Here is a 72,089-nt window from a genome sequence, read left to right as displayed (position 1 = left end):
AGCATCTCCAGAACAAATTCTAATACAGTAACAGTATCAAAAATGCAGAAAATACAAATAAGAATTAGAGCCAACCATACATAGAGAGTGCCACGTAGGACAGCTTTTAAAGTACTTAGGAATACCAAGCATAACCTATATCAACTCTCAAGCTGGTGAAAATTCAAATATCTTTCTGTCTCTCATCTCTGCATTGTTAGCTGCAACAGAAAGTAGACATGCTTTTTTGGTTCCACACATTTTAGTGATTTTAATCGAGATAAACTAATGGTGCAGTGTTCTTCTTCGGCACGCCAGTGTAGAGGTGTCCAAAGAATCAGCTGAAAAATCTGTGCAGTACGCACGTTTATTTACATATAAACGCTGACTTAGGAATTTGCCCTTGTGTGAGATCGCTTGTACAAGATCGTGTGTCGATTTAAAGTTCTAGATTCGCATATTTTACGTTCACATCGCTTCTGCTGCGTAGTCTTTCGTTCATTGTATCAATACCCGTTTATATTGTGATACATTGTGAAATTTCGAAAATTCATGAGTGTGCCACGATAAACTAGCACTGGTATCACCAATTGTAGGCTTAAACTAAATTTTGCGCTTTTAATATTTTTGAGGACAGTAGGCCTACCCTCGTTCAGAACAATCTTTTTCTAATTTCATTATAAAATTACGTGAGAACTAGGTTAGTTCCATAATTTTCAGATACTTACAAAATTATGTTTTCGTAAGTTAGCTGTACAATTGTTTTGGATAGGTAATTTAATTCGTAGCAAATCAATGTTTGTGGTTCACAGTTCAGCCAAAGTACACATCACCGATGAATTTCAGTGTATATCACTGCAAATAAACATGCGTTTTTGAGAATTTTCGCAAGCTGCCATTGTCCTTTGCTTAATCTATGAGCAATTTGTAGCAAATCGGGGTTTGTCATTTAGTTACTGTAGCTGATTTTTTAAACTAACATACTCTGTTACATCTAATTTTCCCTTAAAGAGGAGTAGCCCTATATATTATCTGCATTTATCGTAAATTAACTCTGTTTTCTAATTTGCTAACAACTATAATTAACATCAAAATATTTTAGGAAACTAGTAAATTTATCACAGGTTTTTGTGTTACCTTAATAGAATCTCATTTTGTGTATTTGCTTCAATTCAACTTTTTAACTCAACAGATTAAAAGATAATCAACAGGCTAAATTTAAAGTTATTTCTTCACTGCCTTGTAATACACTCCACTAGCCAAACTGCAGCTCCCCTGTGAAAGCTGTTCTCAAACAAAAGACGAGTTGGTTGACTTTTTAAGCAGCTGGAAATCGATCTGACTACTGTCAAACGAATGGCAGCTGCTGCAAATTGGTGTGTTGGAAGATGTCCCGAGAGTTGTATACCTGTGATACCTGTACCAAACATGCGCCAAGTACTATCCTCTCCTCTGAATCCTGTCTCCTCTGCTGAAAGTACTGTGAGTGGTGTGTCAGTAGTAGATCTAGGCGTTCTTTACAGGGAGGACTCAGGATATTATATCGATTCCCCTAACCAACAAGTATGAGGTGCTGTCTTTTTCTGAAACTGGAACTGATCCAGTGGGACTTACTTCACCTATTTTGGAGAAATCTATTTTGTCCAGTGTCAGGAGGTGGCAAACGCAAAAGGGTAGGGGGCTCTATTAATTGTCGACAGTTCAAACGTACGACGAATGATGATACCTCTTAGGGAAATGGCGGCAGGGGACAGGAGAGGACACGGAGCGCACTCTGTGTGTATTCCTGGGGGCCTCAATGAACATTTTGAAGAGGCTGTTCTAGCAGCCATTGAGGAAGCAGGGTGCAACCAACTGCAGATTGTGATGCACTTTGGAACAAATGCCTGTCTTCTGTGCTCTGAGGTCACTGTTGGGTCCTTTTAGCGACTAACAGAGAAAGTTGAGAAGACCAGCCTTGTATGTGGAATTTCAACGAAGCTCACCATTTGCAGCAATATCCCCAGAACTGATCGTGGCCCTTTGGTTCTGAGTCGAGTGGAAGGACTGAACCTGAAACTTCAAAGGTTCTCTGACAAGCTAGGCTGCGTCTTCCTGGACTTGCACCATACAGCTGAGAACTGTAGAGACCCCCTAAATAGGTCAGGTGTGCACTACACATCAGAAGCTGATACTCATGTAGCTGACAGTGTGTCAAATGCACACAAGGTTTTTTTTTTATTTTAGGAGACTCTCCATCCAGTCCAGATAACGATAGCTGGAGGAAACCCAGAAGTGTCAGTATAAGATCGAAATAAATGCCTACCAAAGATTAGAATATTAAAATCCTAATGGTAAACTGCCGAAGCATTCACAACAAAGTGCCACAGTTTGAAGCTCTCATGAAAAGAAGTGAAGCTCACATAATACTATGTACAGAAGACTGGTTGAAACCTGAAACTGATTGCAATGAGATTTTGGGAAAATTTAAGCTTATGTCGAAACGATGGGTAACTGGGAAATGGAGGTGGTGTATTTGTTGCAGTGGATAAGAAACTCAAATCCACTGAGGTAGAAAGATTCATGTGTGAGATTGTTTGGGCAAGACGCAGTACCAGGTACGGGCAAAAAATGATTATTGGATCCTTCTATCGCACACCATCTCATCTCCTAATGTAACTGAAAACTTTAGAGAAAGCCTCAGTTCACTCGTATGTACGTTCTCCAATCATACTGTAATCATCGATGAAGGCTTTAATCATCCAACAATTAATTGAGAAAATTGCAGTTTTGTTAGTGGAAGCTGTGATAAGACATCTTGTGAAACTTTACTAAGTGCCTTCTCTGAAAACTAACTAGATCATATGGTTAGGAACACCACTTATGATGGCAATATATTGGACCTAATGGCAACAAACAAATCCAACGTCGTTGAAGACTTCCACATCGAAACTGGTATCAGTGATTACGACATGACTGTGTCATCAATGATTTCCAAAGTACAAAGGACAATTAAAACAAGCAGAAATATACATATGTTCAGCAAACTAGATAAAAAATCAGTAACGTCATATCTCAGTGAGGAACTTGAAACTTTCTTCACAGGTCAAGAGCATGTAGAGGAACTCTTTCTCAAGTTTAAAAGCGTAGTTGACCCTGCACTGGATAGAAATGCACCTGTAGAATAGTTCATAGTGGTCTGGAACCTCCATGGTATACAGTCATTATAAAGAAAAAAATGGTTCAAATGGCTCTGACACTATGGGACTTAACATCTGTGATTATCAGTCCCCTAGAACTTAGAACTACTTAAACCTAACCAACCTAAGGACATCACACACATTCATTCCCGAGGCAGGATTCGAACCTGCGACCGTCGCGGTCGCGCGGTTCCAGACTGTAGCGCCTAGAACCGCTCGCCAGCTCGGCTGGCATTATAAAGAAACTTCTAAAGACACACAGATTACTGCATAATAGTTGTGAAACAAAGCTTAGGGCTTTAGATAGAGAGATTCTGGATGAATAGTATTTGGCTGTCGACAGAGCAATACGTGATGCCTTCAACGACTACTGTAGCAGAATATTCTCAAATTATATTTCACATAACCCAAAGAAATTCTGGTCGTATGTAAAGGCTGTTAGTGCACCAAAGTTAAGTGTCCCATCCCTCACGAACGAGACAGGAACTGAAATTGGGGGCAGCAAAGCAAAACCTGGACCCCAATTTAATCCTTGTACCACTGAAAAGATGAATCAAATACGTACTAGTGTCGGTGGTGTTGAGAAACAGCTGAAATCGTTGAAACTGAACAAAGCTTCAGGGTCTGATGGAATCCCTGTCACATTCTATGCTGAATTTATGGCTGAGTTAGCCCCTCTTCTAACTCTAATCCATCGTAGATCCCTCAAACAAAAAACTGTACCCAGTTCTTCGAAAAAGACACAGGTCAAACCCATGTAAAAGAGGGGTAGTACAAGTGATCCACAAAACTGCCGTCCAGTATCCTTTACATCGATTTATTATGGAATCTTAGCACATATTCTGAGCTCAACCATAATGATGTATCTTGAACAGTATGACCTCCTCAGTGCCAACCAGCATGGTTCCGAAAACATCGATCATGTGAAACCCAAGTCGCATTTTTCTCAGATGACTTACTGAAAGCTTTGGATCAAGGCAATCAGGCAGATTCAGTGTTTCTTGATTTCCAAAAAGCATTTGACTCAGTGACGTGGTAGCAGATGTCTAGGTGTTCCATTTCGACTGATTCCTCATACTGCAGTCATGTACATGATCACTGTTTTGGTTCAGGCCATTCCTGGAAGGTGCTGCTCCCACCAAGACTCTCTCTACATATCAAACATTGATGTCATTCAATCATTATGTGATAATCAACAGCATACCAGTGAAATGGAGTGGCGTTTTTCGTTGAAATGGGATCTTTTCATGAAATTTCAATCGCCAGTTCTCCTCCAATTCTGAAAACATTCTGTTGGCACCTCATACTGCAGTCATGTACATGATAACTGTTTTGGTTCAGGCCATTCCTGGAAGGTGCTGCTCCCACCAAGACTCTCTCTCCATCTCAAACACTTGATGTCATTCAATCATTATGTGCTAATCAACAGCATACCAGTAATTGGAGTGGCGTTTTTCGTTGCGATGGGATCTTCTAATGAAATTTCAATCGCCAGTTCTCCTCCAATTGAGAAAACATTCTGTTTGCACCCACCTACATAGGGAGGAATCATCATCACGATAAAATAAGAGAAATAAGGGCTCGCATAAAAAAAAATTAAGTGCTCGTTTTTCCCACACGCCGTTCGAGAGTGGAACAGTAGAGAGACAGTTTGAAGGTGGTTCATAGAACCCTCTGCCAGACACTTTATTGTGAATAGCAGTGTAATCACGTGGATGTAGATGTAGTGAACAGATAGGATAGAAAATACACCATTTATATGGGGCAATGTACTGTAACAAGCAGCAAGTTGATAGTGCAATCAATTTTACCAATTTTACCTGTTTTTCCATAATTTCAATGTCTACCAATGACACGACAGCATTCTTCCCAATTGCTGTATCATCACTAAACCACCGCTTCACGACTTTGTGAGTACCATATACTAAATTGAGAATGTAGATAGACGACTGTGCAGTATGTTCACTCATTGTTAATTCTCGAACATATACACCAAAGTATACTAGACAGAATCCTATACCACTCTACATATTTCTAGCTCTTCAATCATAGTGCGTCATTTACGATTATGATTGCCCATCTTGCGCTATGCGATTGGGAGTCACACAGCGTTCTCACATTCTTAGGATAAAGTTGGAGATTGAAAGTTCTCCCCACATTGTCCTTGACCAACATGTCCTTGATTTAATTTGCAGCTGATTGGAAGAAGGAGGGTAGTATATCTGCACCAGTCTTACAGACAGTGCCATTCCAAGTGCACAAGATCTCTTCAGACGCGCATATGTTGACGAGCTTAGCACCCCTTATTGGTCTGTAGTAGATATGTGAGTGTTGTGATATAACAGACGCTTATGAAGGAGAAATCTGTGGTTTACGCACGATGGAGCTCCAGATGAACGAATTTTGAAACATTTTAAGTAAATCAACTGTGGTATCAATTCTGAGATATTGTTCTATTGTCTGGGGACAGTACCAAGAAGATATAGGTAAGAGAGAAATGATCGTGGAACATAAAGACAAGCACTCCTAAGGCTATATAGTTCTGTACTTAAACACGATGATAGAGGTGTGTGGTTTCCGACATATTAGTCTTGTGGAATGCAACGTTGTTAATGTTCCAATGTAAGAAATATACACTCCTGGAAATGGAAAAAAGAACACATTGACACCGGTGTGTCAGACCCACCATACTTGCTCCGGACACTGCGAGAGGGCTGTACAAGCAATGATCACACGCACGGCACAGCGGACACACCAGGAACCGCGGTGTTGGCCGTCGAATGGCGCTAGCTGCGCAGCATTTGTGCACCGCCGCCGTCAGTGTCAGCCAGTTTGCCGTGGCATACGGAGCTCCATCGCAGTCTTTAACACTGGTAGCATGCCGCGACAGCGTGGACGTGAACCGTATGTGCAGTTGACGGACTTTGAGCGAGGGCGTATAGTGGGCATGCGGGAGGCCGGGTGGACGTACCGCCGAATTTCTCAACACGTGGGGCGTGAGGTCTCCACAGTACATCGATGTTGTCGCCAGTGGTCGGCGGAAGGTGCACGTGCCCGTCGACCTAGGACCGGACCGCAGCGACGCACGGATGCACGCCAAGACCGTAGGATCCTACGCAGTGCCGTAGGGGACCGCACCGCCACTTCCCAGCAAATTAGGGACACTGTTGCTCCTGGGGTATCGGCGAGGACCATTCGCAACCGTCTCCATGAAGCTGGGCTACGGTCCCGCACACCGTTAGGCCGTCTTCCGCTCACGCCCCAACATCGTGCAGCCCGCCTCCAGTGGTGTCGCGACAGGCGTGAATGGAGGGACGAATGGAGACGTGTCGTCTTCAGCGATGAGAGTCGCTTCTGCCTTGGTGCCAATGATGGTCGTATGCGTGTTTGGCGCCGTGCAGGTGAGCGCCACAATCAGGACTGCATACGACCGAGGCACACAGGGCCAACACCCGGCATCATGGTGCGGGGAGCGATCTCCTACACTGGCCGTACACCACTGGTGATCGTCGAGGGGACACTGAATAGTGCACGGTACATCCAAACCGTCATCGAACCCATCGTTCTACCATTCCTAGACCGGCAAGGGAACTTGCTGTTCCAACAGGACAATGCACGTCCGCATGTATTCCGTGCCACCCAACGTGCTCTAGAAGGTGTAAGTCAACTACCCTGGCCAGCAAGATCTCCGGATCTGTCCCCCATTGAGCATGTTTGGGACTGGATGAAGCGTCGTCTCACGCGGTCTGCACGTCCAGCACGAACGCTGGTCCAACTGAGGCGCCAGGTGGAAATGGCATGGCAAGCCGTTCCACAGGACTACATCCAGCATCTCTACGATCGTCTCCATGGGAGAATAGCAGCCTGCATTGCTGCGAAAGGTGGATATACACTGTACTAGTGCCGACATTGTGCATGCTCTGTTGCCTGTGTCTATGTGCCTGTGGTTCTGTCAGTGTGATCATGTGATGTATCTGACCCCAGGAATGTGTCAATAAAGTTTCCCCTTCCTGGGACAATGAATTCACGGTGTTCTTATTTCAATTTCCAGGAGTGTATTTCTAGCGCATTTCATACATTCTCCCTGCAAGTTTCTGTATGATAAGCTATGGTGACAACCCGTACAGTGATAAAACTACTGACTTGCACATCACAGAAAACATAGATTCTGTGTAACACAAACACTAAATAGGTTTCCAGATGTGTGTGTGAAGTCTGCTGTTTACGAAGTTCAAGCCCAATTACGGTTCAGAAATTATGATGTGTTAACAACAGCCATATAAAGAAACAGTGACATCTTACGAGGAAATAACACCACGATCAGTAGCGAGAGGAGATGTAAAAGTCTTCTCGTAGTTTACCACTACCCCTGGTAAGCTTCCTCTTGCACACAGAAGTCATTGTCCATGGTTAGGTTTTATTGCTCATGTGTGGGATAATATTGCCATTTCACCATGATGCCACATCTCTAGAATTACTCCTCTCTCCACTATTAAGGACTGTAATTATAGGATCAGTTTACTCTCCTCCTCCAGAACACACAGTTTTATTGATTTTGCTCTGTATTCATTTCTTGGTACTTTTCTCTAATTTTATGTATTATCAGTCAAGTTCTGTAATTTACTAGGTTTTCACGATTTTACATATTTCATTGATGTTCCTCACTTTTATGTACCTCACATCAGTTTTGCGTAATTACACCAGTTTTTCCTCGAATTTTACAGATTTTATGTCATTTTTCACATTTTTTCCACAGTTTTCCCTATGTATATGGTCATATTGCTGATATACCCATGTGCTGTTTGCCGATCAGTTCAAGTCATTCCACCGGGAAGGAGGTACACGGGCCGTGTTGTCTGCAGTTTAACCGTGCATAGACGATCAATGCTGCGGTTCGATCGCGTCCGCATTCTTACTTTGTGCCAGGAAGGGCTCTCAACAAGGTAAGTGTCCAGGAGCCTCGGAGTCAACCAAAGTGATGTTGTTCGGACATGGAGGAGATACAGAGAGACAGGAACTGTCATGACATGCCTCGCCCAGGCCGTCCAAGGGCTGCTACTGCAGTGGATGACTACTACCTAAGAATTATGGCTCAGAGGAACCCTGAACGCAACACCACCATGTTGAATAATGCTTTTCTTGCAGCCACAGAACGTCGTGTTACGACTCAAACTGTGCGCAGTAGGCTGCATTATGCGAAATTTCATTCCCATTGTCCATGGCGAGGTCCATCTTTGCAACCATGACAACATGCAGCGCGGTACACAGGGGCCCAACAGCATGCCGAATGGACCGCTCAGAATTGGCACACAGGCTCTTCACCGATGATTGTCGCATATGCCTTCAACCAGACAATCGTCGGAGACGTGTCTGGAGGGAATACGGTCAGGCTGAACGCCTGACACACTGTCCAGCGAGTGCAGGAAGGTGGACGTTCCCTGCTGTTTTGGAGGGGCATTATGTGGGGCCGACGTATGCTGCTGGTGGTCATGGATGGTGCCGAAATGGCTGTATGACATGTGAATGCCATCCTCCGATCGACAGTGCAACCATATCGGCAGCATATTGGCGAGGCATTCGTCTTCATGGACGACAGTTCGCTCCTCCATCGTGCACATCTTGTGAATGACTTCCTTCAGATGACGACATCGCTCGACTAGAGTGGTCAGCGTGTTCTACAGACATGAACCGTATCGAACTTACCTGGGATAGATTGAAAAGGTCTGTTTATGGATGACGTGGCCCACCAACTACTCTGAGGGATCTACGCAGAATCGCTATTGAGAAGTGGGATAATCTGGACTAACAGTGCCTTGATGAACTTGTGAACAGTATGCCACGATGAATACAGGTATGAATCAATGCAAGAGAACGTGCTACTAGGTATTAGAGGCACTGGTGTGTACAGCAGTCTGGGCCACCACCTCTGAAGGTCTCGCTGTATGGTGGTACAACTTGCAATGTGTGGTTTTCATGAGCAATAAAAAGGTCGGAAATGACGTTTATGTTGATCTCTCTTCCAATTTTCTGTACAGGTTCCGGAAATCTCGGGACCGAGGTGATACAAAGGTTTTTTTGGCGTGTTTATATGAAACTGAAGACTCAATTTATGTCTAAGATGTGGCGGAGAAATGAAGTACCTTGCATACATCTTCGTTCATCTAGAGGATAGTGTTGAAATAGGTTTTCCATTGATGAATATGATTCATTGCGCATGCGTTGCAAGTCCTCTGATGACTGTGGTATTAAGAGGTTTGCCATTAACGATCGCAGGTTGATAGTGCAATGAGTCACATACAGAACATGCAATTGAATACGAGTCGATAGCAAGCTGTACCAGACAACTGATACACCCCAAGAGAACAATGGAAAAAGGATGATTAAATGCGCGATAAATTACCTACAGCAACTTCTTCGTCTCTCTAGAACGCATCAGTCTACCACTAAATCATACCTCATTACAACCTCTCTCAACCAACCAGTCCCTCAACTTTCTGTCATCTTTTAACACAGATCTATGTCAATTTAGAGGCAGATGGCTCTCTTTTTCAAAGCGTCAAAAACAGCAGTGAACTTGCATGTATCATTATTACCTCAATGGACATACAGTAGAAAGTTGTTAAATAACTATACAGCAACTATTTGTAAGGGTACATTGTATTCCAGCCGTCTTATCGCTCTCAACGAAAACTGACTGTTTCCGTGCTTCCCAGTGTTTCATGTCAACTTTTTCGCGCATTCCTTTTGTTGTCACATACACGTTCCCATGTACAAGAATTTTCCTGCACCAAGCAGAAGACATGCAAGTACACCCTCATTCTCCCTCAATTTCCCCCGCATTTTGGTGTATTGTCCCTCAACATATTTTCCGTCATTTTTCGTAACTTTATCGATTTTATGTCACTTCTGCCCTTGCGATCATGAGATTTTTAGCTACATATTCTAAAATTGGTCGTACAGTTGTCAACACCTAGCGCAAACGCACAATTTTTCAGGTCGGATGGCATAAAGTAGCAGTGTACTTGAATGGATCCAGCCACCTCCAACCTCATATTCTACAGCTGCAGTGCATTTGCTCTGTTTCCTAACTGTCTGTGTCTGTGCATGGCTCCCATGAGCTAGAATAGACCCAAGTTAATGCTCGAGTGTGGATCCACCACAGCTTATATCGGAGCGACGTTCGGATGTGGATCCACAATATGCCACGTTCAGGAAAAGGTTTGAAGGTGGGTCTGCCACATGTTACATCCACAGCAATGTTTAGAGATGGATCCACAATGTGCAACATCTGGGATAAGGTTCGAAGGTGGATCCACCACGTGTTACATCGGGAAATGTGTTCTATGTCAGAAGTTGTATTCACCAGTGGGAGGACTGGGTGTTTATTTCCTCGTAGTATGTCACTGTTTCTTCATATGCATTTTTGGCTGTCAAAGATCATTTTATAGGACTGTTGTGAACATATAATAATTTTCGAACCGTAATCAGGCTTGAACTTCAAAAAAAGGAGGCATCATACATCTCTGGAAACCCATATCGCGTTTTTGTTACAAAGAGTCGATGTTTTCTTTGGTGTGCAAGGTAGTAATTTTGTCACTTTGCGATTTGTCATTATAATTTATTGTAGATAAACTTCCAAGGAGAATGTATGTAACGTGCTGTAAATATATTTCTTACATTCGAATATTAACACCGTTGCATTCCATAAGACTAAAAGGCCAGAAACCGCACACCTCTAGCATTATAGTGTGTTTAAGTGCAGAACCTTGTAGCCGAAGTACTTTATGTTCCGTGATCATTTCTCTCTTATCAATACCTTGTTGGTACTGACCACAGACGCTAAAACAATACTTCAGAACTGATACCACTGTTGATTTACGCAAAATGTTTCAAATTTCGTTCATCTGGAGCTCCATCGCGCATAAGCCTCAGGTTTCCTCTTCTTAACTGTCTGTTATATCACCACAACACTATCATATCTACTATACACCGATAAGTGGTGCTAACCTGCTCAACATCACTGCGTCCAGTCGTGGCATCAAATAATAACATGTTTGGATTGTTTAATGAAATTTCCCATCAAAAACATAACACTATTGTTTATGTATACAAACTGCTGTGAATGTCGATCTTTTTATTTCGAGTAGATTTAAACTGTGTGTTTGTATTTGGAGCAAATTTTATTGAACTCCTATATTAAAGATTTCATTAATATTTCCGTGGCACAGCTATGGAAGCAACATTTGTCACATCTTCGGGACTTGATATTCCACACCATATTTAATAACACACCACGATGCACTTGATCGACTGGAGTCATGGACGACAGCAATCTGTTATTAATGGCGCGCGCCCGAAAAATACAAGTAAGCCGTCTCGCGTTCAGATTATTCGGAACGCAGGTACTTCCTTATGAGCCTCTGAAACCCCAGTGGATTCCGGTGTGCAGGTGGGCCCGTTCGCTGGTCAGCCAAAACAGTTTGACTCCGTGCCACGACTATGTGTGACGGAATATGTCACATGTTTAGAAGGCCGAATCAAAACAAATAAGTACACCCACACATGACTAGTGTGTGTGATGCTAGAAGCAATACATCTGATGGTTCGGATGGTGACTGGCACACTAGCAAAGGACACAAGTCTCACCATTTAGGTAAAGACCTGTAGTTCTTTACTAACGAAGCGCCAGTACTCTTGTGTTCTCTTCTCTTTTTCTTAGCTTTCCTCGCCAGCTTAGTAGCATAGCACATTTACATCTTCGACCACTCCCACTTTAGCACAAGCCTGTCACGAGCTGGAGAGCAGTATTCGAAGCTGGGAGACCGCTCCTTGCTCTGCATACACAGATTTGACCAGCCAGCGATTTTAAAGTTAATTGGGAGAAAAGGAAAAAAAGAGTCAGCTTTGCGGCCTCTTTCCCACGCGTTTACGCCTTGTTATTCGCTAAAAACCTGACCTGGATGGAACCACAGCCCACCACAAAAAGATCGTTATCTTCCCTCTTGCATCCATTTCAAACTTTCCAAAGGATGGCCATAAACCCTCTAAAACTCTCAAAACAAATATGTTTTGTAACACAGTCTGGACGTCTGGGCGCCAGTGACCTGTCCCATGGAAATTCGCAGAAACACACAGTCATCTTATCGGCTTCCTGCATAACAAGGGCCCATGCACTGCTTTATTGCCGGTCTTCAATTCTCTGCCCATTGCAACAGCGACTCCTCGGCTAGTCAGCCTACCTGGACGTGGCCGCCGATTGACTGGCGCCGTCCAACGTGTCTGCACAATGATCCCACAGGACTCGACAGTTCGCAAATTTTTTCACCCAGGTTCCGCAGAAGAAATGCTCCCCTCGGCCCTCAGCTGCCATAGGCTTTTACTGCAGTCCTTTAAGTCAGCACCCTCTTCCTTTGAATGCAGGTAAAGCTTACCACTATTCCTTAACTAGAGCATACAAGCAAGTGAGTTAACTACTGCCAACAATTTCATCACATGAAAAAGTCAGATCGTGTCCAGGTTTAGCAACCAAGTAATAAAGATCAATTTCCCCAAGAACATTACGCAGCATAACACCATATTGGAAACTCTGTCTTTACCACATTCAACCAGGGGTCATACATACACTCTCTGCTGCATGCCTACAGTATTAAAGTGAGAAATAAAAATGTGATGGGCATGGCATCAGGTCATATTCTTGTAGACCCCTACTTAAATGACAATTAATAAACAGTTACAGGGTCATGCAGACATTTACCTACTCATTCATCCTGAAATTGGAGCCAGAGAAGGTTATTTCACTAAGCAGAATACAATAACGTTGTCTTGAGGATTCTCTGCCCCATGGAAAATTATTACCTCTGATCATTTACACAAATGGCTGCATTTATTCCTTGACAAAACATTGGCCACAAGCATTCTCACATTCACCCACTATAAAATATTCCCAGTTTTCATTTTGCATCTGTTCGGCTTATTACTATAGCACGTGTCAGTCTGTTCCTTTAGTACAAAAATGTAAGTGTCAACACAACAAAACAACATATAAGTGACATCAAACATTGAATCTTTTCACAAACGAAAAATAATACATGAGTTCATTAAGAGAAAATAAAACTTGATAAGAAAACATAGAAAATACATGTAATCTTGTAAAAAAATGAAATCAGTAAGGCACATATAAAACATATATAAAACAAACATACATATGATAAATTAAGGAAAACAACAAATACCTCCTACAGCTCCCTTCTCAAAGGTCTTTAGGGAGTCCGATTTTTAAATTTACAACTGTCACACGAATAAACACAGCACTACACATGTCATGTAAAGGGTTAGACGTGCCAGCTATGTGCAATGAGTTTGCCCAGACGTGTTACCCATTTTTCTGGGCATGTACAGTACAGGCAGCACCCTCAGTGTGGCAGGACCTTGACTGTTGGCAGCAAACATTGACCTCTCGATTGGTGACTGTCTTGGATGATGTGGTAGTCGGCAATGCATTGCCACTGTTGAAGATGTTCATGGGATGACCCAGGTAGCATATGGACACAGGTTTGAGGTGAATCACCTCCCACCGTCGTTGTGTCCATCGACCGTGTCTCCAGTCACATAGGTACCTCCATTCAGTACTCCACAGGCAGTCACATCCCGGCTGCCCTGCTCGCCCTTCCATTCAGTGGTAGGTCCTTCGGGACCTTGGGAGTCAGAAGCGGCAGCGAAAGTGCTCGCGTGCCGCCAGGGCAGCAGCCCTTTGTTGACAGCTCATGGCACGAAGGAGCTCGTCTGCACCTGCCTCCACTCACGTAGCCTGATGATGTCATGTCGACCAGCTACCCTGATGTTACTATGTGGGCCACCGCCGCCTGGAGAGAGCCGCTTCCCCTCCATCTCACAGGGCTGTCGGACGATCTTGACTGTCCTGTCTGCTTGGCGCCCCGTCTGCCCAGCTGCTACGGCCACTCCGGTGTCAGTGACCTGATATGTCACCATCAACTCAGCTTCCATAGACTGCACAATGCTTACATGGGGACTTAGTGCCATGTTTTTACAAATATGTTTACAGATAGAATTATAATGACATATTGAAGGATTCCTTTACATGATTACTCCATCATCATCATCATCATTTAAGACTGATTATGCCTTTCAGCGTTCAGTCTGGAGCATAGCCCCCCTTATACAGTTCCTCCACGATCCCCTATTCAGTGCTAACATTGGTGCCTCTTCTGATGTTAAACCTATTACTTCAAAATCATTCTTAACCGAATCCAGGTACCTTCTCCTCGATCTGCCCCGACTCCTCCTACGCTCTACTGCTGAACCCATGAGTCTGTTGGGTAACCTTGCTTCTCCCATGCGTGTAACATGACCCCACCATCTAAGCCTGTTCGCCCTGACTGCTACATCTATAGAGTTCATTCCCAGTTTTTCTTTGATTTCCTCATTGTGGACACCCTCCTGCCATTGTTCCCATCTACTAGTACCTGCAATCATCCTAGCTACTTTCATATCCGTAACCTCAACCTTGTTGATAAGGTAACCTGAATCCACCCAGCTTTCGCTCCCATACAACAAAGTTGGTCGAAAGATTGAACGGTGCACAGATAACTTAGTCTTGGTACTGACTTCCTTCTTGCAGAAGAGAGTAGATCGTAGTTGAGCGCTCACTGCATTAGCTTTGCTACACCTCGCTTCCAGTTCTTTCACTATGTTGCCATCCTGTGAGAATATGCATCCTAAGTACTTGAAACCGTCCACCTGTTCTAACTTTGTTTCTCCTATTTGGCACTCAATCCGTTTATATTTCTTTCCCACTGACATTACTTTCGTTTTGGAGATGCTAATCTTCATACCATAGTCCTTACATTTCTGATCTAGCTCTGAAATATTACTTTGCAAACTTTCAATCGAATCTGCCATCACAACTAAGTCATCCGCATATGCAAGACTGCTTATTTTGTGTTCACATATCTTAATCTCACCCAGCCAGTCTATTGTTTTCAACATATGGTCCATAAATAATATGAACAACAGTGGAGACAGGTTGCAGCCTTGTCTTACCCCTGAAACTACTCTGAACCATGAACTCAATTTACCGTCAACTCTAACTGCTGCCTGACTATCTATGTAAAGACCTTTAATTGCTTGCAAAAGTTTGCCTCCTATTCCATAATCTTGTAGAACAGACAATAACTTCCTCCTAGGAACCCGGTCATATGCCTTTTCTAGATCTATAAAGCATAGATACAATTCCCTGTTCCACTCATAACACTTCTCCATTATTTGCCGTAAGCTAAAGATCTGGTCCTGACAACCTCTAAGAGGCCTAAACCCACACTGATTTTCATCCAATTGGTCCTCAACTAATACTCGCACTTTCCTTTCAACAATACCTGAGAAGATTTTACCCACAATCATGATTACTCCAAGAATAAAAAAATGAAATGGTTTACAGAGCTTTTTGACAAAAATAAAATCTTATTTTATTCTAAAATTCTTATCTGATTTTATTACAGCAATAATTTTAAATGATCAATTTTCTGTGCCTAAATCTTTACAATCTTAAGTAGTGGTGAGGTGTTGTAATGTATGATAGTGTAGTGTTAATTTTCCACAACCTTTCATACAACTCAGAATACTAAGCCGGCTTAGACTACACATTCATTTCAGTCATTCTCACACAGTCCAAGTCTACTACTTATTCATGCAACGCAACTACTAAAAATAATATCTACGAACTACTGAATGTATTAAACTTCCCATTATATTGTCGTTGTGGTGGCACTAAGGCTGGTATATGGCGTGAATCTCGATGAGTGCCGACGTCACCAGTCTGCTCTCTCTCCTATGCGGCGAAACAACCTCTGCGTAATTCTCTTTTCGCTGAAACTGACACAAAATTTTCTCATGTTGGTGTACAATTTTTCCACTCCAGCTCCTGAAACAAACATAAAAAGCACAAGGTATTATTGACATTTGACTGCAAAGCTACATTTCTTCCGTTCTTCTCCTTTTCACAAATTGATGGTGCATCTCACTCACTCTGCAAAAACATACCAAAGTGACCCGCACATTCCATGCTCACACCGCATAGTACCAACTATCGCTCAGGATCTACAACTCAGGCGCTCGCGAACTACTCGCGAAAGAACACACGAATATCATCACACAATAGTGGAGAAAACCACATGCATTCGGGAGGACGGCGGTTCAATCCCGCGTCCGGCCGTCCTGATTTAGGTTTTCCGTGGTTTCCCTAAATCGCTCCAGGCAAATGCCGGGATGGTTCCTTTGAAAGGGCACGGCCGACTTCCTTCCCCATCCTTCCCTAATCCGATGAGACCGATGACCTCGCTGTCTGGTCTCCTCCCCCAAACAACCAACCAACCAACCAACCCAACCCTGCACACTGAAAGCCACATGGAAAACTACAAGCGAATAACCACAACTAACAACAATCGCATAAGACACGATACCTGATCTGTGTAACCACACTCGAATAAAATATCCCATTCGCGAGAAACATCGCACCAAAGGCGACATCCAGAGACAAAAAAACAAAAACACACCACAAATACATCGTGCCACTGGCGATGACAATAATCAGCCCACAGCGAAGACACACTGCACTGGGCAATGGTCACAAACCATGGCAAAACACACAAGAAAGTAAACACACCTCTCGCGTGGATAATACACGACCATCCTGCAAAATACCTCGATCGGTCTCGCAAATTAATCTCAACGACGCCTCTCTCACACGCTATACTACGACTTATATACTGGATTGTACAAGGGGGTTTACTGCAATGCACACAAAGTAAACAGAAGAAATATGATAGTAGCTCAGCTCCAAGATGTTATAGAAGAATCCCGTCCCCAATCCTCATGCACTTCTTTCAGACTCAAAGACATAAAATTCTATCGTTGTTGTGACACATGATTCTGTCATCCCGTGCAGACTGCAAAACTGCTATGACAACATATTAATTCGCGTGAAATAGGACTCAAATAAACAACGAAGTTTCCGTCGTGAAAGCGGCACATTTCTACTCTCAACAACCGTAATTAGTCAGCTCTGGGATGACCAACTGTACATCTATAAACTTGATATATGTTACGAAGAAATACTTGTACAGTGAAATTATAACAATGCCTAACTCTTACGACTACCAGTAATGGGAGAAGTTCCTGCGCTAATTACCATAGTGAAATTACAAAAAAAATCTAAAGGAATGATTGTTGTCTACTATTATAATTAAACAAAACTTATGCTACTATGCTTATGTTCTGCTGTCACCGACCATTAAACTATCTGTGGCTTCAGAATGATATTTTCACGCTGCGGCGGAGTGTGCGCTGATATGAAACTCCCTGGCAGATTAAAACTATGTGCCCGACCGAAACTCGAACTCGGGACCTTTGCCTTTCGCGGGCAAGTGCTCTACCATCTGAGCTACCGAAGCACGACTCACGCCCGGTCCTCACAGCTTTACTTCTGCCAGTATCTCGTCTCCTACCTTCCAAACTTTACAGAAGCTCTACTGCGAACCTTGCAGAACTAGCGCTCCTGAAAGAAAGGATATTGCGGAGACATGGCTTAGCCACAGCCTGGGGATGTTTCCAGTATGATATTTTCTCTCTGCAGCGGAGTGTGCACTGATATGAAACTTCCTGGCAGATTAAAACTGTGTGCCCGACCGAGACTCGAACTCGGGACCTTTGCCTTTCCCGGGCAAGTGCTCTACCATCTGAGCTACTGAAGCACGAATCACGCCCGGTCCTCACAGCTTTACTTCTGCCAGTATCTCGTCTCCTACCTTCCAAACTTTACAGAAGCTATACTGCGAACCTTGCAGAACTAGAACTCCTGAAAGAAAGGATATTGCGGAGACATGGCTTAGCCACAGGCTGGGGATGTTTCTAGAATGATATTTTCACTCTGCAGCGATGTGTGCACTGATATGAAACTTCCTGGCAGATTAAAACTGTGTGCCCGACCGAGACTCGAACTCGGGACCTTTGCCTTTCGCAGGCAAGTGCTCTACCATCTGACCTACTGAAGCACGACTCACGCCCGGTCCTCACAGCTTTACTTCTGCCAGTATCTCGTCTCCTACCTTCCAAACTTTACAGAAGCTCTACTGCGAACCTTGCAGAACTAGCACTCCTGAAAGAAAGGATATTGCGGAGACATGGCTTAGCCACAGCCTGGGGATGTTTCCAGAACGATATTTCGGGCGTGACCGGGCGTGAGTCGTGCTTCGGTAGCTCAGATGGTAGCGCGAAAGGCAAAGGTCCCGAGTTCGAGTCTCGGTCGGGCACACAGTTTTAATCTGCCAGGAAGTTTCATATCTGTGGCTTGTTCAGGATAAGAAATTACCACCGTATGTCCCCCTTCTGTTTTCTTCTCATGCTTCCTGCTGTAACTGCTGCTATCGTGACCTCCAACGTTATTCAGTGAAGGGTTTAATGTGCGATGTGTGATGCACTCCTACCGATGGTCCAGATCTCACGAACTCCAGCTCATTAGCATTCTTGTGTGCGACACGGCGTATCCGAAGCGGTCCATTATACACGTTGAAGAACTTCTGGCACTGTTTCTTCTGTTTGTTGGAGAGCCTAAGCCTAAACGATTTGACGAGGACCTCCTACCCAACGCGAAATTCACAGTCCCGAGGCTTCTTATCTTCTCGCTCCTTCCTTCTCCTTCCAGCTTTCCGAATCCTTTCCAGTGCCATCCCGATTATCTCTCGGTGTGGAATCTGTTTCCGCCGGGGAAATTCCACTAACGCCGTATTTTCTCTGTTGGGTCTCTGTTTTTCAACACAGTTATCGGTGCCAAGAGAGTTGAATCACGTGTAAGTTCATTCGCGACATTTTGGAAATCCCACAACATCACGTCCCATGTTCTGTGTTGTCGATGACAGTAGATACGACACAGATTCCCCAGGTCCTCCATCCATCGTTCGGCGGTGTTCGAACTGGCGATGTTCCGATACGTAAATGGGTGCTATCCCATATCTCTCCAGAGTGTCCTTCCATAGTTTTGACCTGAACTGAGCCCCGTTATCTGTGATAATTTTGTCCAACCTGCCTAGTTGCGCTAGGAAGGCTTTCGTTAACTCATTGCAAACAGTGACTGCCGTGGCTCGTCGTAACGGAGTAAATGTAGCAAACTTCGATGTTATTCAACGACGACTAAAATGTATCGGAAACCACGCCGAGTGACCAGGAGCGGTCCCATTAAGTCCGCGGCCGCCATGTGTCGCAGTTTGTTTGGAACGATTGGATGGAGGGGTGGTGATGATGATGTTTGGTTTGTGGGGCGCTCAACTGCGTGGTTATCAGCGCCCGTACAAATTCCCAATCTTTGCTCAGGCCAAATTCGCCACTTTCCTGGATGATGATGAAATGATGAGGACAACACAAACACCCAGTCATCTCGAGGCAGGTGAAAATCTCTGACCCCGCCGGGAATCGAACCCGGGACCCCGTGCTCGGGAAGCGAGAACGCTACCGCGAGACCAAGAGCGGCGGACTAGGATGGAGGGGTGCCTTCATTGTCTGGCCTTCTGACAGGCCTTGCATACGGATAGAACCTTCCTTATACGTCTTTCCATTTGTGTAAAATGACACAGGTCTTTCAATTTAAGTAGCATTTCAGTGGTCCGAAGTGACAATAACTGAAGTGTGTATACCAGATTAACTTATTAACTAACTCGTCTGGTATACAAATGCGCCATATCGTGCTGGTTGTGTTTCGTCGGTGGAATAAGGTCCCCTTCCTTACAAAGTAGAACATTCGTAATTCGACTTCCCAGCGGTTCTTCCAACGTCCTTTCAGCTGCTTCAATTCCGGATCTTTATCCTGCTCTCTTCTTACATCCCGTAATGATGCATTCATGAAGTTCTCGAAAGCGACTCCCCGCAGATAGAATAAAGTGACTATCCATCGTACCTTCTCCCTTTGCATCTGGTCTCCCAATCGGCGAACGTGAAAGTGCATCCGCGATTACTTTTGTGTTTCCCGGGATATGTGTGATGCTGCAGTCAAATTGCTGGAGGAGTAAAACCCACCGTGTCAGCCCATTATGTCCCAATTTTGCCGACAGCAAAAATTCCAACGCTCTGTGGTCTGTAAAGGCATTGGTCTTGTGTCCAAGCAGGAAATATTTGAATTTTTTGAAAACCCACACGATAGCCAATGCCTCCAACTTAGTCACTGAGTAATTCCTTTCGCACTTTGTAAGGACCCAGCCCCCATGTGCTATGGTCTTGTTTACTAATGTCCACTCTTCCATAATTGGTTGGAATATTACTACGCCAAGACCTGTTTTCGCTGCATCAGTCCACATGCAAAAATGCGCTGTTAAGTCAGGGTGAGCTAGGATACATGCCTCCACAAGGGCCTGTTTAAGCGAATTGAATTCATGATCCGCTGCCTCGTCCCATATCCAAGGTGTCTTCTTTCCTGTTAAGGCACAAAGTCTTGGTGCGCCATTCTCCTTTGTTGTAATGAACTTCTCATAAAAATTTACGATGCCCAGGTCCTTCCTGATCTGTGGTCTCGGGAATAGGTCTATAGCTTTGAGTTTTTCCGGGTTAGGTGCAATCCCTTCTGCCGAAATCAGGTACCCAAGAAAATCCACCTTCCTTGTTCCGAAATAAGATTTTTCCAAATTAATTGTGACACCATGTTGCCTTGGTGTTCCTAGTAGTTCGCCAAGGACCTTGTTGTGTTCGTTCCAAGAGGGCTTTTCGATGAGGATATCATAAACATAGGACGTGATGTCGCTCTTCAGACTTTCCGACAAAATTCCATTCAGCCCCCTGATGAATGCTGCGGACAATATATTGAGGCCAAAGGGCAATCGGCGGAACTGATAGCAGTGTCCTTCAGCTAGAAAAGCCGTGTATTGACGACACGAATGTAGTAATTTAATTTGCCGGAAACTTGAACGGAGGTTACGGACGAAAACGCCTTGACACCATGACATCTTTGCAAGACATCTTCTAGCTTCTCCGGACGGTCTGTTTCTGGCAAGATTATTGTGTCGACTTGCCTCGAATCAAGCACCAGACGTATCGACTCATCCTTCTTCTCAACTACCAGCAATGGATTATTGTATGTGGACACACCAGTTTCAATGATCCCTTCTTGCAGCATCCTCCGTACTTCTTTCCAGACTTTCTCTCTGTATGCGATGGGAATGGGAAAAGGTGGGACGAAGAACTTCTGCTGTTCTTTGTCACGGAATGCATACTGGAAACCATTGATGGCTCCTAGGAACACTTCAATGTTGTTCAGTAGCACGGTCTGAGTTCTGCCCTCTCCTCTTCGGTAATATTGGCAATACCACAAACCCTCTCTTGTATCGTCTGACAGATCTCGTTCTCGGTGTCCTCTGGGTCATAGTGGCAATCCCTTTCATCTCTCGACACTGATTTCGACTTTCGTAAATACCACTCTTCTGAATCTATGGAGATCTTAAGGGATCTCACCGGGACTTGCGCCCGTATCGCCCGATCAATGAATCGAACTATGATGCTTTTATACTTATTTAACGTTGCTGTACCACGTCCTAGATCCAGTGGTGCATTGTACTCTCCTAGAAAATCGGTTCCGATAATCAGCTCAGTTGTCAGTTTTGGCACGATCAGGAAGTTTCCCACCAGCAGGTGACCTTGGCAAAGTAGCTCTAGCCTAGTCTGCATGTTCACTTCAGTTTCCTTCCCTACTGTTGCTCCTTTTATTCTTAATCTCTTCACTGATAATGCCGCCCAGTCTTACAGTCCATTACACTGTCCGTAAGTCTCTTCCGCGATGGCTGAAATCTCACTACCACTATCCAGGATTGCTCTAACTTCCTTTCCTCCTATGGTTACCATGACAATTGGCTGCACGTCATTATGAGTGAAAAAAATGGTTCAAATGGCTCTGAGCACTATGGGACTTAACATCTGAGGTCATCAGTCCCCTAGAACTTAGAACTACTTAAACCTAACTAACCTAAGGACATCACACACATCCATGCCCAAGGCAGGATTCGAACCAGCGACGATAGCAGTCGCGCGGTTCCGGACTGAAGCGCCTAGAACCGCTCGGCCACCAGTGGCCGGCATTATGAGTGAATCCTGCTCAATCTTCCAGCAACGTTTCTTCAACATCGTCGTGTCTAATAACGTTGATGAGGTTACGTCCGAGTTCAGTTGCAGATGCATTTTGTGCCTCTTTTGCATATTCAACTAGTCGTTGACATTGCTTGTCATTTCCTCGCGCCCCTCGACCTCGGTTCGGTCCCCGAATCTCAATTTCCTCCACTAGAGCTCCATTTCTGTTTCCTCCATTGTTCATTCGGGCGCCTCTTTCATTATCGTTGAAACCGGAGCCATGGTTTCGCCATCCGTTGTTTTGTGGTCCGTAGCCTTCATTCCTCCATCCATTCCAGCCTCTATTGTGTAGTACATAACTATTGCGATTCCAATTCCAGTCTCTTCGTTGTTCAACTTCATTGCTCCCGAAATTTCCCGACCGTGAATGGTTTCCGTAAGGCGTTCCATTCCGTACATTTCCGTTGCTGTTATTGTAATGGTTATATTGAGGACGCGACTTAGGGCCTGCGACTTATCTGTCAGACGTTCCTCTGTGTTCTCGGATATTTTCTTCTCGGAATGCGTACTCTAAGTCGTGAAGAGTGTTACGGAAAGTGCTGAGCTCCACATTACACCTGCCAGCTAATACTGTTGATATGCTGACGGAAGTTTGGTGTAACAGTGACGTATGATTTCACCGGTAGAGCATGGTACGTCAAGATACTGCTTCTTGTCAGTCATTGTATCAAGGAACTTGACTGGGCTTTTGTAGCTTCCGAAATCTTTGCCAACAATCATCTAGTACTGTATGCGCTCTTGTGCCTCCTTGGACCACTAGACATTTAGGAAGCTGTCCTCGAACATCCTGGTAACTTCTACACGTCGCTGATATTCCGCGCATTTTCTCCGCAGCTGACGATTGCAAGCATCTGCAAATAAAGTCTAATTTGTATTTTAAAGGCCAATTTGGAGGTAAAGAGAGGTCAAATTGTGATATCCAAGTACGTGGGTGAGTAAAATTACCTTCATCTCTGAAAATTTCGAATTTTCGGACTTGTAAGAAGTGTTGAAAATCAAATGGCGTTTCGTCGACAACTTTCGTCCTACGGAAAATATCAGTCTTTTGGCTGTCCTCGTTCGACGTCCCCTCATTTGTGCTCCCTCCATGGCTTCGAGAAATTGCGACATTCATCGCACATGTCCTATACTCGCTGCTAACGGTATACAGTTGTCCATCCCGTCTGAATTTGTTTCTGGTTCTGTTGCGTTCGCGCTTGGCCGCATGTGAAATTGTTTCCTTAGCGTCTCCTCCAATTTCTTTTCCACTCGCGTGTTGATAGCTTCCTGTTGAGATCTGAAGGAAAGAAGAGTCCGGACCTCTTCAGTCTAGCTCACTGGAGTTGCAGTTGTCAAGTCCGAACCAGTCCCTAATTTGCGCAGCACAGACTCTTAGTTTGTCCATGGCCGCTATCGCATAAAGATCTGTGGCTTCACAAATTTTCGTGTCGATGCGCTGCTCCGCGTCATTTTGCCGCTTTTCCACGCTTTCGTCCTTCTTGTTCAAATTGATCACCGCCCCTCGTCCTTGCTGTTCTGTGCGTTTACTCGTTTTCAGTGCTCCAGCTGCTACTCGCCTTGCAGAAGTTGCTACTGTCTTGGCGCTCTCTGCCGTCTTCTTATCATCATGTGCAATCTTTAAACCTTTCATTGCTTTGGTGTTTACTTTACGTACATTTTCCTGGAGTTTATTTGCCCTTGCCTCTCGCATCTGATTTACCTCAGCACCGATATACACTCCTGGAAATGGAAAAAAGAACACATTGACACCGGTGTGTCAGACCCACCATACTTGCTCCGGACACTGCGAGAGGGCTGTACAAGCAATGATCACACGCACGGCACAGCGGACACACCAGGAACCGCGGTGTTGGCCGTCGAATGGCGCTAGCTGCGCAGCATTTGTGCACCGCCGCCGTCAGTGTCAGCCAGTTTGCCGTGGCGTACGGAGCTCCATCGCAGTCTTTAACACTGGTAGCATGCCGCGACAGCGTGGACGTGAACCGTATGTGCAGTTGACGGACTTTGAGCGAGGGCGTATAGTGGGCATGCGGGAGGCCGGGTGGACGTACCGCCGAATTGCTCAACACGTGGGGCGTGAGGTCTCCACAGTACATCGATGTTGTCGCCAGTGGTCGGCGGAAGGTGCACGTGCCCGTCGACCTGGGACCGGACCGCAGCGACGCACGGATGCACGCCAAGACCGTAGGATCCTACGCAGTGCCGTAGGGGACCGCACCGCCACTTCCCAGCAAATTAGGGACACTGTTGCTCCTGGGGTATCGGCGAGGACCATTCGCAACCGTCTCCATGAAGCTGGGCTACGGTCCCGCACACCGTTAGGCCGTATTCCGCTCACGCCCCAACATCGTGCAGCCCGCCTCCAGTGGTGTCGCGACAGGCGTGAATGGAGGGACGAATGGAGACGTGTCGTCTTCACGATGAGAGTCGCTTCTGCCTTGGTGCCAATGATGGTCGTATGCGTGTTTGGCGCCGTGCAGGTGAGCGCCACAATCAGGACTGCATACGACCGAGGCACACAGGGCCAACACCCGGCATCATGGTGTGGGGAGCGATCTCCTACACTGGCCGTACACCACTGGTGATCGTCGAGGGGACACTGAATAGTGCACGGTACATCCAAACCGTCATCGAACCCATCGTTCTACCATTCCTAGACCGGCAAGGGAACTTGCTGTTCCAACAGGACAATGCACGTCCGCATGTATCCCGTGCCACCCAACGTGCTCTAGAAGGTGTAAGTCAACTACCCTGGCCAGCAAGATCTCCGGATCTGTCCCCCATTGAGCATGTTTGGGACTGGATGAAGCGTCGTCTCACGCGGTCTGCACGTCCAGCACGAACGCTGGTCCAACTGAGGCGCCAGGTGGAAATGGCATGGCAAGCCGTTCCACAGGACTACATCCAGCATCTCTACGATCGTCTCCATGGGAGAATAGCAGCCTGCATTGCTGCGAAAGGTGGATATACACTGTACTAGTGCCGACATTGTGCATGCTCTGTTGCCTGTGTCTATGTGCCTGTGGTTCTGTCAGTGTGATCATGTGATGTATCTGACCCCAGGAATGTGTCAATAAAGTTTCCCCTTCCTGGGACAATGAATTCACGGTGTTCTTATTTCAATTTCCAGGAGTGTATTTGATGTCCGTCTTCATCTCGCACTAACTCATTAATTTTCTCCTTCATTCCTTTTAGTCCACTAATCTTTTCCTCCACTCTTTTTAGTCCAGCCTCCATTCCCTTTAGGCTATGAAGTTTCTTTTCCATTCCCATTAAAAATGCCACCAGATTGAAGTCCTCTTCCTTTTCCTCAGTATCGTGATCGACCGAAATCATACATGATTTCTGCAGTGTTGTTTCCGCATCATTGCGTACTGATACCTCCCTGTCTTCTCCGTCCGGATTTCTAATAATCACCTCTGCTTCGATATGTTGTGGTACACTCACATCTTCTATCACACACGAGCTGACACTGTCAGTCCCCTCAAGAAAAGCCATATCGCTTTCGTCTCCCTGATTTCCATGCTGCACGACATCGTTGTTGCTAATGCCGTTCAACAGCAACGTCTTCCTATGTTCAAATTGTGCCTCTGCCATTTCATTGCGCTCTTCCTCCACGACATACACTTTATTTTCCCGCTCCCAATCTACTTGTCTCCGTGCCCTACTTCTCGTTATCATTCAAATACTCTATCCACAACAAACTTTAATTATACGTGCAACACGTGGACAACGGTATTATCTAACTCACAAGATATACGCAGTACAATACAATGACATCAAAACAAATTTAGCAAAGCAGTACGCAGTCCCAGACTACGACAATAGTACACTAGATTCAGGATCAAAAACAACCAAATACAAAAAATTCAATAGTAAACACCACAAAAATAATACGACAACGACGGGAAAACGGTCGACATGTGACACAGAAGTACTGACACAAATACACTGTAAATATAACCAATAAACACATAAACAACACAGTCAGAGAGCTAAGTATCTACGAGGGCAGTTCAATAAGTAATGCAACACATTTTTTTTCTGAAACAGGGGTTGTTTTATTCAGCATTGAAATACACCAGGTTATTCCCCAATCTTTTAGCTACACAACACTATTTTTCAACGTAATCTCCATTCAATGCTACGGCCTTACGCCACCTTGAAATGAGGGCCTGTATGCCTGCACGGTACCATTCCAACGGAGCCAACGTCGTACTGCATCAATAACTTCTTCATCATCCGCGTAGTGCCTCCCACGGATTGCGTCCTTCATTGAGCCAAACATATGGAAATCCGACGGTGCGAGATCGGGGCTGTAGGGTGCATGAGGAAGAACAGTCCACTGAAGTTTTGTGAGCTCCTCTCGGGTGGAAGACCTGTGTGAAGTCTTGCGTTGTCATGAAGAAGGAGAAGTTCGTTCAGATTTTTGTGCCTACGAACATGCTGAAGTCGTTTCTTCAATTTCTGAAGAGTAGCACAATACACTTCAGAGTTGATCGTTTGACCATGGGGAAGGACATCGAACAGAATAACCCCTTCAGCGTCCCAGAAGACTGTAACCATGACTTTACCAGCTGAGGGTATGGCTTTAAACTTTTTCTTGGTAGGGGAGTGGGTGTGGCGCCACTCCATTGATTGCCGTTTTGCTTCAGGTTCGAAGTGATGAACCCATGTTTCATCGCCTGTAACAATCTTTGACAAGAAATTGTCACCCTCAGCCACATGACGAGCAAGCAATTCCGCATAGATGGTTCTCCTTTGCTCTTTATGGTGTTCGGTTAGACAACGAGGGACCCAGCGGGAACAAACCTTTGAATATCCCAACTGGTGAACAATTGTGACAGCACTACCAACAGAGATGTCAAGTTGAGCACTGAGTTGTTTGATGGTGATCCGTTGATCATCTCGAACGAGTGTGTTTGCACGCTCCGCCATTGCAGGAGTCACAGCTGTGCACGGCCGGCCCGCACGCGGGAGATCAGACAGTCTTGCTTGACCTTGCAGCGATGATGACACACGCTTTGCCCAACGACTCACCGTGCTTTTGTCCACTGCCAGATCACTGTAGACATTCTGCAAGCGCCTATGAATATCTGAAATGCCCTGGTTTTCCGCCAAAATAAACTCGATCACTGCCCGTTGTTTGCAACGCACATCCATTACAGACGCCATTTTAACAGCTCCGTACAGCGCTGCCACCTGTCGGAAGTCAATGAAACTATACGAGACGAAGCGGGAACGTTTGAAAATATTCCACAAGAAATTTCCGGTTTTTTCAACCAAAATTGGCCGAGAAAAAAAATGTGTTGCATTACTTATTGAACTGCCCTCGTACAACGTACTAATGAACCATACTTTTCTTTTTTTGTTTTTTGTTTCATCATAATGTGGACCTGTTTGGCAAGGAAGCTAAATGACAGCATCACAGAAGTGCCAAGGACCTAGATCTTGGCAGCAATTCGCCAATTGCAAGCTTCCTCCTTTCAGTTGTAAGCAAGACTTTAATGAAAATGGCAAGGAAATGTTAATTAGAAAACTAGGAGTTGTGGTCTAAATAACAATAGATTTATTCATTCTTAACATCACAAGACAAAAAAATGGCTAAAGAAACGTCACACAAACATTTTTATGTGACAAACGCTTTCGCTAATATGCTGTCTATGGTGAACAAAGTGATCAGCTGGGGATCATTACACGACACTATGCGTGAAGGGATATGTCAAATATTTAGATGCCCAACTCAAAACAAATAAGTACACCCACGCATCACTCGTTGTGTGCGTGATGCTAGAAGCAGTACCTATTATGATTCAGATGGTGACTGGCACAGACTCTAAATGGCCCACTAGCAAAGGACACAATTCTCACCGTTTAAGTAAAGACCTGCATTTCTTTACTACCAAAGCGCTAGTACAAGAGTGTCCTCTTTTTCTCAGGTTTCCTCGCCTGCTCGGTAGCGTAGCACATTTACATCATAGACCACTCCCACTTTAGCACAAGCTAATCACGAGCAGGAGCGCGGCATTCGAAGCTGGGAGACCACTCCTTACTCTGCATACACAGATTTGGTCAAACAGCGACTTTAGAGTTAATTGGGGAAAAGGAAAAAAGATGGATGGAACCACAGCCCTCACTAAAAAGGTCGTTATCTCCCCTGCTGCATCTATTTAGAACTTTCCAAAGAATGGCCATAAACTCGCTGAAAGCCTTCTGCCTCCACAGATATTTTTTCTGGGCGCCATTGACCTATCCCATGAAAATTCGCAGAAACGCGCAGTCATCTTACCGGCTTACTGCCTAACAAGGGCCCATCCTCTGCTTTATTGCCAATCTTCAATGCTCTACCCATTGCGGCGGCAACTCCTCAGCGCTTAGTCAGCCTACCTGGTCGCGACCGCCAACCGACCGGCGCCATCCAACGTGTCTTCACAATGAGGCCACGGCACTCGGCAGTCCGCAAATGTTTTCACACAGGTTCTTCAGAAAAACCCTACCCTCGGCCCTCAGCCGCCATTGGCTTTTGCTGCAGTCGTTTAAATCGGCACCCTCTTCCTTTCAACGTAGGTAAAGCTTACTGCTATTTCTTCACTTGAGCACACAAGCAAGAGTGTTAACTACTGCCAACCATTTCCTCACATGAATGAAGTCAGATTGTATCTAGGTATAGTAACCAAGTAATAAAGATCAACTTCTCTAACAGTACGCAGCATAGCACCGTATTGGAAGTGAGAGTGCCTTGCAATCTCTTAGTGTACCACAAGCAAATGTGCCAGGAAGGCTGGGGGTAGTTTAGAGTCCATGGCGTAATAAAAAGCACTGCAAACATTTAAATATACTTTGCTAATTCCTATGTCAGCTGCAAAGCAAACTACAGTTCTCTATATACCTTCGCATGCAACGCTCTATTTAAAGTGTATTTCGAGTCAGCCAGCTACTAGTTTTGTGACATCGTGCAACTGTTTTTGTGACATTTGCGTGTGCGTGTGTGTGTGTGTGTGTGTGTCTGTGTGTGTGTGTGTGTGTGTTTGTGTGTGTGAAGTAGCTACTGCATTCGCCTTATATCCTCCACATCATGATCATGTGACCAGATATTAATTATTTATTAACTTCAGCAATATTTCTGTTTCGATTTCCTGTCAGGCATTTGCTTTGGAAAGAAGGCATCTCTTGTGTGCACTTATATCTGACAGGTTGGTTCATGGATACAGATGAGTTGAGATGGCGGGGGACACCGACAGGATGTATGCTTTTGTTCCGGGGCTTATCGTGGTACTTCACAGGGCCGTGGAGGTAGCTGACATCCGACAGTAGTGCGATAAGCCCACTGTTGTTTCCAAGTCCCTCCGGCGCACCCCTACTCAGGGCAACCTTTGTGGGTGGCGAGACACAAGATAGTTTTTCAGAGGTGTTTCAAGAATCTGCGACAGTGTAATTATGTGTTTCTTTATGCGATTGGAATGAAAAGCAATGCAATTATTTAAATATTCCACACACAGCAATCGATTTCCTGACAAGTTATTTAAATAAACTATATTTCTTACACCACCTTGTATCCTGTAAATTGTTTAAATAAACAGTATTCCATACATATAAATCAGTTTCCCAACAAAGTCTTTAAATAAATGAATAAACTATATTCCAAACACTGTCTTGTCTCCCTCTAAATTGTTTAAACAACATTCTATACACTGCAATCGATTTATCACCAAATTCTTTAAATATCTAAATGAACTATATTCCATACAATACCTTGTATCCCATCACTTGTTCAAAGAAACAATATTCCACACATTGCATTACCTGCCATAAACTGTTCAAACAATGTTGCATATACTGCAATCGATTTCTCGCCAAATGGCCAATCAGTTGAATCTTTTTCCCGCTAATTTGCAAGTGCAGGAGGGGAGAGGGAGGGCTGGGGGTTTTCTCAGTAGGGGAGGGGTTAATCAATTGATGGAGTTAATTAATTAATCAGTCAAATTGATATCAAAAGTATGCGTCTGTCGGCGAGGGGAGTTCCCAGTCGTTAGAGGAGGAGGAGGGGGAGATGTGGTTTTTTTTCTGAAGGACGGATTGTCCTCAGGGCGTCATGCAGCAACTTAGCAGAACTATAGTTTAAGGATCCATCAATCAGAAGGAGGAATTATCCCCATGGAATCATTAGCTGCTTCGCAGAGCAATGGGTTAAGGACCTGTCAGTCAGAATGGATTTGCTCCTGAATGTATACTTGCCTCTGATGTAGGCAACCTGCAATGTGGAGTGATGTTCTCTTTGCCCTATTAGTCACAATTGGGCTTATTAGTTTCACCTACTGGTATAATTAATTTCAGTGCATTTGACTGTAATGAGGTTCAAACCCTGTATGGAAATCCTCTAACGTTTTTGTGGTTTCTCTGCCATTCGTGCAGATGGGATTGCGTCTCCAACAAAGCTCTGAGCGGTTTCTACTGCTATCCTTGTCCATTTACAATTGCTCAATTCACCTAGTGACTATGACGCCGACGAGACTTTATCTGATCTTCCTCCTCTCCTAGAACGGATAAAGTTAGTTAACAAGACTTCAGCTGTAATTACAGTACTCCTACAACTGCAACTTCCATCAACCCATGTGATGCAAACGAGTTTCCCAAATGTTCGAAATTATCGTGACGTTCGGCCCTGCCAACTTTATTCTGTTTGATTTTGCAGCTCTTGAAGAATGAAATTGCAATGAAATCTAGACCATTAGCTGCTGAACACGAGATCTCCTGCTTACATGGCAGATGCTCTACTTGACTGAGCCATTGATAAGTCCCTGCGACTGCAGGGACTTATCACTGACATGCTCCCCGAGAGACCCACATTTCCTACATTTGTAGTGCCCCTGCCCACTACTCATGGCAGTCAGTCTACCGATTTCCGTAAGAGTTTGAGCAATGTGAGTGCATCAGCTTAGAAGAAGATCATTGCCCAGTAAGCCTTATCTGTATGAAGATGGTATCTGTTCTTTTGGACATGTCAGGCTTACTGGCCAATGATGTTCTTCAGTGCAGATGCACTCACATTGCTCAAACTCTTGCAGAAATCAGTAGATTGACGTCCGCTAGTAATGAGTGTAGTGGACAGGGACACTACAAATGTAATGTGTGGACAATAAGTTGGAAATGTGGGTCTCACGGGGAGCGTGACAGAGATAAGTCCCTGCACTTGCACTATCCTCTGTCATCGATGGCTCACTCAGATAGAGCGTCTACCATATAAGCAGGAGATCCTGGGTTCGAGTACTGGCTGGGGCATACATTTTCAATTGTCCTTGTTCATATTTATCAACGCCTGTAAGCAGCTAATGGTCTGTATTTCATTGTAATTTCATTGTTCTGTTTATTCCACTGGGTGTTCCATTGGTTATAGTATAACTCAAACGAATAATTCATCATCACTTAACCATTATTGGGCACACAGGGTCATTTCTGACCACTTGCGTTATCCAACTTGCTGCATTCTGACACACACAACCTCTCATTGGGAACGAAGTTTTTCGCGGCGGCGGTTATGTATAAAACATTCTCGGTATTCTTGCAGCGTCAGTTCTAGATAAAATATCGAGCTTTCGACGATTACCTCCATCGTCATCGTCAGGAGCTGACTGTCTCCACTGCACATTTGAAGGAGGAAGATATCCTCGACTGGGGGCGAAGTACTAGCGCACGAGGCGCTTCACCTTCTGGCATGACGGTTTGGGTAGAAAATTTCATGGCTATAACGTGCTGCTTGACTTTGTGCATTTTTTCCCTTTTTTGTGATTTTTTATTTTTTTATTTTATATTAAAATGAAAGAAAGATTAAAGGATAGTGAGAGGGACAGTGAGAGAGATGGAAAACGAACGGCCTAAAGTGACTGGCCGGTGGTTGGTTGGTTGGGGAAGGAGACCAGACAGCGTGGTCATCGGTCTCATCGGATTAGGGAAGGAGGTCGGCCGTGCCCTTTCAGAGGACTGGCCGGTGGTTTCAACAATTCTCCGCTACTGTGGTGATGGCCTCGCATAGTTTTCGTTACTAAAACTGGGGGCGTTGTTGACGTGCAATGGCTTCCATGGCTTCCTGAGCTTCGGGATCCACCTTCCTCCTGCCAGACCGGAACTCTTCCTTCACCCATAGCTCTATAATGTCTACTAGGTCGTCCCATTGGGAGGTCGTGAAGATGGGGTGTGAATTGATCAAGGCTAGCTCTTTCCTCGTGAGCGCTTCCATCAACGCGTCACGGTATCTGTATGTGCGATGGGGGATCGGTCGATGGGGGAGGGTAGGTATAGGCTGGTCTGGCGGGGTAAAGGGGTCCTCTATGTAGCCCGAAGACGGCTTCTGATTGGTCGGCTTATGACTGGTCGGCGATTACGTGCTGCTGTCTCAGACGGCGTCGCTGTGTGCGCCGGTGGCGCCACCGTTTCCGTTTCAACGTAAACCTTGGAAGGAACGTCTCTGCTGCTTCTCTGCATCAAGCGCTCGTTTCCACGCACAGCTCAGATGGTATCCGCTATCGCGGTTTAAAGTTCTTTTGGCTCATTCTTATTTCAACAGCCTCCTTAATAACAGAATCCCAGTACGTGGAGGCATGGGACAGAATTTTAGTTTCATCGAACAATATTTTATGTTTGTTCGTGAGGCTGTGCTCCGCAATTGCCGATTTCTCCAGTTCTCTATTTTTAATATGGCGTTGGTGTTCTGCACAGAGGTCGGAAACGGTACGAATCGTCTGACCTATATAATTGCTTCCACACTCACAGGGTATATTATAAACTCCAGGGACCCTGAGGCCGAGATTGTCCTTAACAGGGCGCATCATCTCCTTAATTTTCTTAGGAGGACGAAAAATCGGTCTTATACCACGTCTACGCAGGACTCTTCCTATTTTGCTGGAAATCGCGCCACAAAAAGGAAGAACCGCAATCGATGTTTCATCCTGTGAGGTTGCAGCATTTTCACGTTTCCTTCTTTTGAAGAACGCTGCCTTTATATCGCGTGCACCATAGCCATTCTTTCGGAACACGTTTTTCAGGTGGTTAATCTCGGACCTTAAGTGGTCCTCGTCAGCAACAGTTTTGGCTCTATATACCAATGTGTTCAAAACGGCTCTCTTCTGAGCAGTTTGATGGAAAAACTGTGCATTCAGGTATAAATCGGTATGCGTCGGCTTACGGTATACAGAGTGGCCAAGACGCCCGTCCGCCTGTCGTTGTACTAGAACGTCTAAGAAAGGCAGTCTCCCTTCTCTATCTCTTCTTGGCCATTCTATTTTTACTTAGGGTCATCAGATTTGACGACATTTACAACTGTGAAACTGGAAGAAAACATAACTTAGCACCTGTGAGGGACTTTCTCACTGCTGCAAATAATATTTGTTTACATTCAATTATCTCAAGTGAATTTTGTACAATTGACGAACAGCTTATACCTTTCTCGAGGAAATGTCCATTTGGGCATATTTGCCGCAAACCCCAGAAAGTATGGAATAAAGGTTTTCGACAAGTAGACGCTAGGAGGCATTATTTAGTCAGCTTCGAAATACATGCAGGCACACAACCGGAGATAACCTTTCGTCAAGACAATGCTGAATTTTGAGTTGTGAACAGATTGACTGAACCTGTTGCAGTTACCAACAGGAATATAACTTGTGACAATTGGTATACGAGTTACCAACTAGCTCAGCTCTCCTTACGAAAAAGTTAACAGTTGTGGGTGCCCTACGAAAAAATGAGTCAGATTCCACCAGAATGTCAGGCTAGTGAGCATGAAACAATATACAGCAGTGTTTTTGGATTCACTAAAGATACGATTTTATCAATATATGCTAGCGCTAAAAATAAGACGGTAATATCATTATCAACAATGCATGATGATGTTGCCACATTATCTGGTGTGAAGGTGAAGCACGAAATAATCACATTTCATAATAACAGTAACAATGTTAAGGTGGATACATGCGACATGTGCAAATTTTAATGTTGGTAGATGCTAAGGAACTTGGGAGAATCATTGGTTGAAAAGCACGTCAGAATGCGGCAAAGTATAGATAACATTCCTAAGCTCTTCAGAAAAATATAAAATTATATCTAGGAGAGGATATGAAACCGTCATGAGGGATCCCTGATGCTCCTGGACCTTCTCGTGAGGGGTTCAAAATGTGCCCCAGAAAAGACGAGAAGAAACAAACCTTCTCAGAAATGCTCAAGATGCGAATCCTTTATTTGTAAAGCTCATGCAATCATAGATGTGAAGATTGTATCGATGATTCAGAATGACCTATATTAGCAATTTTAATATAAATTATTCATATTACGTTTGTGTTACAGACATTTTCAACTGTATTCAAGAAAATCGTTCATGTTAATTGTTTGGTAAATGAGTTCCTTTCTTTGTTTTCCCTATACTGGCTGAATCTTTCAAAGTTCATACAACGAAGATTATCATTACTCAAAGCAACTAAAGTACGTTTTGTACATGGGGACATAAGTGCCCCGAGGCGCCCTAAGTGGACCACCAATCCCCGCGCCTCCCTAAAGGTTAATACAAAGGGGGAAAAAAATACAACTGGTTCATGTTTATAGTTCCTCGTCTTTGCCTTAACAGAGGAAAGTTTCCACCTTGTTTCAACCGCTTTTTTATTTTATGAACCGGAGCTCACCCTGAAACGAACAAACTACAAAAATTAAATAAATTTGATCTAAAAATTTAACGATACCGTGTCCAAGCAAACTTTGGCGTGGTTTTGTCGTTTCGGTTTTAGTCTGTTTCCCAATTCGAAAGTAGGTTTTTGTCTGTACAGTGCAGTAATCAGAGTGAAATCCGGGTTAATGCACAGGACTCTGAATATTTCCGTTGACATTACAGATTTAAAAGTGTATATAGTTGTTCCCACGATAATTATTTGAATAGATTTATGTTTTCTAGGTATTGTAGGTTACTTACATGACACTTTCCGTCATAGTAACGTCACTTGTACGGATGCTGAGCTGCATTCACGTGACTGAGCGTGAGTTGTTATTTGAATGGGAAACAAATTGTTTAGGCGAAAACTGATGTTGGTCACCTATAGCCGCGGAAATATTTTGATTCTTAGGCGTTACTGTTTATTTCGATAATGTTTGACAGTTTGCGTGATCGGTTTCATACAGTCCAGGAGGGGATCACTGCCAGGTGAGAGGTTATGATGTATTGTTTACATATTCACTTTTGGGTGAAAACTACGTACTGGTGTCATGTCATTACGTTCTATTATAACGCCCGTGTAATATGTATGTTTAGATGGTAATGTGTGCTAGCTGTTGATTGAAAACATTTATACATGCCGAGAATATGTAGATGTTAACAGAGGTGATGTCCGTAACAGTACCTTGAAGCTACCCAAATGTTTACATATGCCACTACTATATCTGCATTCGCACAGGAGCTTTTAGTGGACGAATTACCTGAGGAAAATATACCGCCTTTATTGCAGTTTCAGAGGTTTGTCAACATCCGATTCCATTCACAAACATATTCCTGCTAGAGGTCGTAAAGTGAACTACAATGCAGGAGGCGAACTTTTACTCAAGTACCAAAATGAGTGGAGCGAGCTGCATAAACAGTCTGAGGAAAATGCTGCCCAAGCACAGGTAGTTGCTCTTAATTTAGTTTTTATCATGTAGTGCAACTTCGCCGTACATCCTTAGTTGAAAAACTCGATCTCTAATTTTGTTTTTGTTTTAAGTAAGCCCTTTTGACTATTCTTTTACGCATGCAAAAAACGAGAGTCGAATCAAAGTTTGCGTTCATAACAGTATTAAAAATCTCATATACCCTTTACCAGCAATTTGCCTCCTGTTACAGTTTCTCAAAAATAACTGTAAAAGAAATTTTATGTTCTTTTGAAGGTAGTTGATGATCTTATTACAAAGCTGCACACAGAATGTCAAAAGAGCTGGACATCAATGAATGCTGCTGCAATGGTGCTTGCAAGTGTGCCGCAGATATTGGCTGATGTTCAGGGCCTCATGTCACAGATTGGTACTCTCACAGAAACGTTTGAGGAAGTAGAAGTGAGTCACATAATTCTCCAATTTTTATGTGTATATATAAGTGTGTGCTGGTGGTTTTAAAAGGTTACTATCATACGTTGCATACATATTTGTATTTAGTGGTCACAGAAACATTTTGTAACTGTGTGTTTTTAAAAATAACAGATGCTGTCCAACTCATAAAATTTTTCATGAGATGTATGGGAAATCATTGACATGGAAGCAGATCTAAGTGCATTCCCGGTTTTTTTGTGGTTTTCGTTGATATAGCTCATGTGTGAATTTATATAAGAAACTACATGCTTGGATTGATGATGTTGCATAACACACTTATTAATGTAAGAGACAACATGCTACACCACACAAGCCTAAACTATGTGGTTACTATGTCACCAAATCAGATTTTAAAACTTTGCTAGTACAAATTCAGTATTTCAACATACAGGATCTACTGTACTTCATTCAAACTACTCCTTTCTACCCCTCCCCTTATTACCATGCCTTGGTTACACAAAACCCTTAGTTAGTTTTAGATTGTAACACCGACATATATCATTTTGATCTCGGCAATCACTTATGCTGCAGCCTGCCCCTTCCCTCTTCCCTTCCCCATTTCATTTCCTGTTAAAGAAGAATTACCTGGAAGACAAATCTATTGTGATATTAAGTCTCATACTAGATTATCTTTGTCATTGTGCTGGCCAACAGCTCTGTCTTTAGTTAAGTGCTGAAATTGGATTTACACCAAGAACTTCTAGTTCCAACTTTGCATTATTTCCATTTGGCTTTGTTATTCTTGGTTTGTGACATTTTGTCCTATCGGTTAGTACAGAAGGGTGTGGACTGTCAGTGTTTGAAGAGGGGAGTAAGTTGTGTGCTATATTGAGCAGGTACAGTCTGGCCTCAGATGATTGCTCACTGCACTCAGGGCAGAGACCGGGTTCAGGGTGCTTCACAAAAAAAAAAGGGGGGGGGGGTGTCAACTGATGTGGCACAGTGATAAGACATTGGATTTTCATTCAGGAGAAAGATTAAAAATGTTGGTTTTTTTCAGCCAGAGTTAAGTAGTCCACGATTCTCCTAAAGCGCCTGCGGTAAATGCCAGGATGGTCCCTTCAAAAAGGACATGACTGAATTCCTTTCACAGTCTGACCTTGTGTTCTGTCCCTGATGGGAACATTGTTGATGGAAATACTTTACCAAGTTACGAAGTGCACATATAGGGTATGAAGTGAATACCACTGTGCACAAAGACTGATACTGGAAAAAAAGTAGTGCATAGAGAGTTATCTCTGTCTCCCTCCCTCAGAGCAGTCACTGTCCTGTGCATTGTGCTCCCTAGTGACATCAAAAAAGCTTAAAACCTTTTACTACAAACAAAAAATTCGTAATTCCAATAACATGGCAAGAATGGTGTGAAACATGATTAGGCATGGAGTGAATAAACATAGCTAGGCTAATAATACTCAACTTTCTCATAACAGTATTAGCAAGACAGACATGAAATTCGAAATATTGGTTACTGAAATGGATTGAATTCTTTCTAATGGTATACGAAAACACAGGTATGAAAAAAAAAAATGACACATCAAAGACAGATCTATTACATTCACTTAGACAGCATTGCATTATCCATTGACAGATTTCAGTTTTGATACATCAATTGCTCTCACTTTTGATAAATCAACTGTTTGGGAGAGCACAAAAATTAACTCAGGTCACTAAAAAGGACTAATTGTATCCACTATGATTGTATTTCAACCAAAGTACTAAAATCTTGGGCTGACATTGCAGTGCCCTGCTTCATTTACCTTCGATACCAGTCAGTAAGTCAACATGTATCTCCTAAACAACAGAAGTATACGGTAAAATCAAACAGTGGAAAATCCAGTTTGGAATAATGACGGTATTATGAAAAGGATAGAATACTACTCACCTTAGAGTAGAGATATTGAGTTGCAGACAGGCACAACAGAAAGACTGATGAAGAAGTAAGCTGTCAACCAAAAGGCCTTCTCTTAAAGTAGGCAGTACTTCAGAAGAAGCCCTTTTGGCCAAAAGCGTAGTTGTTTAGCAGTCATTTTGTTGTTCCTGTCTGCGACTAAACATCTCCACTGTATGGTGAGTAGTGATCTATGATTTTAATAATACTGTAGTATGTGGTGGTAACACCAATTTATAAAAATTGAGGCAAGCAACTGAGTCGTAATGAAGTTCCATCTGTCTTCCCCATATTTTGTTTGGGAAGGTAACTTTCAACAGAATACCAAACGACTCTTCTGAGAATAATCTTTTAACACGAGCTCTTCCTGGCTGCCATAAAGAATAGACTTAAGAAACTAAAATGGTATTATATTAAAGGGATCCCACTTCTGTGAATGGAGTCTTACTTTAACAACACAAAGCAGAGGGTCACATCAGAAAATTATGCAACCATAATAAGACTAAATACAAAGTTGTGAAGCATTGCATAAGGTGTCCCATAAGATTATTTGCTTGGCTTTCTCCTGTTGTTTGACCTACAGAATTGAATTACTAGGACATTGAACATCTATTCAAAAACTGTGTGTGCTGATGACCCAAGTATATTGATAAAGGTCCCAGACATATCAGTACCAGACACAGCCACGAGAGAAATGAAGCAGGCTTACGAATGGTTTACAGCAAACAGTTTAAAAACACTCATATAAAACAGTTCCAAACAAATCAAAATAACTTAAAGCTATCTGAAATAAAGATTATAGGCCACCACTGGCTGATGGCCCAAATGTGAAGTGGCATCAGAATTTCTATCAGTTAACCTAAAAGCTTGGTTCTTTGGATACAACTTTCATACATGACTCCAATACATGTACTATTGTACCGATATTACTGCAACAGTGTATAATATCTTTCAACTTGAGATATGTCTGGGGTTTAGAATTAGTCATGTAAATTATTTGTAATGATATTCTAAAGTCAGCATTTGCTTTATTTGCTATCATCAGTTTCAGTCATACAGTTGTAATGTAAGAGAATGGGAATCTTAATTAGTTTTTCTTTCGTTAAAGACAGGGCTGGCACGTCTTGAGGACATAGTTGAGGTACAAGAGCTGCAGGAGCAACAACTTGACCACAGATTCCAGTTGGCTCTTTACAAGGAGCGACGGCTGGCTGAGCTTGAGGCTGTGCGTGACAAACTGGCAGCTGAGCATGCACAGCGACTTAGGGATCATGAGGCAAGACAGCAAGTTGCTCTTCGTGAAAGACAGGAAACATTTGAACAGGCATTCAAAGAGGACCTGCAGCAATACAAAGAGTCGGGAACTTTGCCAGGTGAGTGTTAATTAGTATTGTATGAAGATGAGATAATTTGGTGCGTCATCAGGATTGAATAGCTGAGTTAATGCATAATGGCAGTTAACACAGCTACATGAAAAATGGGATCAGTCAATCAAGTATTGGCCGATTACAAACAAACTAGGAAATCATCTGACAGATAAGTTGGCTTTTTGTTACAGTATTTCATGTTTGAACTATAACACTAAAGCAATCTGTGATCTGTAAGACCATCATAGTTTATGAACACATGGTAACATAGATGTGCTAATATGGAAATTTATATAGTGTGTTCTTTCAGCAGTTTGTGTAATTCTGACTCACAGTTCCCTAAAAATCACTAATTGTAATTTCCTTTGCGTTTTTTGCTCACATGTTGTGAACATGGAACTGAATATTTACAAATATTGTGTGAACGGTTTGGATAGTGTCTCAGTGTTTCGGATGTTAATTTATGAGTTAGCACTTCAACTTTAAATTTTTATTGATTTTCCTAGTGTGTGACATTAATACGTCAGTGGCACAATTTAAGTTACTGTTATTGTGACACAGTTAAGTGAAGACTTTAACAATGAGAATGATTGTCTTAATAATACAATTTTCAGACTATGAGATATGAGCATCACCCTGAAGACACTTGTTGTGGCTTCTTGTCACTTGAATCTAACATGATGCAACAGCCCATTATCATTGGTATACAGTTTCCATCGCTGATGAAGGACATGATGTTGGTAACATTTTATGGTATGTTGCAGTGTTTTGCATGGAAAAAATTTCACAGAAATTGATCCTTAAGAACCAGAACCTACTAATCATTTCACTAGAACTGTGCTGTGTAACGAAATGAGATACCTGGTCATCTGTAGATGAATTTCATTTCAAGATTTCAGAGAGAATCAACTTATTCATTATGGTGCTAGGTTACCCATATTTTACTGTATGGGCTCAGCTTATATCTTCAGTTTCTCTGCAGCAATAAGGAGAGCTTGTTTTTTTACATAGTGCATGTTGCAACACAAAAAAATTGTACACTTTTCAGATTTTTTTTTATTGAATGATTTGATTGATTAGTTCCTTTGATTTTGTTCTGGCATTTTCTCTCATTTCTTATATGGGTTGTTACAGAGCTTGTTTGAATAAGTCACATAATTGTAACATTCTTTGTCCGGTGATGGGACCCACTTCAAATTGCGCTCCAATGTTGGGTGAAGTTGTGTCTGCAGTGGGATACTGACCTGATTGTCACCCACCATATGGCCTGAGAATAAGGAACATGACAGTCTGGGGTGCAATTTCATTTCGTAGCGGGACACATTTGGTTGTGATCTGCTGCACCCTTCCAGCACAGCAGTACATCAATGATATAAGCCACGTTATGTTGCCCTTCGTGGGAAGTCGTCCTGGGCTTACATTTCAGCAAGGTAACGCCCTTCCATTCACAGTGAGAGTTTCTGCTATTTGTCTTTGTGCTTGCCAAACCTTACCTTGGCCAACAAGTTCACTGGATCTCTTCCCAATAGAGAAATTTGGAGCATTATGGGCAGGGCCTTCCAACCAGCTCAGCATTTTGATGATCTAATGCTCCAATTGGACAGAATTTGACATGAAATACTTCAGGGGGACATCCAACAACTCTATCAATCAGTGCTAAGCTGAATAACTCTCTGCAAAGGGCCAGAGGTGGACCAACATGATATTGACTTGCTCATTTTGTGAATCTCTTTCTTTTGAATAAATCATCCAATTTCTCTGAAACTTTAATCATTCATTTACTGTATATAGGACAAACTCGGCAAATTTCATAGTATGGCTAATTTCGCAGTACCATACATATCCTTTCACTGCAAAATTGAATGAGCTGATTTTAAGTACAAACATTGCACCACAGGTGGCAGCACCTATCAGCAGTGTGTGGTAGAGAAAACAGCTACTGGGGCGCATTCTTGTGGTTGTAGTAGAACTTTTTCCAGTGTGGTTGAGAATATTTTCAGTGTAGCATGTGTCCGGTGACAGCTTACTGTTTTTTTATTGATACTGTCAATATAATCTGAATTGTAAGTATAAGACTTTTATTGATGGATTCTTCACAGTCCTGTATTTAAATTTAGGTCTTGTTCACCATTTTGACACCAATAGTTTGCTCGTAATTCACTTTTGCCGGTACTGAATTTCTTAATGGTTTCATACCACTGGCGGGCACGTAAAGCAGTTCGAGCAGTGCCCCAATCAAATAAAAGAATGTATTTTACATGTTGTTATGCCGAATTAAAGTGCTTTCATGATTTGAATGCAATACTGACATTCATAAAGGAAGGCTTAAGGTATTTATCGATTTAATTTGTTACAGATGTCTAAACCTAGTGGCAAATATGGAGAACAGTACAGCAGAAAGGATTTGGTAGAAACTGTATGAAGGGTGTTAAAGGATGGCTGGTCAGTTTATAGATCCAGTAGAGATTTTGGCATACCTTACAAAACCCTAAAAGATAGACTAAGAGTTTGCACCTATCCTGCGGACTATGCCCCTTCTTTTTTTGAAAAAGGAAGAGGAAACTAAATTGGTGAAGTATGCAATTGAAATGCAAGAACTGGGGTTTGGATCGTCAGCGAGTGATATGCGTTATTACGCTTACAAATTAGCATCAAGGAGACCTCAAGGGAATCCATCTGGAGAAGAAAGAGACAAGGCAGGATGGGACTGGTAGACTTCGTTTAAGAAATGATATGGTTTAAGTTTACATCAGCCAGAAAATCTATGACATCATAGGGCCGCAGCTTCGAATCATTGTAATTTGAATGATTTTTATGATGTGCTAAGTGCAGTGTATGAGAAAACAGGGCTTGGGGTAAAGCCAAATCTAATTTGAAATCTAGATGAAATGGGATTTTCAATAGTGGAGAAGCCAAGCAAAATTTTTTCACCGAAAGGAGTGAAGCGTGTCCACCAGCAGACAACTGCTGAAAAGGGGAAGACCACAACAGTTGTGATTGCTGCTAATGCTATGGGAAAAACAGTGCCTCCTACGTTTATTTTCAAGGGGTTCGTGTCGCTGATAACTTGAAGGAAAATGCTCCTCCATTGAGCCAGGTAGCAGTGTCAAAAAATGGCTGGATAAATTTGGAAATTTTCTTGGCGTTCTTGAAGCACTTCATTAACCACTTTCCTCCCACTCATCCTGTTCTGCTGTTGATAGACTCACATTCTAGAGATGTCTCCCCAGAAAATTCAGACAAGAAATGGCATTATTTTTGTTTCCTTTCCATCACACACCACTCAGATCTTGCAGCCGTGTGATGTGACCGCGTTTGGTCCTCTAAAAATTGCTTGGAAAAGGAATGTGAGAGACTTTATGAAAACTTGTGGTTACAAGCCTACAAGAGCATATTTTTACCATCTGTTCAAGAAGTCAATGGATGAAACTATAACTCCAGCCACCATGAAGAGTGGTTTTTCTAAGACTGAAATTTCTCCCATGAATAGAGATGCCATTCCGGATGTCACTTTGAAGGTTTCCCAAGACCTTTAATGCTGGGCAAGTAGAGCTACCTGAAAGAACAGTAGATGGATGTGTATCAGCAGAGCAAAAAGAATCTGTTGATAATGTGCCACCTGAGCTAGAAGTGTCAGCAGATCAAACTGAAAATATCCAGGAGGAAATTAACATGCCTCTTCCAAACTCTATAAAACCATGGAGAAAGAGGAAACAAGTAGCTACTTCAGCCAGAGTTATTGCTGATGAAGGCGTGTTGGTTGCAATAGGCCTAAAGACCCCTGAAGAAAGGGAAGCAGACAGATAAAATTCCAAATCAAAGGGGAATGTTCCAAGGGAGACAGAACAAGGAAAAGTAAGCACCTCAAAAGCTAGAATGGGAAAACAGCGTGCACAAGTAGTTCCTGCAACAAGATGATGTATGCCTGTACAGAGAACATTAATAAGAAATGCAGGAAAGGATGACAACATTTGTTCGTCATGTGCCAAGATTGGATTTGTTGTTTGAAGGGCGAGTGTTTGTTTCATCTGTCATGCCAAAGACTGAAGGCATACTGTGCTCAGTTCATATACTGTTTATGCACCGAGGCTGATTCATATAAACTTGAATCACATTTCCGATTTTAAGAACTAACTTCAATTATATTTCCAATTTTAAGATTTTGTATGACTGCAGTAATTAATTATTATTCATTTCTATGTTAAAGTATGTAAGTAATTAATGTTACTTTTGATTACATTACGTATAATAATTTAGTAATACTAAATACAGTAAATGTTATGTGTATGGTGTATTTGATTACATTAAATCATGTTCTGATGACACAAAAGAATTTTCTTTAGAATTATAACTGCTACTGCGAAATTACACAAGTAGTATTGCGAAATTGCCCAAGTTCTTATTAATACAGTAAATCAGCACTACCTTACGAAACCTTCTTTGTATCTGTAATATAACTTTCAATATTTAACATTTATACCATTGAATTATACCACTTTTACTTATCATTTGATACAAAAATTCTATTTTTAATAGATTTATTTTAAATAAAAGAGGCAAAAAACCTTAATGCTGCGGAATTAGCCGAGTTTTCCCTATATGTCTTGTCTACTGCTTTCCACCCAGCTTAGCTAATTCCTTCCTGTGCACCTGTTTTCTTTTTTTTTTTTGTTTTTTTTTGTTTTTTTTTTTTTTCAGTTAATCCATGTAGCAATCATGCTGGGTGCTCAACACTGTCAGGAGTCCCACAATCATACTACTCAGACTTCAGGGGGAAATTTAATAGCTAATATTTTGGACTTGTAAATAATACTGTTGTCTGCGATTCTGTGTGCAGTGTTGTAATTTCATGTATTAGAAACTGACACAATCATTTTATGTACATTTTCTGTTCCATTTTTACATTTGCATTTTACATTATTGTAAATTTGTGCTACTATATAATTGTAGAGGTGTTTTCATGTTATGATGTGTCAACCCCATTGGAGGATTGAGGAACGGTTGTATGTTCGTCAGTGAAGGTGTTACAATGTCTTCTTCCTGGGCTTGTGGTTTCACTAGTGGGCAGCAGGAGCAAATTCATCATTATTTTTGTTGTCATCAGATTCATTTATTGATGTGTCGTATACAGTTATGCTCCAGGGCCATGTCCAGTGTCCAGGGTGGGCATCAAATGCAATCTCCAAAAACTTCTTCTCGGAAGAATAATGCTTGTTAAGGGACTTTATCAGACTCTCTCTCTACTCGTGAAATAATTTGGTACTTGAAGAATACTTTTAGTTCAGTTTTGGTATATTTCAACTTCCACAATAAACAAATTCACCATTTTTCATATAACTATTTGAACTCGCGCGAGTCAACCAAGTCGTCAAACATTAGACTCTATTACGAAACATTTACAACAGGTATGGTTTAATAACGATCAGAAAATATGAACATGTCTTACTTCTAGCAAGTCCAACACATGAATTACTGAAAAGTCTAATCTCATTTCTTCATTTGTTCTTAACAGTCATCACTGTCACTAAACCAGCAAAGAACAGCACATGCTCTTCTCTACACATACACTGAAACTCTGTGGATATTACAGCGGGTACTTGTCGGCTGCCACATCCACATTTTGCTCGTGACTGTTTTTAGACCTGCACACACGTACATGCAATGTGCAGTAGGTTGGATTTGTCTCTCTCACACTTCTATTTAAAATATCATGGGTTCGAGGCAGAGGAAGGCCAAGTGGTTCTAGAATTTGTGCGGAAATTCTCAAAGCACTAAAACTTCAAGGCCCCTTGGCATGTAGGTTGTGCATACAGATTTTCAGGCAACAGTTTGCAAAGAAAACAATGTCGTTTGCAGAGGAACTCCAGCCCCCAACAACTGGCAGGCAGTGTCCGGCAACAGCAGTTGGAAAGTGGGTTGGTGGCTGGTAGCTTCTCAGTTCGACCCTGAGGCCTATCAATGCCCAATGGTACCATTGAACGATGCTGGCTGACAGTAACTCAATTTCCTTAGCTGGATGGGTGGGCACTGTGTATACATTTCCTGCCCTGACATGTGCAGACATCACAGGTGTCGTATCATCAGCTTGTTGTAATGCTGAAGTGGCATCCCAAATTTCTGGTACACCTCTGGTTGCCTAATAGGTGTTCATAATGCGGAAGCAGTTGCTAGCTGCTATCTGCATCAGTTATGTAATCTTGAGGTGGTGACCTGCAAGAGCTGCCTAATTGCCATTACATTACTGACAGAGATTAATTGCTTTAATGGGTTTCTTTATAAAATAACATTTTTTGGTTCCACTCAGTTTTCTATAATTTCTTTTTTTGCATGATACATTTTGGAAAATGATTCCTATTTTCAAGTCTTTTTTTGGGTATTATGCCATTTATTTACAATGTTTATGACATGTGAGGTGCTGCATTGTTCTGCAGCCCTTACATAAAGGGTGAGTCACATAGGACATAACACCCCTTTCATTTCATGGACAGTTCAGGATACTGAAATAAGGTTTTCAGCAAATGACAGTACATTAAGGGGCACATACTTTTGTTATGTGATAGTCTTAACTCTTGTATTAATTGAGATATTGAAGCAAGTATGATTATTTAAATAGTGTATCTAAAAACAAAGATGATGTAACTTACCAAACAAAAGCGTTGGTATGTTGATAGACACACAAACAAAATTCAAGCTTTTGCAACCCACGGTTGCTTCATCAGGAAAGAGGGAAGGAGAGGGAAAGACGAAAGGATGTGGGTTTTAAGGGGGAGGGTAAGGAGTCATGCCAATCCCGGGAGCGGAAAGACTTACCTTAAGGGGAAAAAAGGACAGGCACACACACACACACACACACACACACACACACACACACACACACACACACACACACACACACACATCCATCCGCACATATACAGACACAAGCTCCCGGGATTGGCATGACTCCTTACCCTCCCCCTTAAAACCCACATCCTTTCGTCTTTCCCTCTCCTTCCCTCTTTCCTGATGAAGCAACCGTGGGTTGCGAAAGCTTGAATTTTGTGTTTGTGTTTGGGTTTGTTTGTGTGTCTGCCAACATACCAATGCTTTTGTTTGGTAAGTTACATCATCTTTGTTTTTAGATATTTTTCCCACGTGGAATGTTTCCCTCTATTATATTCATATTTAAATAGAGTGATATACTTTTCTTGATGGTATGTGAAATCTATCAAGAACATGATTATAGCGATACAATTCTTCTTAATTTTGAATCTGAAACTCTTCACAAAGGAATGTGAGACGTATTCTAGAAGTGAAAAATAATTCCGGTGGAATCAGCTATTGCACTGTAAACATGTTCATGCCAGGTTACAACATTGTATCAAGCCTTTCGACTGTTCACTTGTCTGCACTGCAGAACCAATAGGAATTCTGTTGTTTCTGCTTCAACATTCCTTGCATGTAGACATAAACACCAATGAGGAAAAGTTAGAGATGCTACTTTTATATGGCAAATGTTAAAGACGTACAGTCAAAACAGTACAATGAAATCAGGATAATTTTCAGTGTGGTAGGGTCCGCAGCTGCGATGAATTTTTGAATGATTTCTTGAAGCCTTCAGCTGCCATTTTCTTTATTTCCTGTACAATTGTACAATTTCATGCTTACCATTTTCAAGTATCTAAAATGGGTTTTGATGTAAGAACAAGTTATTTCTGCAGATATACTAGGCACATTATAACTTACTTTACGGATGATTTTTTGGTAATAGATTGTCAGATATATCATTGCTCATATAACATCATGTTATGCTCATAAATTAGTTTGAGGTGTTCACACTGTTTTAGGAGCATGTTACTTTTGAGCAGTTGTTGCAAAGCTCTTATATATAACATACTTAACACTAGGAAGATTATAATTATTTTACAGAATTTTGCTACTTAACCTGCATATTCCTATGTTCCAGTTATAGTTTATCGTCATTCATCATTGGTGTAAATATGATTGTACGAAATTTCTTTAAAATAACTTTAAATATTTGTTCTGTTATTGTAGGAGCACATCATTTTCGAACAGTTGGCACAAAGATCTTATATATCACATTTATCACAGTATTCTAATGAAATAGTACTGGAAACCATGAGGGTCCAGTAAAAACTGCTTTATGGTTGCATGATGTTTTGCGATACAGTCATATTTATTAATGAGTGTAGCAATGATTTTACATTCTATGCTTCTGTAATGGTTCGCCCTAGAACTAGTAGAAATTGTCTAGGAATTTCCCATTTTGCAGGTCTTTTTGGTCATTTAAAACTTTGACTGATCTTTTGGATGAACATAGATTTTGATTTCTTCCATTGCATCCATGAATTTTCCTTACTGTAGCTTATGCAATATTTGAAGTGAACCATCTATATTAGGTATTTTGTGGTTGGTGTCTTTTAAGTGTGCAGCAAAGGTGGGTGGGTTATTGTCACTTATTGTCGTGTGTTCTTTAAATTGTGTACTAAGTTTTCTTCCTGTTTGTCCAATATAAAATTTTGTATCCAATGTATGAAACTTCCGTTTTAGATACTTGAAAATGGCCTCAGGCCAAAATTGTACGATTGTACAGGAAATAAAGAAAATGGCAGCAGAAGGCTTCAAGAAACCATAAAAAAAAAGAGGGTATCGGGATACCTGTTCTGATTGTCACTGTCCATCACATCCGGTACTTGTATGAATTATTAGGTTGCTAAAGTGAACAGGCGCTTCTGTGTCAAGCAGAGGACGAGGATAAAGTCTTCAACTGACAGAGCATGTGTGGAAGTTGTTCGGGCTGCAATGATTGGAGGACGTGGTTTCAAACGTCAGGCAAATTTTTTCAGTTTGCTCTGCAGCATCTGGGAGACAACACTGTCCTTCCAAAATGTGCCCTTTACCAATGAAGCAAAGTTTATGAACCAGGCTAATGTAAATTCATGTAACATGTACTACTGGGCAACTGAGAATCCCTGCTGGCTTTGCCAGGAACAATATCAGTGACCTGGAGGATAAATGTGTGGTGGGGCATTATAATGATATATATTGTGGGATCTTACTTCATTCCAGGGATGCTAGATGGAAATATGTGTGCACACTTCCTTGTGAACATTCTAAGTTTTGTTCTAGATGAGGTACTACTTGATAAGTGACAATGTGTGTGCTGGTTGCATTGTTCACTCTTCCTATGTTGTAACACAAACACTGAATGCAAAATGTTGTGACCTATGGATAGAACAGAATGCTGCAGTACAATGGTCAGCCAGGTCCCGTGATTTTATTCCTCTTGATTTCTTTCTATGGAGAACACTGAAAGATGCAGTCTGTGATGAAGCTCCAACTACACTAGACAATATGTGTTCTCAAATAACCATAGCATTCAACAGCATATTATTCAGTGTAATTTCATCAGTTCGTCTATTTCTCAAATGGCGATTTCAAATGTGCCTTGCAGTCAACGGCAAATAATTTGAGCACATGCATAAATACATTGTAAAACTATGCTTTATTAACAAAAGTATTTACTTTGTGGGTGACAAATCACCAGTTATTCTGAATAAAATGTTTAGTTTATTTAAAGTGTTTTCCATCTAATTACAATTTCAGGTAGTACCGGTAGACACAGCAGATGTTTTACATTCAAGCACTAAGACAGGTCAGGTTTTTTTTCATTTTAGTCTAAGAAAGTTAATACAGTAATTCATTTTTTTTCTATGAATAGGGCTGTTTATCATTTTGAAGTATGAACACCGACAATTATGTTTAAGCTTTGACAAATAAGCAGTGACTGAGAGGCTTTAAATGGAAAACTGCCTGACAAAATTGTTGTTTTTCTGTAAAAACGCACATTTGTAATAGTTTCGCTAAGCACCATCTAATGTGCTGGAAACTAGCATGTTCCATGGTTCCATATACAAAAATCATAGCTGACCCTGTATCTATGTTGTAAAGGAAATGAGGTTTTTATTTAGTAGCATCGGCCTGCGTTGCTGCATGTAACAGTGAAGCCTGGTGTGGGAGCTCTGCTTCGAGTGTTTACATGCAGTAGTCAAACAACTTTGGCCACATTGCTTTCCAGTTTTAGTACATTTCTCAGATTCTTTTGTGAAAGGTTTCAACATCAATATTAACAAGTGCTATATCATTGTAAGTGTCTTTCCAAGAGCTACTGGATGCAGTTATGAAAAGTATACAGCTCCACTAAATAAACCATACTTGCTTGGATACCTCAGTTGTTAACAGATTCAGAGCATTATCCACACAAAACATTATGTGCCCCTCAGCATACTATCAATTGTGGAAAACCTCATTTAGATATCTGGAACCGTACCAAAACTAAAAGGGGTGTTACATCTTATGTTACTTACATTGTATAAATGTGCAGTTTTATAATTAATGATCCATCATTAATTAATGTCTAATTTGGGAAAAAGCTTTACTTGTAGTTTTCTTGTCCACTTACCCAGAAACTCAGGTGTATTAAGCATGAAACACATTTTACTATGCACAGTACCTGTTGAAAATGGCAAATGAACAAAAACGAAACAGCCACAAAGATATTTTTACACACAGTCAACAGAGATAATGCTACAGATCTTCCACAGAGTGCTGTATACTATTCTTTCGAAGAAATTGTATTTTTCTTCTCTTATTTCTTTGTATCGCTGCTACTTTTCCATATTGAAGGATGCTATTGAAAAATCTGTAGGAATTCATTGAGATGCTATCCAGTTTTGCATTTAATATTTTGTTTTTTGTATTGTTTGTGATGTGAATATATATCCAGGTCCACTAGGTCCTTTATTTAGGTGGTGGAGTACTTTGACATGTTGCTCTACTTTTCCAAATGGATGTCCTGTATTGTGTACATGTGTGGCTTTTCCTGATGTGTGTGTGTTGTGTGTGGGAGCTCTAATGTGGTCTGTGTGCTTGGTGTGGAAATCTCAACCTGTTTACCCTAGGTAGAACTTAAAGTATTTGTGAGATGTTATTATATATATTCCAGAATATGAACATCAGTCAAAATTACACTTTATTATTAGTTACTGATGTAGATGCATACTTTGTTGCTTTCTGAAACATTTACATCATTCTGTAATATATTCTCAGCTTATGGAATGGTTGATAAGCAATTGTTTTTATCTTCTTCCTCAGCCGTATGGTTTGTACATATATCTTTCTTTACTTTGCCTACTACTGAGCTGTGTAGCCATTGGCAGTTGCAATCTGTTTTACTATTTTTATCTCCTGTTGCATGTTTCTAGGTTCGAATGTACACTCCTGGAAATTGAAATAAGAACACCGTGAATTCATTGTCCCAGGAAGGGGAAACTTTATTGACACATTCCTGGGGTCAGATACATCACATGATCACACTGACAGAACCACAGGCACATAGACACAGGCAACAGAGCATGCACAATGTCGGCACTAGTACAGTGTATATCCACCTTTCGCAGCAATGCAGGCTGCTATTCTCCCATGGAGACGATCGTAGAGATGCTGGATGTAGTCCTGTGGAACGGCTTGCCATGCCATTTCCACCTGGCGCCTCAGTTGGACCAGCGTTCGTGCTGGACGTGCAGACCGCGTGAGACGACGCTTCATCCAGTCCCAAACATGCTCAATGGGGGACAGATCCGGAGATCTTGCTGGCCAGGGTAGTTGACTTACACCTTCTAGAGCACGTTGGGTGGCACGGGATACATGCGGACGTGCATTGTCCTGTTGGAACAGCAAGTTCCCTTGCCGGTCTAGGAGTGGTAGAACGATGGGTTCGATGACGGTTTGGATGTACCGTGCACTATTCAGTGTCCCCTCGACGATCACCAGTGGTGTACGGCCAGTGTAGGAGATCGCTCCCCACACCATGATGCCGGGTGTTGGCCCTGTGTGCCTCGGTCGTATGCAGTCCTGATTGTGGCACTCACCTGCACGGCGCCAAACACGCATACGACCATCATTGGCACCAAGGCAGAAGCGACTCTCATCGCTGAAGACGGCACGTCTCCATTCGTCCCTCCATTCACACCTGTCGCGACACCACTGGAGGCGGGCTGCACGATGTTGGGGCGTGAGCGGAAGACGGCCTAACGGTGTGCGGGACCATAGCCCAGCTTCATGGAGACGGTTGCGAATGGTCCTCGCCGATACCCCAGGAGCAACAGTGTCCCTAATTTGCTGGGAAGTGGCGGTGCGGTCCCCTACGGCACTGCGTAGGATCCTACGGTCTTGGCGTGCATCCGTGCATCGCTGCGGTCCGGTCCCAGGTCGACGGGCACGTGCACCTTCCGCCGACCACTGGCGACAACATCGATGTACTGTGGAGACCTCACGCCCCACGTGTTGAGCGGTACGTCCACCCGGCCTCCCGCATGCCCAGTATACGCCCTCGCTCAAAGTCCGTCAACTGCACATACGGTTCACGTCCACACTGTCGCGGCATGCTACCAGTGTTAAAGACTGCGATGGAGCTCCGTACGCCACGGCAAACTGGCTGACACTGACGGTAGCGGTGCACAAATGCTGCGCAGCTAGCGCCATTCGACAGCCAACACCGCGGTTCCTGGTGTGTCCGCTGTGCCGTGCGTGTGATCATTGCTTGTACAGCCCTCTCGCAGTGTCCGGAGCAAGTATGGTGGGTCTTACACACCGGTGTCAATGTGTTCTTTTTTCCATTTCCAGGAGTGTATTTCATTTGTCCTTTGCTGCACTGATCTGTATGCTGCTTGTTCATGAATGTTTGGGTGTCAGCTATCGTACATTTAGTGGCAGCATAGGCTTTATAAGCTTCCAGGTGTTGTAAGAATGGGATCATTTATATCTGGTACCATAGTTGACATCTACATAAATCATTTGGAACAAGCATTGTTTAACAGCGAAGAACTGTGCTTGAAAAAAATTGTTATATACGAAGTATATAGGCGGCACACTACTGCTAATAAAACTGGATAGTAATGATCTAGTGGCTATTATAAGGTTTAACAGATGAAAACAAAGAATGAGAATGAGTTATCTATGTATTATTTGTACGTAAAGTTTGTGTGTCATGTGCCACATGTGTACACACATTATATATTTGAAAATCTGTCCCATATACTTTGTTCATGTGAAAATCCTTTCCTATTTTTATTTGAATTTGAAAGAAGATACTAACATAAGTCATGGCTGGAAAAATACTGCATGCTGTGCAGTTCATGATATAATTGCAGGCTAAAAGCTAGCAGTGATCTGTATTTTTATTTTGTTTTTATATTTGAAAACAGTTCCCAAATAGGCTTCCAAAGTTGTAGTTTCTATGTTGCATGGCCATGAAAGAGCAAGAATTCCGGGCCATAGACATTATATTAATTTGCATATTGGGACTTTGAAATTTAATGAAAGAAATTGGAAAATCCAATGTTAAGAGAGAATGTTTCACCATTACAGGTGACAAATTAATTATGTTGCATGTCACACTTTGTGCTCCTACAATAAAATTCTATAATTCAAAAATGGCTGATGCCATAATGCAATAGTGTGTCTCTGATAGACCTAAACTAGCTGATAAGTGTCCAAATAACATCTCTTTCTTTCTTGATACAAAAGTTTTGGAACAAAAGAATGGTAGCAGACTCAGTAGTAACAATGTGAATAATGTGCTATAAACTACTTCTGCTAACAAACATTTACTCTGGCCAACACCGGACACATAGAGTAATGCCTTGAGACATTACAAGGCAAAAGTAGCTTTTATGAAGACATTACAAGGCAAAAGTATCAATTATCTAGACCTAAATACCACAAGAATAATACATGCACATTCAAAATTTATAGGAAAAGTACCATGACCAACACTACAATCCCTGCAACTTCATGTCAGCTAAGCATCAATAAACAAGCAACATGCAGGTCAGTGCTTTCAAAAGGAAATAAACTTAGTGAATCAGATGGCAGTTGCCAATGACTAACTTCAGATCAGAAATGGAGTGAGCACGAGTCTAATGTTGAAGATGGCATACCTTAGAACTCAAGATGCCATTGTTATGTCAGTACTATGTTGGCGTCCTTCCCTCCCACTGCAGTTTCATGAGTATGATGAGTCTGTGAACAGTGGCACTGCAGTTGCTATCTTCTTGTTAACTCATTCTCTCTTAGTGAAGTTTCCAGGTGTGTGAGGCTGATCATGACTTCCAAAGTGAAGGCAAGTTGTGGGTCTCACTGATTTGGATCAAACTAAATGACTAGAAACAAGCAGATGATCCTTTCAAGTTCTTAGAGAATCTTGCTCGAGTGGGCCATAGGAAAGAAAAAAAATACTGTTTAAAGATTTGTGAGTACAATGTAAGAGATTTTAAGCAACAGTTTTCATTTCAATGCAATGGTCAGGTGCACCAATTGCCAGGTCACCAGCTCAGGTTCAATTCTAGCTGCTTTCCTCTTGCTTTTGTTTCATCCTCATGATGTTAAACTATTACTTTAAAAATTTAATGTATTTAAACTGTTCATTTCACACACACACTGAAAAAAGTTTTGCATCACCCTAGTTCCCAGAACTCCTGAAGGTAGACGTTGACTGTGGATACTGTATCACAAACACAGACCCTTTGACTGTTCAAAGATGTCACTAAATCTGCCCAAAGTTGTAAACAACCATGCATGAGCAGCGCCTCTTAGATGGAGGGCATCCGACAGCCAATCAGTTCCAGTCATTCCACCAGGAAGGAGGTACATGGCTCATGTTGTCTGTTGTTCAACCGTGCCTAGACAGTCGATGCTGTGGTTCGACCGCATCCACATTGTTCCTTTGTGCCAGGAAGGACTTTTAACAAGAGAAGTGTCCAGGCATCTCGGAGTGAACCAAAGCGATGTTGTTCAGTCATGGAGGAGATACAGAGGCAGTCTCTGTCGATGAAATGCCTCGCTCAGGCTGCCCAAGGGCTACTACTGCAGTGGATGACTGCTACCTATGCATTGCGCCTTGGAGGAACCCTGACAGGAGCACTATCATGTTGAATGATGCTTTCCGTACAGCCACAGGACGTCGTGTTATGACTCAAACTGTGCACAATAGGCTGCATGATGCGCAAGTTGACTCCCGATCTCCATGGCGAGGTCCATCTTTCCAATCACGACACCATGCAGTGTGGTACAGATGGGCCCGACAACATTGCGAATGGACTGCTCAGGATTGGCATCACGTTGTCTTCACCGATGAGTGTTGCATATGCCTTCAACCAGACAATTGTCAGAGATGTGTTTGGAGGCAACCCGGTCTGGCTGAGCGCCTTAGACATACTGCCCAACAAGGTGGAGGTTCTCTGCTGTTTTGGGGTGGCATTATGTGGGGCCGACACACACCGCTGGTGGTCATGGAAGGCAGTGTAACAGCTGTGTTATACATGAATGCCATCCTCCAACTGATAGTGCATCCATATCGGCAGCATATTGGCAAGACATTCATCTTCGTGGATGACAATTTGCGCCCCCATCATGCACATCTTATGAATGACTTCCTTCAGGATAACAACATCGCTCGACTAGAGTGGCCTGCATGTTCTCCAGACATGGACCCTATCAAACATGCCTGGGATAGATTTAAAAGGGCTGTTTATGGACGACGTGACCCACCAACCACTCTGAGGGATCTGTGCAGAATCACTGTTGAGGAGTGGGACAATCTAGACCAACAGTGCTTTGATGAACTTGTGACTAGTGTGCCACGACCAATACAGTCATGCATCAAAGCAAGAGGATGTGCTGCTGGGTATTAGAGATACTGGTGTGTACAGCAATCTGGACCACCATCTCTGAATATCTCGCTGTATGGTGGTACAACATGCAATGTGTGGTTTTCATGAGCAGTAAAAAGGGTGGAAATGATGTTTATGTTGATCTCTATTCCAGTTTTCTGTACAGGTTCCAGAAGTCTCGGAACTGAGGTGATGCAAAACTTTTTTTGATTTGTGTACATGTAAATGTAATATATTCAATTTAGTTTGTTAGTTAATATACACTGACAAAAAAAAATCCCAGTGCCAAAAAGTGATTACTATAGAGTAATGAAATTTCGGGAATACATTTGTCTCGATAATGTATTTAAATGATTTACATTAAAAGGTTAAAGTAAGTGTGAGATAAACCATTGCAAATGTGAAATGCTGGTACACTAACAACTGGTGTAACCACCAGAATGTTGAATGGAAGCATGCAAACATGCATGCATGGCGTTGTACAGGTTCTGGATGTCAGTTTGCGGGATAGAGTTACATGGATGTTGCACTTGGTTGGTCAATACATGGCCAGTTAATGCCATTTGTGGATGATGCTGGCATTTTCTTCCAGTGATGACCCATATGTGTTCCATTGGAGACAGATCTGCTGACTGAGCAGACCAAGGCAACATGTAGACACTATGTAGAACATGTTGGTTTAATTAAGTAAGCACAACAAATTATAACTATTTAAATAATAAATCTGCTTACATAAGCAATCTTTTGACCTAGTCAAAAGTATATTTGGCTGTGCAAATGACAACACAACATTAAATTCAAGTTCAACCACTTCCTCATAATAAATTAGGACACTCAGAATTAAATTCACTAGGATAGGATTCCTGTCCAGGTTTGTGACTTGTGATAATCACATGCATAAGATAGAGTTCTTAGCAAGACCACAATTGTTGTTATGAAATCAACCAAATTTCACAAATACCTGGTCCATTTACAGAGTGCCAAATATAAACAATTTAGTGGCTATTAACCTGGCGGCAATGCAATTTTAGCAGTACTGTTGGCCTCGCTCGATTACATATCTTCTTGGCATCAGAATTATATTTTATAGGGCCAAAAACCAAGCGATGATAATGGTATCACCAAATTCAGCATCCAAGGCCCTTAAATACTGCCCTTAAGATCGCCTGGCCTCAAAACTCCAGGAATATGAACCACTGTAATATGCTGTTGCTAGTGAGGTGTTAACCACAGCACTGCTCAGCCCAGACTCCTTACCCATCACAAAGGACAAGTTGCCACTTGCGCACCAACCACTCTGCCAGGCTACTGCCAGGCTACTTCCTTTCGCGGGCAAGCTTCTGTAAAGTTTGGAAGGTAGGAGATGAGATAATGGCAGGAGTAAAGCTGTGAGTACCGGGCGTGAGTCGTGCTTCGGTAGCTCAGATGGTAGAGCACTTGCCTGCAAAAGGCAAAGGTCCCGAGTTCGGGTCTCGGTCGGGCACACAGTTTTAGTCTGCCAGGAAGTTGCAAATGTATATTAATTGCATCTTTTCTTAACGATAATTACTGCTGTTGTTATACAAATTCAGGAGCACTTTGTAGTCTTTTAATTAGATTTAGACTTGGCAATAGAAGTACACATCACAGGTTTGAGCAACAGGAGTACATTTGGGTGGAATGATCTTCAGTGTACACGTTGCTCCATGTAACTTCGTCTTCCTCATGAATAATGTCTCATCACACATTGTCAGATCTGCTCGGCCCCCCATAAATCCACCAGTAGATGGAATTTTTGTGTGTTAGCAATGTATGGTTTTAATATTGTTACCAAGAATTTTGCAAATTCTTTTTTTTAATTTCCTTGACTTGAAGCAAGTAATGACAACATTCTTATGTTCTTCTTTTAATTTTTTCATAATACCAGCAACATGAGGACCAAATATACTGGTAGGCTCTTGCATACATAAAAATACAAGGGGTAATAATTTCCCTGAAGCAGTTAAATTGTATTGCACTTTGTAAGAAAAAGTGATTTTGGAGAGATTGAGTTTTTTCAACAAAAAGGTCATTACACACTTGTAATCCAGTGTCCATCCAGTCTGATTGGTGTTAATTATGCATTGAAGGTTGAAGTTTGGTATTATATGTCTCGCCCATATACAGAACCTCTCTGCTTCTTCCAGCATTTCTTTTAGAGTTACAACATTATTTTTGCTGACGAATTTGGTGATTTTTCACTGTCTCACTGAATTTTTATGTTTGAAGTTTTTTTTCCCAGAGATCACTAGCAATAAAATGTAATTTGTCTGACAAATATGAGAATGTGACAACCATTGTCCGTTGTTGTAATGTTCTGCACTTGTCACTTTTTCTTAAGAACCTCATGAAATCTGAAATATTTTCCATGTTTCTGAGTTGCTGAAAGCACTTTTGTCATTGATCCAGATTACATAATAAAAATACACTCTGTATGAAAGAATAGTATATCAAACTATGTAAAAAACAAAGATGCTGTGACTTACCAAACGAGAAAGCGCTGGTAGATAGACACAATAAAAAACATACAAACACACACACAAATTTCAAGCTTTCGCAACCCACGGTTGCTTCATCAGGAAAGAGGCAAGGAGAGGGAAAGACAAAAGGATGTGGGTATTAAGAGGGTAAGGAGTTTTTCCAATCCCGGGGGTGGAAAGACTTACCTTAGGGGGGAAAAGGGACAGGTACACACGCACGCACATGACACACACACGCACCCATCCTCACATATACAGACACAAGCAGACATTTGTAAAGACAAAGAGTTTGGGCAGAGATGTCAGTCAAGGCGGAAGTAAAAAGGCAAAGATGTTGTTGAAAGACAGGTGAGGTATGAGTGGCGGCAACTTGAAATTAGCGGAGGTTGAGGCCTGGCGGATAACGGGAAGAGAGGATATATTGAAGGGCAAGTTCCCATCTCCGGAGTTCGGATAGGTTGGTGTTAGTGGGAAGTATCCAGATAACCCAGACGGCGTAACACTGTGCCAAGATGTGCTGGCCGTGCACCAAGGCATCTTTAGCCACAGGGTGATCCTCATTACCAACAAACACTCTGCCTGTGTCCATTCATGCGAATGCACAGTTTGTTGCTGGTCATTCCCACATAGAATGCATCACAGTGTAGGCAGGTCAGTTGGTAAATCACATGGGTGCTTTCACACGTGGCTCTGCCTTTGGTGTGTACACCTTCTGGGTTACAGGACTGGAGTAGGTGGTGGTGGGAGGGTGCATGGGACAGGTTTTACACCGGGGGCAGTTACAAGGGTAGGAGCCAGAGGTTAGGGAAGGTGGTTTGGGGATTTCATAGGGGTGAACTAAGAGGTTACAAAGGTTAGGTGGATGGCGGAAAGACATTCTTGGTGGAGTAGGGAGGATTTCATGAAGGATGGATCTCATTTCAATGAGATTGGAATGACTCCTTACCCTCTCCCTTAAAACCCACATCCTTTCATCTTTCCCTCTCCTTCCCTCTTTCCTGACGAAGCAACCGGGGGTTGCGAAAGCTTGAATTTTGTCTGTATGTTTGTGTTTGTTTGTGTGTCTATCGACCTGCCAGCGCTTTCTTTTGGTAAGTCACATCACCTTTGTTTTATATATATATATATATATATGTCTGTGTATAGGCGGATGGATATGTGTGTGTGTGTGCGAGTGTACACCTGTCCTTTTTTCTTTTTTTCCTCCTAAGGTAAGTCTTTCCGCTCCCGGGATTGGAATGACTCCTTACCCTCTCCCTTAAAACCCATATCTTTTGTCTTTCCCTCTCCTTCCCTCTTTCCTGACGAGGCAACCGTTGGTTGCGAAAGCTAGAATTTTGTGTGTATGTTTGTGTTTGTTTGTGTGTCTATCGACCTGCCAGCGCTTTTGTTTGGTAAGTCTCATCATCTTTCTTTTTACATATATTTTTCCCACGTGGAATGTTTCCCTCTATTATAAAATTAATCTGCTTGTGTCTGTATATGTGTGTGTGTGTGTGTGTGTGTGTGTGTGTGTGTGTGTGTGTGTGTGCGCGCGCGCGCGCGAGTATATACCTTTAATCTATGGGTTTTGGCATATTTGTTTCCTACTAATTGTATCAACTAGAGAATTGCTAGTTTGTTGATTTGCCCGTGTTTTAATTAGAATCTGAAATATATGCCTTGATGAAAGCACTACGATCGGCGAGGTGACCACGAGAAAAAGGTTGAAAGGATAACATTCTACTAATCATAGTGTGGCATGAATTAAGTCTGAATGTGAAAGGAAAGTTAGGAAATTTGAAAATGTGAAAGTGGGAAGTACATGGGGTGCACTGAAGTAAAATGGAATGATGATCATCTGGCCCAACAAATATAGGGTAACACCAATAGCATCTTCAAATGGTATAATAGTATAGTAGATTTCAATATGAATAGACAGGCAAGGCAAAGAATGAAACTTCACTGATAGGAGGAGGAATGAACATTTCTAAAAAGGATAATCGCAGAAGTTGGAGAGAGAAATATCAGCAGAAGAATGTAGCTGAGAAGAAATGGTGGTTAATTGAAGAAATTCTTCAGTTTTGCAATACAAAAAATGCTCTAGAAAAGCAAGGCTGAACAATAGAAGTCATTTAGAAATGAAATTAATACAAAGTGCATGGAAATGTAAGTGGGATGACTTCTAGAAAATTCTGAAGATAATGAAAAGGAAATGTTCATGGGAAGAAAAGACTGAGGATGTAGAAATGTCAAGATAAATTTCAGAGAATGTAAAATTAAAGGCAATAACACGAAGAGTGCAAGAGAGAGGAGCAAGCATATTGGTGTAACAAGTACAATGCCTCTATGATGAGAAGAAGTGTCTGTTAACATAATAGAGGAAGTAATGAATGTTGTTTTGTGGACATAGGAGATCTAGTATTAGACTAAAGTAACATGCTGCAAGATTTTTGAAATCCTCAGAAAAATTGGTGTGTGTTTCAGAGAAAGACAGTTAATGCATGATATGAATTAGGACATAGAGGGAACAATGAGACTGTAAGATTAAGAGGGACAACATGGATTAAAAAGGATAGAAGGAAAAAATATTCCATACTTCCCTCTACTCTTCATTGAAGAAGAAACAAAGGATATAAAAGAAAGTGTCAGAATGGTATTAAAATTCAGGTTATCAATAAATGATCTGATTGGCTGATGACATTGCTACCATATATGATTGTAATGAATAATTACATGACTTAATGAATGAAATGAACAGTCAGCTGAGTGCAGAATATGGATTACACATAAAGAAAGGAAAGACACAAGTAATGAAGACTAGCACAAATCAGGTTAGTGACAAATATCAAAATCGTGGATCAGCAGAATGAGCCATGAATGATGAAGGACAGAGAACATAATGACCAGACTACCACAGGCAATGTGAGAATTCCTGGGCAAAAGAAATATAAAATAATCAAATACAAAGGAAGACATACTTCTCAAGTAGAGCACTGTATGGCACTAAGTTGTGGACTGTAGTAGAACAACAAATGAAGGTAAATCAAAATCTGTGATGCATGGTATTACAGCAGGGTGGGTTATGAGTCACATCAAACCATTGAGAAGCCCAATGGAAGAAAACAAAAATTACTTTTTAACATGAGCTTATGGCTGTTCTGGATTTCTTATTGCTAATGCTGCTTACAATCTCACAGTAACAAGTTAAACCTGACACTACTGCTTACCCGAGGATGAATTGATTTGAATTTACAGTCACACTTCATGCTTACAGTCTTCTTTGAAGTCTAGGCAGAGGCTATACATTCGCACAGGAAATTTACCCTACTGAGCTGCTATGTCCAAATGGTCCACTGAAAAGAAGTCTGTATATGAGTAGGTTGCTCTAAGAAACCACAGTTGAAGTACCCCTTAACAAAGTATTAAAGATTAAGTGGCTTGTAAATACAGGCTTGTTGTTTGAACTGAGTGACTGATGCTGTATGGTGTTCTTCTGCCAGTCGCCTTTCCCTCCCAGACAGGAAGTTATGCTCACCTGCTGATCTGTGGTCCCTGGACCATAAAAATGTTTGATGTCTTCTCTCAGTATATGTTTCATCACCAAATTGATAGGCAGTAAATATGATTAAAATAACTATATATATTGCAGTAAAACATACAAATGTAAGGCAGCCCTGTTGCAAGTTTTATAGCATGCACTCACAAATCTGAGTGACATGGCAGGAAGCCACCTTGCCGTAGAACAGGGAATTAAAATGAGAAATTACATCAACACACAGTGAAATTAAACAAGATTAAGTCTAGTCCCTAGAGAGTGAGGAATGGTTGAACGTGAGAATGATGTTAGCCATGAGATCCACATAACGAAAAGTGTAGGGGCCAAACGACAAAGCTTACCTCATTACATTTTGTGAGGTTCTAATGCTGGGTGTTCGCTGTGAAAGTGGTCTAATTGCTCGGTAGAAACCATTGTGACTACTGCAGGCTTTTGGATGTGAATTGTGCTGATCTACGTGGATGACCCTAATGTGTGACCACCCTTCACGTGATGAGAGGCAACATTTTAATAATGAAATGGCGGTAACTTCCGCAACTCTACTGTCTGCAAAGTGAAGGCATCATAGATTAACAAACGATTGGGGAGTGTGCCTCTCATTGTTATTTGTAAACTCGCGCACTGCACCGTGGTGTGTGTCCACAGTTCACAAGTAGGTCCCAGCAGCCAATATGACAGTGGCAGAGAATGAACCACTGGTGCGGCCTCCCCTGGAGGGTGGCTTGGTGTCCTTGCCCCTCAGGTTGGGACACCAGTTTGTGCAAAAATTCTCTGAATGAGGGAAAATTGGTATGTGTATGCCACTGCATGGCTTCACCTTACAGTTTCATACAATCAGACAGGAACTGTTAAGTAAATTCACTATTCTGAGCATTTTCTACAATAACCAAATGGAGAATGTGAAAACTAACCTGTTCCCTCCATTTGATGGTCCTCCATGCAAAAAATCCTTCAGTGATACTGGTTGGATGGGGAAAGTTACCCTAATTTCATAAAATGATCAGTTTAGTTAAATATGACTTATTGATCAAAGATCCATCCGGTCTTCGATTATTGTCGGAGAGTCTCAACTTATGTAGGAAACTCAGATCTAAGATTGGAATTATGAATTTATTTATTTATTTTTATTTCTTTGTTTGCGATGGGAACTGACTAGTAAAACTATTGTGGCTGCACCCTGGGCATTGTCATGTTAAACTTTCCAGTTAAAGCCCACAGAATGGACAACACCACTTCGTAGCTACCAATTGTGATTCATAGTCCTGTGAAAATTCTTAAGTGCAACAGCCTGTGAACAAGATCCGTCACCCTCAAACAGAATTCCCAAGCTATCGGATGACAAGAAACCACCACAGCTTGTATGAAGACTCACTGCCAACAACCACCCTTACTGTCAACAACTGCTCTTTTCAAAATGTTGCAAGCACAGCTCCCCCCTCCAACTTAGAGGCATTGTCCTACCCCTTCCTGTGGCATCTTGTGCTATTGTAGCAAAAAATTAAGTGTTACTTGACTGCTACATGTTAAACACTGAGATGATCAAAGTTACAGGATAGCTAAATGCACATAAGTAGACGGCAGTAGAATCGTTTACACAAGGTATAAAAGGGACGTGGATTGACAGAGCAGTCATTACACTCAGGTGATTCATGTGAAAAGGTTTCCAATGTGATAGTGGCCACATGACAGGAATTAACAGACTCTGAATGCAGCATGGTAGTTGGAGGCAGATGCATGGGACAGTCCATTTCAGAAACCGTTGGGCAAATCCATATTCCAAGATCCACAGTGTCAAGAGTGTGCCGAGAATAACAGATTGCAGGCATTACCTCTCACCACTGTAGCCAAAGCTTTTGTCCATCTCCCTTACACTCTGTAAAGCTTTCCACAAAGGTTAATTGATCATTTACAGACAAGTAGTGCTATAATGTGGGGTGGCAGTGGACACAAACATGTAAAATACACAAATAACACAAATTAGTACGATACTGAACTTAATGATTGAAAGCAGTGGTGTTTTTGTTGAGTTGTCAGTGTTAACAGACAAACAACACTGTGTGAAATAACCATAGAAATCAATGTGGGAGATGCAACGAATGTATCTGTTAGGACAGTGTGTTAATGGGCTATGGCAGTAGACAACCAATGCGAGTGCCTTTGCTAACATCGCTTGTAACACCTCCCTGAGTTCATTACCATATTAGTTAGAACCTAGATGACTGGAAAACTGTGGTCTTGTCAGATGAGTCCCAAATTCAGTTGGTAAGAACCTAGGGTTAGTGTGTGACGCAGACCCCACAAAGCCAGGGATCCAAGTTGTCAGTAAGCCACTATGTGAGCTAGTGGTGGCTCCATAATAGTGTGGGCTTCATTTACATGGAATTGATTGAACCGATCATTGAATGTAAATGGTTGTGTTTGGCTATTTGGAGACCATTTGCAGTAAACAACAATGGAGTTTTTATGAATGACAATTTGCCATGTCACAAAGCCATAATTGTTTGTGACAGGTTTGAAGAACATTCTGGACAGTTCAAGCGAATGATTTGGCCACCCAGATTGCACGATGTGCACCCCACCAAACATTTATGGGATATAGCCAAGAATCAGTTCATGCACAAAATCCTGCACCAGCAACACTTTCGCAATTATGTATGGCTATAGAGGCAGCATGGCTTGATATTTCTGCAGGAACTTCCAATGACTTGTTGAGTCCATGCTGTGTCAAGTTGCTGCACTATGCAGGCAAAAGGAGGTCCAATATGACATTAGGAGGTTTCCCATGACTTTTGTCTTCTCACTGTATGAACAGCTGGATGTTTAAAGTGCTGTAGTGCACTGCTAATTTTGATACCTCACACTATGTGTTTCTTATGTGAAAAATAAACAAAATTTACTGAAAAGTTTATCGAAATGATGCAAAATTCATTTAAAATCTAAATTTTCCTACTTACACTTACTGTCTACAAATCCAATGGATTATTACATATTGTATGTGATGTACAAATGACTACTTTTCTGCTTTTGTTCTACAACCTAATTTAATTATGAAAATGTTAATTACAGCTAAGTGTAATTATTAATAATTTCATCAAAACTTTGTTATTCTAAATATGCTTACAATTATTCATTCCTGTTATACAATTTCTTGCTGTGCAGCATTATTTGGAGTTACTATTTTTCTCCTTTGTAATAGGTTATATAAGTTCACATTTTTGTTGTTTGGACTTAATGATGATAAAGTCTGTATACAATATTGCGAATAGATAGTTTCCCTGTGAACTACTGACACACACCCAGTCAGTAAAATTTCCAAGTTTTGAGTCATAGATTTTATTAAAACCATTGTGTGTGATATTTTATTTTTTTTATAGGAACTATAAGTCCTCCGGGCCAGAAAACTACATGTTTAGAGGAAGTTATTCTTGAGCCAGAAGATCCATCTGCTCTGGATTCTTTCCTTGAAGACGATACTAAAGAGGTTCCAGCAGTTCAGGATTCTTCCTCGGGAGACGATCTTAAAGCAAACGATGCAAAACTGTAATTAATGTTAAAGACTAATTGTGATGTGATAAACATTGGAATGTGTTCTTTGTTGACAATTGAGATATTATTTATCTTTGAAACAAATCACTGATCATTCCTCATCTGTATCACCTGTTTGACAAGTGACTGTAAAAATTTGTTAGTTTGTTGTTAAAATATATTATATGTTGCAATTTTTTATTGAAGTAAGCAGAAATTCCCAATGAAACACTATGCCCCACAAATATTTCACAGTGTGTTATAATTAAGGAATTTCAGTTTTCTTGGAAGAAAGAAAAATCCCTGAAAATAATTGTTTTATTTGGGCAATTTTATACTATACTGTGCTTATGATTTTACAGTGGTACCTGTGATGTTGAATCAAGACTTTGTGCTTTAATACTGGTTGTGTATGAAACTCTTGGGTCAATAAAATTTCTGTGTATACATAATTGTAAGTTATAATTTCGTTGATGTAAATGTGAAGGAAGCACTAGATGGCTTTGTATGCATTATTGTCTGCGAACAAAACTTCTGCTACATTTTGTTGACTATAAGAGTGTTGCTATAGGTGATGACTGCAGTGATGATTTACACATAAGATGCTGTTGCACATGTTTAATATGTAATGTGGTTCATTCTGAGGGGCTGTGGGAGGGATTTGGGCAAATGTATTTATTATCCACAGAAAAATTACAGGGGTTGGACAAATATATGGGACCACTGTGAGAAATGTATGCATGATTGTAAATACAGATGCTCGCCAAGTCAGCAGGTTAAGCTATTGTATTTGAGCACAAAAAGTTCCTCTGCATGTTCTCAAAATGTTGCAAGTGTCAGTCATGGCCAGAACAGTGTTCTGTAAGGTTTGTAAGTGCATTATATTGGATATAAGTGAATTTGAAAGTGGGAAAATTGTTGGTATTCATATGTTGGGTGCTTCCATAAGCTAGGCAGCTGAAATGTTTGGGGTTTCAAGAGGCTCATTATCAAACATTTATATTACAAACAGGTAAAGCAAGAAAACAGTGTCTGAAAAGTCAAAATGCAAGTGAAAGAACAGCAGCAGCAAAAGTGGCTGCTGAGCTGAATGTCACACTGGCTAGGCCTGTCAGCACAAAAAAAAAAAAAAAAAAAAAAACAACAACACCCTGAAGGAAGTTCTATAAGCAGGGAATTACAGAGTGAGTCGGAATCCCAAAAACACCTGTCAATAATGAAAATGCCGTCAACAGGAAAACAGGGTCCGAAACCATTGAAGCAATGGAAGAATGACATTTGGTCCTAAGAGTCTCATTGCACATTATTTTCAACTTCTTGCTGAGTTTACATCCCAAGAACGAAATGTGGTGGGGGTTCATTGAAGATTTGGCCAGCCATACAGTGGTACTCCATGAGCCACATAGTTACTCTGAAGGGTCCCATTACTGCCAATGGCCATGTGATCATTTTAGCTGATCAGGTCCATCCCATGGTGCAATATTTGTTCCCCAAAGGTAATGCTGTGTTATAAGATGACAGGGCCGCTGTTCACACAGCAAGCATCTTTCAGGATGGGTTTTGTGAGCATGAGGATGGGTTGGCAAATGTCTCCTGGCCACCATAGATCAATATTATTGAGCCTTTGAGGACTACTTTGGAGAGAAGGATGTGCGCTCACTATTAAACTCGATCATCGTTATCTGAACTCTCAGTGTTTTTTAGGAAGAATGGTATAAGATTCCCTTAAAAAAGAAAAAAAAATACAGGGCCTGTATTTATTATTTTGAAGATGACTGGAAGTTGGTCTGAGTGCCTACAGTTTTCCTACACTGTATTGGGTGTGGTAGTGTGTTGTGTCTGTGGTGTTTCCATAGTTTTGCCTACCACCCCTTCCTGTATACTTTGTAAAACTAGTGTGTATCATTGAACACACAGATTAACTGACCACTTACAGACAAATAGCTGTATAACATCACTGGCAGCGGACACAAACATGTAAAATGCTCAAATAACATAAATTAGTACAATGCTGAACAGTTTTTCATGAGCCAAAAAATGACTTTTTCTCTACCCCTACTTAGTTGGCAGTATACAAGAAAGCATGTTTGTAATTGTTGTGAGAATGTTTAAGGAATCTCTGCCAGTATTGAAGTTTCTAGAATTTATAGATAATTATTAACATGATGCTGATGTAGAACTTTTTGCTGACTTCATAAGTACCAACAATTTAGAATGGAACCTGCTGACTAACCCCTCATGTAATTTATCTTTCTAAAAAGTGTAAAAAAAGAACATAGAGAAAGCAGCCATAAAAAATGAATATGATATGTTTCTTACCCTGTCAGTATTAATTATTAATAAGTCTGAATTAACTAATCAGCTTTACTTAAACAATGACGACTCCAGGATGGAGTAATGACAATATTACAGAAAGGATAGATTGCTACTCACAACATAGAAGTGACTGACATGTCTATTTCAATGTTGAATACCAATAACAGAACAGTGCCAATACATAATAACTTATTCATTGTTATGAAGTAGGAGGGGTTACGTTCATGAGAATATCCCCAGTCTATATATAGAATGGAGTGGAAGGTACTGCTGGACCTCCTAAGTCTATTAAGTGGTTGTGGAATGATATACTGCTGATACAAGTTACTGCAAAGTAAAATACTTTAAAAGTGTCCTATAGTTATTGAAATGCACAACACACTCAATTATGGCAGAGGTGTTGTATCAAGTAGCGACCTATGTATTTAGACCCTAATGAACTTTTAGCACACTGGCAAAGTGAAGGTTTAATTGAAGTGAGAAATGTGTTGAAATGCATGGATGGTGAATAATGGGTGGATAGTGAATGAGAAAAATATACCTACTTTGATATTCACCTTTAATTCACCTACGTTACCTGAATATACAAAAGCTGGTTTCTTAAGTCTTAAGAGTCCGTCCATATGTCCACAGTCATATGTGTTGCTTTCAGTGCCAGAGATTTGGTCACACAGCTCCAACATGTGCACTGTGGTAGATGCAAGTTAGATGCTCATGGTACATGCCTGACGTGCATGTGACCATCTTGTGTTAATTGCTCCAGTGCATATCCAGTCTGGTCAATGGAACATGCTTATTATGTACAGGAAAAGAAGATACAGGAGTTTTGGGCCATCAGGCAGTTATTGTATATGAGACAAATAAGATTTTTAAGCTGTGCAACCTCATTCTCTACCACTTTCAAGCAACCAGTAGCCACGTATGATGTGTCAAGGTAAACTCACAGTGCAGAGGCTAGCACATCCATATGTGACTGCAGCTATAGCTGCCATGGCACTGGTGCAATTAATAGCTTACCAGACCATCCAGTGTTGAGTTTTAAGGAAAAGCTGGTGGCTTCTGCTCTAAAAAAGAAGTCTGCTACTAGATGCCTTAAGTGTACTTCTGTACTACCCATCCTACAGAAAGTAAAACCATTGGGTGGGAGGGCCAAACCTAAAAAGCATGATGTCTAGCCCTCTAACCATAATGCTTCAGTAACTTCTGATGGGGACGACTTTCTGATAGACCTATAAAAATGTTTGGGCTATCCACCGAGCCTGTCTACTGCTACTTCAAAACTTTTGAACTCTCCACCTAGGCCACAGGAATAAATGAGGGTTAAACCAGTGGATAATATGGATCCCAATCTTCAATGGAAGTTGAACAGTTTGTTGGATGCATTTGGAGGAATTAAAACTGCTTGTACAAGAACAGCCAATGTGCATCTGCCTTCAGATGACACACTTCAAGGCCACAGATAATCTTGTGTTGATACAATATAATGTTCACACGAAGGATGACATAAGTGGTGACTGTTGCAAAGGGTGGTGCAGCTGCGTTCACCAATGAAAAGTACCACTACTTGATCATCCTCACCACTAAGCTACCTGTGGTGGCAGTGGCAGTGGTGGTGTATGCGCCATCTTGTTGTGGGTACATCTAACACCTCTGAGAATGCAAGGCATGCTAAAAACTTTGTGATGTAGTGCATAATGTCCCATATAAACTGCTACATCACAAGGCCTGCTGCCGCTCATTACTCAGTCATGAAATACTGCAAAGAAATCACAACTGATGTGTAATCTCTTCATTTTTTGTCTTCATTTGGCAGTGAAAAATTATACTTAATGACCTGCCTTCCATATGAACATAATTGTTTATGAACAGAAAAAAATCAGTAGTGGGATTACTTCAAAGAGATGCAGTTTTGTTTATTGACATGAGAGGTACTGACTATACCCTACAGAGTTTAAGTACTACCCATACAATCAGAGTGGGGAATGAAAGGTGAACACTGAAAAATTTTCTGTTTTCTTACATAGCTAATTTTTCTGAGAATCAGCACTCATTACTTATTTAAAACTGGCACCATAAGTACATATATTATGTGCATGTATTATTTTCGCCACCAGCTATGAAGGGTTAAGCTTTGACAGTGCCAGCCACTCGTGCTGGTGAAACATCAGAAAAATCATCAAACGAACATCAGTCAAAGAGCCTGAGACAGAAGCCAGGAGGAAATTTGTCAACAAGTGGCCATGAAAGCCTTAACAATTTTGTATTAAAAATAACTCTGACAGTAAGTTGACTTGGACTTGGCAGCTTGAAATTAAAGAGAAATTGTAGTTTCTGTTGAGTGTATTTGGAAGTGTGAGTATGTGGTATGTAGTAAACAATGTTTATTAAGCATTCAGTGGGAATTTTATGTCAGAATATGCTTGAAAACTTTGGCCTTTTTGTTTATTAGCCTTTTCAAGAGACTGTACAACACTTACATTTCATTTTACACTTATCACTGAGCGCGTTATGTACTGCATCATTGTATTAAAGAGTGAAAGCATTTTATTATGGGTTCATCTGGAGATCAATGACAAGTAACTAAAAATTAAGAGTTTTGTTTCTTATCGTTTTCAAGAGACTATGCAACACATTCCATTTTACACTTGTTGCTGAGCACTCTATATACTGCAGCATTCATTTAGAGAGTAAAAGCATTTTATTATTGGCTCATCTGGAGGTTAGTGACAGGTAACTAGCAGTGCATATTAAGCAATAAGTGATGATATTGTCAAACTCTTCCCTATAAATTCTGAGTTTTGTTCTGTTGCATTTTCAAGACACTCTACAGCACCTACATTTCATTTTACACTAAAAACTTTATGCACTTTATCAAAGAGTAAAAACGTTTTGCATTGGGGATATATGGAAGGTAGTAATAAGCAATTCAGATTAAAAAAAAAAAAAAATTCAAAATGTGGCACACTGATTGAAGTTCCTCTTCTTAGAGACTCGAAGAGACTGCACAGATGTTACACTATTTTTCTTTTTGCAATAATTAGTCAATATAATATTTACAGTGGTCCATATAATGTTCTTACATATTTCTTGCACAGTATGTTGATGACAATAATTAATCATTAACCATAACTATTTTCAAATTGAGTTCAGCTGCTACTGTTTCCTGATTGAGCAACTTCATGAAGGAAGGTGTTGCAAATGAGTCTTGCAGAGTCAAGTAACTGTATGTAACTACTGTTGCAGGAAATTGACTTGGGAATTTCAAACTGCCTCTGCCCAATTGCCTAATTAAATTAAAGCGCCTATCCATTGTCATAGACTTAAAAAGCATAAAAAAAGTCTGTGCACTCTGTACACTGAAGTTTCCTTATCAGTGAGTGGTAACGGATACCAGCAGTATATGTTACAACTGGGAGACCAGATTCAAACTATTTGAAATCATCATTACTGATACTGAAATTAAACAAATGAATCACTAATATCACACATACTGCTCTCAGTACTTTCATCACAACTATTCATCTCTACAATTCTCAACTTCTTTTGTGGGTGCACATTTAGTTCTGAGTTGCTCATGTCTTTAAGTTTTTTTCAGTTTCCAACAACTGCATAAGCAAGCTATGCTACTGACACCCTGATAAATGTCTATAGAGATCAAATCTTGCTTCCAGAGAATCAGTCTGGAACTTGCCTGGCAGGATATATGACACGTTTAGTTCCTTGCGACAATATTCGGTTGTAGTAAGCTGAAGTGCTGTGTGTGTTTCTAGTGACAGTTTCTCATTCTCTGAGTTTAAACTTCTCCATTTGTCTAACCAAGTAATAAATTTATCCATGAAACTATAATGCATGTCTCCTGCTTTATTGGTGAGAGGATTTTGCTTTTCTTCTTTATGTTGAATTCCCTTCAGAGGTGCTTTAACAGTAACAATGTACCAGCAGGCTGTAATCAGATTTATAAACTTGGGTATACCCTTCCAATTCTCTACATTATGAACTGTCCCAGACTCAAACAAGCTACTTTCAACATTTTGTCTTTCTAAAGATGAAGGCCACAGAGCTTTTGCTGACATCCTATAACCATATTTTAGCAGCTTTTGGCTTTATGTACCATATACTTTCCCAACTGCAGCAAAAGATTATATCCAACAGTATAAGGATTATCAAAATCTAGATAATAAAATGTTTGCCTATAGCTCTGCAGATTTACCCAGCTGTTTTGCATAATGTGAACAGCATGTTGCAAAAAAAGTAGAGATATTTTACTATGTGTAGGAGATGGGCACACAAAACTGGCTTGTGGTGGATTTGCAAAATAAGTAACACATTTTCTGTTCATGGCATTATTATCTGCAACAAGAGAAACAATCTAAGCCAACAGCTTCTATGCCTACTACCAAAGGACTTACCACTTTAAACAGGGTTTCTGCATTCAGTTTCTTCACAGGCAGTACATACAAAACCTTTTTGAAAGGAGAAAGAATACTCAGAATCATGAATACATGTGCACTGGTTGCTATATCAGCAGTATCCAAAGCCAATCCAGTAATATTTTCTGCCTTAAAATCTACATATGGCTTGATGTGAATTTCATCTACCATAAAGGTCACAGACAGTTCAGATGGCTCCAGACATGAAACTTCATTCTTCAAATGACTTAAGGAATTAGGATTTTTTTGGGTTCACATTTATATTGCATCTAAGCTTCCTTAATGAATTTAGATGAGGTAGAGTGACAAAACCAGATGATCGCAAAAACTTGAGCATCTACATCTACACTCTGCAGACAACTGTCAGGTGCATG

General features: G+C 41.6%; 1 protein-coding gene across 2 annotated transcripts; it reads left to right on the top strand.

Moving 5' to 3' along the window:
• Positions 1-34,966: 34,966 nt before the first annotated feature.
• Positions 34,967-65,421, top strand: LOC126092288 (dysbindin). 2 transcript variants are annotated; one of them, XR_007521320.1, is made up of 6 exons: positions 34,967-35,508; positions 35,810-35,966; positions 36,225-36,389; positions 39,419-39,683; positions 40,292-40,430; positions 64,819-64,954. XR_007521320.1 is itself a non-coding variant. In XM_049907808.1 (5 exons), exons 1-5 carry the CDS (start codon positions 35,453-35,455, stop codon positions 64,986-64,988), a joined length of 813 nt encoding a protein of 270 aa, XP_049763765.1. In that variant the 5' UTR covers positions 34,975-35,452; the 3' UTR covers positions 64,989-65,421. The 2 variants fall into 2 exon arrangements, 1 of the variants encoding a protein (XP_049763765.1); XM_049907808.1 differs by lacking the exon at positions 40,292-40,430 and having other exon boundaries at positions 34,975-35,508; positions 64,819-65,421.
• The last annotated feature ends 6,668 nt before the right edge of the window (positions 65,422-72,089 follow it).

The sequence above is a fragment of the Schistocerca cancellata genome, chromosome 7, assembly GCF_023864275.1.
Source record: "Schistocerca cancellata isolate TAMUIC-IGC-003103 chromosome 7, iqSchCanc2.1, whole genome shotgun sequence".
NCBI classification, from domain to species: domain Eukaryota; kingdom Metazoa; phylum Arthropoda; class Insecta; order Orthoptera; family Acrididae; genus Schistocerca; species Schistocerca cancellata.
Note: the sequence above shows the minus strand (reverse complement) of the source record. Positions and strands in the feature narration are given on the sequence as shown.

Coding starts and splice junctions, on each gene's coding strand:
- LOC126092288 (XM_049907808.1), top strand. CDS start 35,453: ATGTTTGACAGTTTGCGTGATCGGTTTCATACAGTCCAGGAGGGGATC. Junction 35,509..35,809: donor CAGGAGGGGATCACTGCCAG/GTGAGAGGTTAT, acceptor CCTTTATTGCAG/TTTCAGAGGTTTGTCAACAT. Junction 36,390..39,418: donor AAACGTTTGAGGAAGTAGAA/GTGAGTCACATA, acceptor CTTTCGTTAAAG/ACAGGGCTGGCACGTCTTGA.